The 70,931-nt window shown below is 39.8% G+C and overlaps 5 protein-coding genes and 1 long non-coding RNA gene across 16 annotated transcripts; 4 read left to right on the top strand and 2 right to left on the bottom strand.

Moving 5' to 3' along the window:
- Positions 1-15,844: 15,844 nt before the first annotated feature.
- Positions 15,845-20,289, top strand: LOC135584308 (putative pentatricopeptide repeat-containing protein At3g23330). Of its 7 annotated transcripts, none has more exons than XM_065162120.1 (5): positions 15,845-18,154; positions 19,222-19,407; positions 19,767-19,894; positions 19,978-20,109; positions 20,198-20,289. In XM_065162120.1, the coding sequence occupies exon 1, from the start codon at positions 15,897-15,899 to the stop codon at positions 18,069-18,071; it is 2,175 nt and encodes a 724-aa protein (XP_065018192.1). In that variant the 5' UTR covers positions 15,845-15,896; the 3' UTR covers positions 18,072-18,154; positions 19,222-19,407; positions 19,767-19,894; positions 19,978-20,109; positions 20,198-20,289. The 7 variants fall into 7 exon arrangements, with proteins under 7 accessions (XP_065018192.1, XP_065018193.1, XP_065018194.1 ...); XM_065162121.1 differs by having other exon boundaries at positions 20,205-20,289; XM_065162122.1 differs by having other exon boundaries at positions 20,247-20,289.
- A 1,262-nt stretch (positions 20,290-21,551) lies between these two features.
- LOC135645510 (serine/threonine protein phosphatase 2A regulatory subunit B''beta-like) lies at positions 21,552-43,603 on the top strand. Of its 2 annotated transcripts, none has more exons than XM_065163959.1 (13): positions 21,552-22,178; positions 24,204-24,452; positions 24,551-24,656; positions 24,730-24,829; positions 28,912-29,017; positions 29,207-29,297; positions 31,510-31,651; positions 32,523-32,670; positions 32,833-32,942; positions 34,207-34,363; positions 34,435-34,560; positions 34,643-34,829; positions 42,375-42,739. In XM_065163959.1, exons 1-12 carry the CDS (start codon positions 22,029-22,031, stop codon positions 34,781-34,783), a joined length of 1,626 nt encoding a protein of 541 aa, XP_065020031.1. In that variant the 5' UTR covers positions 21,552-22,028; the 3' UTR covers positions 34,784-34,829; positions 42,375-42,739. The 2 variants fall into 2 exon arrangements, with proteins under 2 accessions (XP_065020031.1, XP_065020030.1); XM_065163958.1 differs by lacking the exon at positions 42,375-42,739 and adding an exon at positions 43,399-43,603 and having other exon boundaries at positions 21,889-22,178.
- A 1,192-nt stretch (positions 43,604-44,795) lies between these two features.
- Positions 44,796-47,224, bottom strand: LOC103994978 (large ribosomal subunit protein eL14z). The gene is made up of 5 exons (XM_009415456.3): positions 47,135-47,224; positions 46,899-47,000; positions 45,292-45,421; positions 45,094-45,206; positions 44,796-45,003 (listed from the first exon to the last, which is right to left on the bottom strand). The coding sequence occupies exons 1-5, from the start codon at positions 47,135-47,137 to the stop codon at positions 44,947-44,949; spliced, it is 405 nt and encodes a 134-aa protein (XP_009413731.1). The 5' UTR covers positions 47,138-47,224; the 3' UTR covers positions 44,796-44,946.
- Positions 47,225-47,790: 566 nt separating this feature from the next.
- On the top strand, positions 47,791-51,903 carry LOC135644084 (glycolipid transfer protein 1-like). Of its 2 annotated transcripts, XM_065161516.1 has the most exons (8): positions 48,044-48,195; positions 48,294-48,419; positions 48,505-48,644; positions 49,353-49,408; positions 49,670-49,800; positions 50,805-50,940; positions 51,442-51,573; positions 51,659-51,903. In XM_065161516.1, the coding sequence occupies exons 1-8, from the start codon at positions 48,059-48,061 to the stop codon at positions 51,692-51,694; spliced, it is 894 nt and encodes a 297-aa protein (XP_065017588.1). In that variant the 5' UTR covers positions 48,044-48,058; the 3' UTR covers positions 51,695-51,903. The 2 variants fall into 2 exon arrangements, with proteins under 2 accessions (XP_065017589.1, XP_065017588.1); XM_065161517.1 differs by lacking the exons at positions 48,044-48,195; positions 48,294-48,419 and adding an exon at positions 47,791-47,944.
- Positions 51,904-61,030: 9,127 nt separating this feature from the next.
- Positions 61,031-62,470, bottom strand: LOC135644371 (uncharacterized). Its single transcript, XR_010498455.1, has 2 exons — positions 62,207-62,470; positions 61,031-61,813 (listed from the first exon to the last, which is right to left on the bottom strand). It is a non-coding gene; the product is annotated as an uncharacterized LOC135644371 (long non-coding RNA).
- Positions 62,471-64,631: 2,161 nt separating this feature from the next.
- Positions 64,632-66,681, top strand: LOC135646270 (NAC domain-containing protein 21/22-like). 3 transcript variants are annotated; one of them, XM_065165630.1, is made up of 4 exons: positions 64,632-64,975; positions 65,064-65,466; positions 65,645-65,910; positions 66,001-66,681. In XM_065165630.1, exons 2-4 carry the CDS (start codon positions 65,289-65,291, stop codon positions 66,385-66,387), a joined length of 831 nt encoding a protein of 276 aa, XP_065021702.1. In that variant the 5' UTR covers positions 64,632-64,975; positions 65,064-65,288; the 3' UTR covers positions 66,388-66,681. The 3 variants fall into 3 exon arrangements, with proteins under 3 accessions (XP_065021702.1, XP_065021703.1, XP_065021701.1); XM_065165631.1 differs by having other exon boundaries at positions 65,136-65,466; XM_065165629.1 differs by having other exon boundaries at positions 64,632-65,466.
- Positions 66,682-70,931: the final 4,250 nt, after the last annotated feature.

Here is a 70,931-nt window from a genome sequence, read left to right on the forward strand (position 1 = left end):
AACTTAAACTTAACATTCCCAAAATCCCGACATAAGAGGTACTTTCCAAATATTTACAAGATCCATCGATCTAGATTTGTCATTGATATTTCATTACACACAAAAGAAACATATACAACATCAACCTATCAAGTACGAAATGTTTGCCCCAAAATCTTTTAGCTTTCCACTGCCTCAACCCAATTTACATATTTTAACGAGCGATAAGTTATCCTGAAAATTTTATATAGCAACGGGGTGAGTATATAAAGCTCAGCAAGTGACTAACATATCCATAGCAAAGAGGACAGTTTTCAAACAAATAAGGTATCAAAAATACAAAGCAGAGATACAAGATAAAAACAGAGGCATGTTTTGATTGAATGTAGAATTACAATGTCATTTTGTTCGAAGCATGTTTTGTTCATATAATCGAGGAAAGGTAACTGGAGTCTATCATTGGCATAAGGAGCATATCCATGGCATATGGTATATTTCAAGGCATAACAAAGACATGTAAACATTTTGGAAACATATCAAAGAACAAAACATGAATAGAAGCTCAAATGTCACATGACGTTGCATTCATTTCATTCTTATCCAAAGCATGCATAGAAACATAGCCAAAGCCTTGGATATCATGTCAAACACACAGAAGGTGAAGTGGATCATAACATAATATGGTTCATCCATTTCTGAATGACCACCAAACATAAGTCTCCCACGTCTGGGAGCTCCATCCACCCAAGTCTGAGTGAAGTCATAGGGGGCCGACAGAGCATCGCAGGCTCTAAGAATAATTCCCTTTACCATTTCTGGTAAAGGTTCACATTTATCCCACAAATACTGGAGTATAAAAGGATAGTGAACAATATAATTGGGACATATCAAAAACACATGCGGAAACAACGTAATGCATATGCCGATACAAAACATTACGATACAAACTTGAACTTTACATAATAAATGCAGGTATATAACTAATTGAAGGACTAAAGTATATGGGAATTCAAGGCAATAATGTAAAGCTCAACTTAAGTAAGGGTTTTTGCTGAAATCGATTTCCAAAAAGAAGAAACAAGAGGAGGCAAAATTGACCAAAGCTCGATTCTAGCAGAATTTAAGAGGTAGATTTTATGAATTATTTGGATAATCAATTATGCTCCAATTTATACAAAATAGGTGGCATTCGAAAGCTGTATTAATCTATTTTCAGATAAATTAATTTTTTTATGAATTGGAGTTTGCTGCAGGGAGTTACAAATAATTTCATAGCAAAAGGTCTGAAAATATAAGCTTTATTTTACTGAGTCCATAGGGTCGATGAAAACAGATGTTTTAGTTTACAATTGTACTCCAAAAATTTAAAATCAGGCAAGAACAAAAAGCATTTTGAGTCTAGTTTCGAGTAAATCATACTTTGCATGAATCTGAGTTCTCATCAGAAAGTTATAAGTAGTTAAGCAACAATAAATCAGAAATTACAGTCCCTATTTTACAGAATCTGTAGGGTTAATTGAAACAGAAGTCTTAGTAGGCATTTAAACTCCAAATCATTCAATCTCAGTATCAAAATAAATATCTTTAAGTCTACTTTCAAATAGATTAGGCTTTGCATAAATTAGAGTTTAGTGCTAAAAGCTAGATCCAAAACAGTGCATAGAGGTCAGATTACCAAAAATTTTTAGATTCATGGCTTGTATCAAAATGAAAGAAAGGTTTGGTTCTAAGTTGAAATCTTTCGATTTATGAAGAATTAAAAGGAAAATAGAGATTAGGATTTCCTATGGGATAGGGTTAGAACACTTGCCTTAGAAGAGTTTGATTCTCAAATGTGGGGAGTTGATGCAAAACCTCAAGCAAAGCTTCCTCTTCTTCTTCTTCTTCTTCTTCTTCTTCCCTTCTCTTCTCAAACTAACGTCGGTTGCATAAACTTAAGTTTTCTTTCTTTAATCTCTCATCTAATTACTCTAATTACTTGGGTTTAGCTAATAAAAGGGTTGTAATGAGTCATGTATGCATGAAAGGGGATATGTGTCATCTTTAGAGCAAACATAAGTGACACCAACCTTAAGTTAGCTAGTGACACATGTCCACCATTTTTTTTTTCTTTAACTTAAATCTGAATCTTTCATAAATCATATCAAATTTTTAATATTCACCCAAAGATCCCTAGCCATAAACTTTTAATATAATATCATTTAATATAAAAAAAATTAAATAATCCTCATATTTACAAATGTGTATTTACTAAAATTTCAAAAATGGGGGATGTTACAGTCCTACCATTCAAATTGTCATAAAGGAAGCAGTGCACAACGGAGATTGTGCTGGTAGGAGCAGAGGCATAGGATCCAAACAATGGTGCACCAATTTCAGTGAAGTCTGTGGACTTTGGGAGCTACTATGTGATGAATATCCTAGAGTGGTGCTTCATCTAGGTGTGACCCGAGAGTGGGTGGAAAAAAGTCGATTGTCAAAGGAACAAACACAATCGAAGGTGGAAAAGGCCCTACAATGTGTTAGCAAAGGATGCTAGTCATAGGTGCCCTGTAAGTCAATCATGTGAGTGATAACACGTGTGACATGATATGCATTATTTTTTCTTACTATATTATTCGGTATTTTATCACTTTATATTGCCTGTTGCATCAATATATTGTGATGTCCATGGATTTATGCAAGGAGAATCAGATCGTGATGAGATCATAATAATGAGACCGATTCGCCTTTAAACACAGATCATAAATAATCTCAGTCATAGGTTACTCGAGAGGGACATCGAGATAACTGGATAAACTTTTGTACTATATACTCATACATATGATGGATGTGGTTGATCTCATAGCTGCTCATGTGGGGACACTAGGGATATAATGCAGGTGCTCATTGGAGAATGAGTTCATTGATTGATCCGCTCACGGAATCCTAGATGGTTAATGATGCCTTATTGTCAGATAACGATTCTGTAGTCCTAGTGGTGTATCTGGTCCTTAGACTTGAGATACAAATGATGTCTTGTATGAGTACTACACTCTTTCATACCAGACTTATAGGTATGAAGGTTCCAGATCTAGCACAGTCGATCACCGGGAATGATAGCCAACCTTACGAGGGCTATTGAGTGTCGATACAGGATAATCCGCTCTCGGTGTCATGAGAGGAATATCCCATATATTATTACTCAGGCAAATCCCTGGCCAGGGTCATACGGATTGAAAGAGAAAGAGTTCTCTGGGAGAATCCGATTAGAGCAAGACGCAAGTAGAAACTATATGGGCCTAACAGTATCATGTCTCGTGTATGGTCTTTAGGGTATTATATGGATAAGGGATTATAGATGTATAATAACTAAGGATAGATAAGCCCAATAGATTGGATTCCCCTGTATCGTCTGGGGACTGCGGCGCAGTGGCCTAGTACGTCCGTTGAGTCGAGTGAATTATTATAAAGATAATAATTCACTAAGCCAAAAGCAGTTCTAATAGGTATGACTTAAGGCTAGCTCGATTTTGAGCCTAGAGGGTCACACACATATGATTGACGTTGTGACGAGTAGAGATTCAGATATAAGATATCCACTAGAGCCCCTATCTTATTGGATATCCAATAAACCCCTAGATTATTGGATACTATGGATGAGATTAAATAAGAGCCAATGAGAGATTATTGGATAGAGATCCACTAATCTAAGAGGCTTGAGTAGTTGGATGAAGATCCAATACCCAATAGGGCAGGATCCATTAGGGTTAAGTTGACAAGGAGCCTCTATAAATAGGAGGAAACCAATAGTTCATAGGCTAGAGCTTCTCTTGGTTGTCATCTCCTATTCTTTTCTCTCTTCTCCTCCTCAGATAGCAGCCCTGGAGATTTGAGGAGCGTCGTCGCAGCCCTATTGTGTGGATTACCGCTAGAGAGGAGGACGCATGACCTCCTTTATCCTCTTCTATAGATTTGCAGGGATTCAGGGATATATGATCTCCCTAGGTAAAACATAATATTTTATATACGTATTTTTTAATTTTATGGATTTTGCGCATCAATCTTCGCACGACGAGGAACATAATTTATGAGAAATTTGGTGATTTTTGTTTTATGTTCTTTCGCTGCGTATGTGATGTCGCTCCTAGATTTCCCTACAATGGTATCAGATCTAGGTTGTTCATGCAAAAGATTGGTTTTGAATTGTGTGTGTTGTATTTTGGAAAGTTTTTGATGTCAAGATCGTTGATCCAAAGGCGAGAATGGGCAATAACCATTGCTGCCCTCGCAAAAGTGGCCAAAGGCTACTTCTAGCCTTAGCCACCTGCGTGCAGGTGGCTGGTGCCCAGCGGCGCTAGCGGGCAGGCCACCTGCATGTAGTGGCAGCGCTCGTAAGCAGGCTGTCGCGCAAATGCTCCGCCCACTTGCGAGTGAGCCGCCTATAGGGGCGGTGCTCACCCATGGGTGAGCCGCTTACAAGGGCGACACCTGCAAGGGGTGGCAGTCGCCCACAAGGGGCAATGCCGCCCTTGGGCACAACACCCACGTGCGAGCCACCCACAACGGTGCCTGCAAGGGCGCTCGCCCATAAGGGGTGACGCCACTCGCGGGCGAGCTGTCGGGGGGCAGAGGTGATGCCCCCGCCCCACCCTTCACAGTGGTTGTCGTCGGTAGGGTGGCAGCAGCTACAACACAACAAAGGAGATGGTTAGGGTTTTTTGGGAAAATGATAGTTTTGCCCCTCGAAATTTCAGAAATTTTAAATTATATCCTTTTGTCCAAATTACGAAAATACTCCTCATAATTCAAAAAATTTCCTACATGTCCCTAATTTCAAAAAAAATATTAGTTAATTAAAAGGTTTAATTAACTATTATTATTATCTAGTAGTCCTACAGAATGATATGTACATGTGATGTATGATGTGAACGGATGATCATGGACTGTGTGATGTGTGTATACTTGTGATTATTATTATTATTGGGGCCTACGAGTCACCGCTTTATTTCTTATTTATTATTGGGCCTACGTGTATATGATTAAGTTGTAACCACACAAGGTGATGCAACGGGAGCGTGAAGGCGATAGCGGGACCCACGAGGTCGAGACGGACGAACGCGACACATGGAGATGCGCCGAGATGCCAACGGAACCGACGAGGACGAGATGGATGATCATAGGGCATGAAGATGCATTGTTGCACACATAGATCTTGATGTGAGTGATTAGACCCATTGGCTTAGCCCTGATCACACTAGGTTGTGGTTCATGATCATCTGGTGTGATTGCTCATGTGATGTGTGATTCCTTATACACCCACTAGATATGTATATATATTTACATGTAATGTAGATATATATTAAATATGTATGTGTATGACACGTTATATTAGGAGACCAAATCAAAATCCCCTCTTTCGATAATATTAAGTGGTAAATATGAGGCAATTAGATTGACCCATGTGGCCTTCCATCATTATAAGTAAGGACCGATTCTCGATGTAAGTTGAATTAGTCGAATCCCTCGAGGCTCACCTATATCGCGATTCGCTATCTTGTCTACGACATAGAGATGATGTCACTAGTGACTTGAGTACATGGTATACTTGATCGAGTCCCTCAAGGGTATATCATCGAATCAGACTCATCTTATAACAATGACGTTGACTTAACCGAACATCATGGTTGGTCGAATCACTCGAGTTCATCTTTGGAAAATTTGAGGATTTTATTTTTATGTTCTTCCGCTGCGTATGAGATACCCCCCAAGATTTCCCTACACCTATATCTTGGGGATTCAGATATATGGAGATAGGTCCTAGAGGATGCTTGGCTTGTCCCAATCCAGGTACATAAACACCATTGTCTAAAGGTTTGACGTGAAAAATTTCAAGAGAGGTCTTAGGCAGATCTAGGCTTGGAGTATTGGAAAACAGTAATGTGTATCCTTAAGTAATCGCGAAGGACTAATAATCTTTTACTAGTATATGAAAGTAGTAGCCTCAGGGTTGAAGGCTACATGGACTTGAGTTTCCAGTCCGATGTCGATGATAGCAAGTCGAATTTGGGGTATGTGTACACCCTGAATGGAGGAGTAGTATGTTGAAAGAGTTTCAAGCAAGATACTACTACTAACTCGATCACAAAGGCATAGTATATTGCTACTATAGAGGCAGCAAAGGAGGGAGTCTAGATGAAGAAGTTCATCATAGACTTTGGGAGTCGTGCCAAGCAGCAAGGAGCTGATTCCCTTATATTACGATAACAACGAGGCGCTTGCTTAAATGAGGGAACCCGGGTCACATAAGAAGTGTTCCGAGGAGGTTCTAACTTATTAGAGAGATCGTGGTCCGAGGAGATGTAGCAATAAAAATAGTTCTATCTGAATATAACATCGTAGATCCATTAACAAAGCCGTTGTTTTAGATTCTATTTGAGTATCACATGGGTCTGATAGGTATCAGACACATAGATGATTGGCTTTAGGTCAAGTAGGAGATTGCTAGTCATAGGTGTCCTACAAGCCAATCATGTGAGTGATGACATATGTAACGTGATACACATTTTTTTTTACTATATTATTTGGTACTTTATCACTTTATATTGCATGTTGCATCAATATATTGTGATGTCCATGGATCTGTGCAATAGGAATCATATCGTAGTGAGATCACGATAACGAGACTCATTCGCATTTAAACACAAATCCTAAATAATCTCAGTCATAAATTGCTCAAGAGGGACATTGAGATAACCAAAAATATTGGTACACTATATATATATACATATGATGGAGGCGGTTGGTCTCATAGTTGCTCGTGTGAGGACACTAAGGATACAGTGTAGATGCTTATTAGAGAATGAGTTCATTGATTGATCCACTCACGGAATATTGAATGGTTGATAATGCTTTATTATTAGACATCGATTCTGTAGTCCCAATGGTGTATCTAGTCTTTAGACTTGAGATACGAAGGATGTCCTGTATGAGTACTCCACTCTTTGATACCGGACTTATAGGTTTGGAGGTTCTAAATCTAGCATAGTCGGTCATGGGACTAGTAGCCACTCTTACGAGAGCTATTAAGTGTCGATAAAGGATCATCCACTTTCGGTGTCATGAGAGGAATATCTCATTTATTTTTGCTCAGACAAATCTCTTGCTACAGTCATTCAGATTGAGAGAGAAATAGTTCTTCAGGAGAATCCGATTAGAGCGAGACTCGAGTAGAAACTGTATGTGCCTGATAGTACCATGCCCGATATATAGTCTTTGGGGTATTAGATAGATAAGAGACTATAGATACATAGTAACTAAGGACAGACAGGTCTAATAGATTGGATTCCCCTACATCAGCTAGGGACTACGGCGTAGTGGCATAGTACATTCGCAATCGATGAGTTAAGTGAATTGTTATGAAGATAATAATTCATTGAGCCAAAAGAAATTCTAACAAGTATGACACACGGCCAGCTCGATATTGGGCCTAGAGGGTCACACACATATGGTAGGTGTTGCGATAAGTAGAGATTCAGATATAAGATATTTGTTGGAGCCCCTATTTTATTGGATATCCAATAAGCTCATGAATTATTGGATCCTATGGATGAGATCCAATATGAGCCAATGAGAGATTATTGGATAGATATCTACTAACCGAAGAGGCTTGGATAGTTGGATGGAGATCAAATACCCAATAGGCCAGGATCCATTAGGGTTAAGTTGATAGGGGGCCTCTATAAATAAGAGGGAACCAAAGGTTCATAGGCGAGAGCTTCTCTTGGTTGTCATCTCCTATTCTCCTCTCCCTTCTCTTTCTCAAATAGCAAGCTTGAAGATTTGAGGAGCGTCGTCATAGCCCTGCTCTGTGGATCACCGCTAAAGAGGAGGACGCTTGTGATAAGACCCTAAAGTCTTATCGTAGCTCTGATACCAAATGATAAGACCCTTAAGGTCTTATTGTCGCTCTGATACCAAATGATAAGACTCTAAAGTCTTATCGTCGCTCTGATACCAAATGATAAGACCCTAAAGTCTTATCGTGGAAGAAATCAGAGAAATGAGGATGATAATGATTGCTTCGAGGGGATCGGCCCTCCTTGATCGCTTCGAGGGGATCGGCCCTCTTTGATCATTTCGAGGGGATCGACCTCCTAGGGTTTGTCCAAAAACAGAATAGTATTTTTCATAGATTACTAAAAAGAAGCAATTACATCCCTATTTATAGAGTTCCACCCAGAGTCCATCAGGACTTGAACTCTAATAATAAATAACTATTAAATAAACCTCTACTTGACTCTAACTGAATCAAACTGACTCAATAAACAACTGGACTAAATAGACTCAATAAACATTATTCAAAAGCTCAGAAAAAGGGTCCCAACAGTTCCTCCCTCTTCAAACCAGCCTTGTCCTCAAGGCTGAGCAGCATCAATCTCGGGGAGCTTGTCTTTTAGCACTTCAGTTATAGGCTATCTGCAACGCATCATAACCCGTTGATCAAGTAAGTATGGTCTCCACTTTTTGACAGTGTAAGAAATAGGTCGATCTTTCAGTGTAGTAATCGTTGCAAGAAATTCCTGGCCTTTGCTATCATAAGTTAAAATTCGTCCATCAGCTTCGAATATATCACAGCCTTCAATGTGGTGGGCTAATTGGGCTGCAACTTTCCTATCCATAAAATTATTAGTGCTATCTGTATCAATCAAAATAGTGACAGGTTGATGCTTCAAAGTTCCTCCGATTTTCATAGTTTGTGGGTTAGTGTAGCCAGCCAATGCATGCACTGTATGTGTGATGGCTTCAATATCTTCATCAGTTTTCATACCTTTATGATCGGAGTCCAACTCTTTTACTTCTGGTTCCTCTCTAATTGGCTCAATCATCAGAAGTTGCCCTTGTTTACATCGGTGCTCCATACTCCACTTTTCATCATAGTACAAACCCTTTGCTGATCTTTCCTTAAGTTCTTCTTGGGTTAGTCTTCGGGTGTCAAGGCTTTGGTTGGGAATAGATAGGGCTGGTGGCTTACTGATCATCTGGTTATTGTCACTTCTGTTTCCATGATTTTCCCTGTTGATTTTTTTCTCATGTAGATGTGCGAATGAGATCGCAGCTATCATAATGCGAGGTTGACGAGCCTTAACTTCACACCGGATCTCTGGAATAAGACCTTCAATAAATGTATCCAGAAGTTGTCGTTCTGACCAATCTCTAGCTTGATTTGATAATCTTTCAAACTTACTCTGATTTTCCAACACTGTAGAAGTCTGACAAAATTTTGAGAGCTGTCCATCCACCTTCATGTATGAGTAGATTGTGTCACAATCTTGGGGCCCTTTTCTAGTATTTTCAGATCTGTGTAATGTAGAACTTGAGCTCCCACCTTGTTGAAATTTACTAAGGCTCCCCAGTAAATCCTTTTTAAAATCATTAAGTACTTCTTGTAATCGGTTCTCAATTCTAATTTCCAATGCTTCCATTTGTGCTTTCACTGAGTTATCAGTGGCCATTGCGTAAGACTGCAAATCTGTAATCTCAACTCCTGTTTTTGGTGTCGGTCAAGGGCATCAATACTGTCGATGCAAAGTTGCCGAGGAGGTGGACGCCAAGGGCAGTGCTGCAGTCGCTGCGTTGGAGGAAGAGTAGCTGTCCTGTTTCTATCGCTGCATGAGGTGAGAGCGCCGGAGTTGGAAGGCGACTACGTTGATGTGGTTGCAGTTGATGCGACCCAAGGGGCGATCGCCGAGCAACGGGGTTGAGGCAAGGCAGCGTACTTGCTGCGGTTGCTGCGTTAGCTGTTGGAGGGCGGCTGCTGCAGAACAAGGGGTTGAGGCAAGGCAGCGTACTTGCTACGGCAGCAGAGGGTGCCACTATTTTTTGTTGCTGCGTACTCTGTTTTTGTCGCACCACCGAAGGAGTTGGCCGGAAGGATCACAAGCGGTTGAAGAGAAGGCTGCGGTGACTGGCAGCAGCGGTGGTCGCTGGCTAGAGCACAGCGTTGGCGGTGGAGAAGGAGGCAGCGAGGGTCGCGGCCGGGATTGACAGGAGCTGTAGCAACAGAGGAAGCTCTGTTTCTGCAACCGTTGCAACGAGGGCTGCGGCAACCGGTGGCTGCAGCTGCGACCCAAGGGAGGGGCATGGCGAGGGTTGCGGTTGGGAGGCGGGCGGCGGTGATAGAGCGATCGAGAAGCAACGGTGGCGGTGGAGAAAAAAGGCAGCGAGCGTCGTCGCCGGCCGGGAAGTTGCGATGCTGGAGATGGGAAACAGGGTGCTCTGTTTCTATCGCACCACAGCCGGAGCCACTGGCGATGCTGGCAATGGCGGTGCGGCGGTGATCGTGCGGCCGAGAAGCAGCGGCAGCGGTGGAGAAGGAGGAGTCGGCGGTTGTAGAGGCGACCGACGCCTGTGGCAGCAGAGGGACCGGCGGCTGCTCTGTTTCTATCGCACCACAGAAACAGCAACGCCGACAGATCGCACGGCCGAAGCTGCAACCAAGGGAAGCCAGCGATGGCGGTGCGGCTAGGGCAGCGTCGCCGACGGTATAAGCGGCGATGGGTGGTCCACTGGTTGGGAATCGGCGGCCGCGGCCCTTCTCGCTCGAGTGAGATGCGGGCAGCGAGGAGGCGAGGTGAGAAGGTTGCTAGCCGGGGCACAGCGACAGCGGTGGGAGCTGACCGGGGAGCAGCGGCGGCGGTGGTCGCCGACCAGGAAGCAGGGGTGGTCGGCGCCGGGAAGCAAATGTTCCTTCTTGGTTGAGAAGGAACAGCTTGCGTGGTTGCTGGCTTCGCACTCACAATTTTTTTTTTTTAATGACGAACTACAGCGAGAACGCCGAGGATCGTCGTTCTGATACCAAATGATAAGACCCTAAAGTCTTATCGTAGCTCTGATACCAAATGATAAGACCCTTAAGGTCTTATCGTCACTCTGATACCAAATGATAAGACCCTAAAGTCTTATCGTCACTCTGATACCAAATGATAAGACCCTAAAGTCTTATCGTGGAAGAAATGGGAGAAATGAGGATGATAATGATCGCTTTGAGGGGATCGGCCTCCTTGATCACTTCGAGGGGATCGACCCTCCTTGATCACTTCGAGGGGATCGACCTCCTAGAGTTTGTCCAAAGACAGAATAGTATTTTTCATAGATTACTAAAAAGAAGCAATTACATCCCTATTTATAAAGTTCCACCCAGAGTCCATTAGGACTTGAACTCTAATAATAAATAAATATTAAATAAACCTCTACTTGACTCTAACTGAATCAAACTGACTCAATAAACAACTAGACTAAATAGACTCAATAAACATTATTCAAAAGCTCAGAAAAAGGGTCCTAACAGCTTGATCTTTTTCATCATCTTCTACAGATTTGTAGGGATTCAGGGATATACGATCTCCTTAGGGAAAACACAATTTTTCATATATGTAGTTTTCGGTTTTATAGATTTTGCGCACTAATTTTCGCACGACGACGAATATAATTTATGAAAAAAATGGTGATTTTTGTTTTATATTCTTCCATTGCGCATGTGATGTCACCCATAGATTTCTCTACAGAGGCCACACATTGAGGGATCACAATTTGAGTTCATCCCATAAGGATCAGAATACAATGAAAATATCACCAGGAGGCGACTTGGTGTAGCAAATCATGGTAGAACAATTTGTGACAATACAATACACATGAATCTAGTCCTACGAGGGACTAGATCATACAGACGTTTGACCGGGAGCTACTAGAACCTCCACTTTGGTGAACAACATGACGACAAGAAAATACTATGGATTCAAAGAGTGAATACTATGATATCGTAGAGGCGGGTCTTTCGTGCATGCATCAAATTTTGTATCAGATAAAAGCCTTGGTCATTAGCATATGGAAGTTGTGTACCATTGAGGAAGTATATCGAATGCAAGTACCAATGTGTCCTATGAGAGGGACTTGATCATGCAGATGTATGATTAGAGCGGTTGGAGAGTTGGACTGCTCCAAAGCTTATATTCGCTTAAGAGAGCCCCGCAAATCAGAGGACAAAGCCGTGTAAGCAAACGTTGCTACCAAGGAAGTTAAGGAGAACAGAATCGGTGCAAACCTTGCAACATGATGGCAGAGGCCATGCATGAGAGTTGCAGTCCGTCTTTTCATCGACCTAGGGGAACTGCTTGGAGAATACAAAGGTGTTGAAGAAGGGGGTCGAAAGGGGTGAGGAAGCGACGGCGAGTCTAAAGGGACTTAGCTACCCAAATCCAAGCATCAGTTAGAATGTAGGTGGATTCGTTGGAGTACCATAGAGGCAGATCTACTGATCGCGAAGAAAGGGATGCAGATGCGTTAGCGACGGATAGTAGGGCCATGAGCATGCAATATCATGGTACCGCAGAGATAGGACTTCCGTGAAGTCATCGATCCCTTGCTCTTATGGAGAGAGAGCACTTAGTCATGAAAGAGGTCGAGGAGGTGGAGATGTGAATGCAAACTCTAAGTACCGAGACAAGACTATAGGGAAGAAGCCAAGGAAAGTAGAGGACTTTAGGTCGATGCAATAGTGCACGACTAAGGAACGAAGCAAGTAGTACGTTGTGTTATACATTTGCTACTCAGTGGAGTAGGCGGTAGAGATGATGTAGAAGACGGTACAATCCCATTGGCGACTAAAACTATTAGAGATTTACTTTAAGTTTGGGTGAAAACTTCCTGCATTCTAGAAGTTTGATAGCATTGAGAATGTGAATCACAATAGCTAACTCAACGTAAGGAGTGTAAATACTTCAAGTGCTCCAAAAGTGTGAGCAAAGAGTGGGCGAAGGCTAGTAACCAGCTTGATACATAGAGTACAACCCTCAAGAAGGCAAGCAAAGTCAAGTAACCTTTTCCTTCTCAACTCTTAAGAGAATGGGTGAAATCGAGTGCCTCAATTCTCTTATATATCCAGCAAATGAGCTCTACATATGTTCAAAGACCCTTCGAAGAAACCAAATGAAAGATAATAGTTGTCAAATCTTCATCAATGGTGATCAGTGCTACTGAGAATAGATTATCCGCTTCATTTCTCAACAGAATGCAAATCGAAAGTGGAAGTGACAACTGAGTGAAAGAAAAGTCAATGGCAAATTTTGTGGAGGAAGGACCCAAAAACTTTAAAAGTTTGTGAGGCAATGCTCGTAAAGCTCCAATAGACATCCACCCAATTCAAGTAGCATGAAGCATTTGAGAGACTGGCGCATTGTTACGAATGGTCATTGCGCACCAATAACAACTTCATTCAATGAACCATTTGTCGCTTTTGCATGCTTACATAGCAACATGTTTTGGCTTGGTTTTATGTATTTTTGCTTAGAAAATATAAGCAATGATAGTTCGCAACGCTGCAGTGCGATCGCTCGTCGCACTGGGCAAAACTGCCTCAAAATAACTCTATTTTCGCGTGCCATAACTTGTTTTCTATACATCACAACTACACATGAAACGTCAACCATCTTAGCACCCTGGAACCCCTTGGGTGACACAGGGCTAGATGGGGCTTCGGTATATTATCATGTATTGAATAATCTTCACAAGTTCATACATTAACTTGATGGGAACTTGCCTTTGCGCCTGGCATCCAGTGAGCAGTTGTTTGTGGACTTATAACTGTTCGTTCTACCTTCTAAAGTTCTTATTTTTTCCTTCCTCACTTTTCTCTCTTGTACTCAAGATGCTTGCTGAATTGCTTGTAAAGCTTCCCTCTTTGTGAGACGTCAGGACTTGTCCGTCGTTCATTTTCAATTTAATCAACATTATGTTTTATAGGTCATTCGGGACCTAAACAAGGTTGCAACTAGGCTAACCCTTTGTAAACGTATATGTAGCAAGGGCGCCTCATGACTTAGGCAATCCCAACTAAGTCCAAGGAGTTTGCACAAGAGTGCTTCACGACTTAGGCAACTTCAGTTAAGTCCGTGACTTTACCGAAAGGGTGCCTCACAACTTAGGCAATTCCAGCTAAGTCCATGATAGCATACTAAGGATGGTCTTTTCCTTCATTTGAATAATCCGTAGGAACCAACAGTGATTAACATAACTCAAACAATCCCATATTAAAGTTAAAGTCATTGGCAAGTTGAAGCAGCATGATAAATTAAAAGTTCGACTACTCAACAATAGCAGCAGAGAGTAGCTAGGAGTCAAAAGACACATTACAGTTGGAGCAAAAGATTAAAGACTCAACAAAGGCAAGAAGTTGCAGCGTCAACAAGGGCTTCGACGAGGACATCAAAGGAATAAGTGAGGGAGAATATCACAGACAAAATTATAAACAGGGTAATCGATGTAATGCTTATGTATGCCCATGTCTTTCAGTTTGTTTATACTTTGCACAACATATAAAGGGCTAGTAGTAGGCTTAATATCCCTATTTTCTTTGGTTTTGGTAGCCGTCCTAGGCTTGCAAACAAAGGTTGTGTCATGTGGGCACTTGTGGGGATTTCGGTCTATAGTGAATCATTTTGGACCCTTTGTTGTGCGACCATTCAAAGCTTGTAAAGTCTATTTGTAATTTGCATTGGCTATGAAGTATTTACTAAAATGATTATTTATGGATCCTGAGTGAGACGCTTTCTCTAACCCGTTTTCTCTTTTGTAGGTCTTAAGGGACCATATGAGATTTCGGGGAGGCTGACCTTTGCAGACGGACACGCAAGAGTACTACACGATTAGGCAAAATCAACTAAGTGTGTGATAGAACGACCATAAAGGGAGACACAAGATAGTTGAGAAGAGGGTTGATAAAAATAATAGAAGATAAGAACAATTATTGAAGAAGTGAAAAAGCTTAAATACATTAACTCATATAGTTGGGAAAATCTTATCTTCTATCATGCCCCCGCAAGATGGTGCTCCTGTCAAGGATACCAATCTTGGATCGATGCAAAGAATGGTTTATGAGCGAGAGGCTTTGTGAGTAGAGCAAGAGCAGATCGCTGCTGCTGTTGTGATTGCTGTTGCTGTGAGGGCACAGGCATTCCTTTCGTTCCCCTTAAGTCCACCCTTCGTTCTCCTTAAGTCTGCCGCTTAGGAATTTGGCAAGAGTGAAGCTTCGCTTTTCTCGCTGCTCTGATACCATGATGAAAATAATAGAAGATAAGAACAATTATTGAAGAAGCTTAAATATATTAACATGTCCCTCTCATATTTATACAAATTAGGAAGAAGGATTTCTTCAATAGAATAGAGGATTTTTCTCAACAGAATAGAAAGATTTCCTCATATAGTTGGGAAAATCTTATCTTCTTTCAAGGGTGGAGACATTTTACTAGATTGGAGCTAGAGGATGGGGTTGCGGAGCCGCCTGCGCCAAGAAATGATTACGAACTTGCCACTACCGTTGACCCTCACGGTCGTGTTGTGATTCACTATCAAGCTCCGAGAGCAAGATGTAATAGCAGAAAAGGGTAGTTGGGTGACGCTTCGATGACCGAAGGTGTGCTTCGGAGTACTTGCGAGGCTAATCATTGTCTTCACGTTGCGGATCGCTCGAGTTACCGACGTAGATGCAAAGCATCGATATCTATATCATTCTCTTCCTCCTTTCATTTTGTTTCAACTCTCGTAGTCGCTCTCCTTCTTCTTTCACAATAGTCATCCGTTGTCTCAATCGGCACCATTGTTCGTTACCATCAAAAAAGTAATTAGAATGTTAAAATTATTTTTTTTACATATCGCTTTCGTGCTTTGTAAAATTGATAATATTGGGGTAAACTTTTTTACTAACGGCCACTGTATGTATCACTTTCATAATTATAAAAAATTTAATAAATTTTTAAATATAAAATAGAGATATTGAGGTGATCTAACTACATGCATAAATTACCCCTATTATCATCACTTAACCGTCGCTGTATGCTCTTAGAGAGCACTGGCTGCCGGTCTCGACTGGCTTCATCATCTGAATGCAAACACATGGAACTTTTTCCGCTGCCATCGCCACTTCTCTCACGCCTCTCCTCGACCCCTTCCTCCGACACTCCTCCATCCAGACCAGATCACAGGCCCAGCAGCTCCATGCCCTCCTCCTCAAGTCCCACCCTCGTCCCTTCCCCCTCGTCTTCTCCCTCTACTCCGCCCTCGGCCTCGTCCGCGACGCCCGCCTTGCCTTCACCGCCGCACCCACCCCGTCCCCGCCCTGCTACGCGGCCGTCATCCGCTGCTCCGCTGCCCGCGGCCTCTTCGACCACTCCGTCTCTGCCTTCGTCCGCATGCGGTCTTTTAGCTCCCCTCTGGCCGACGCCGTCCTCCCCTCCGTCCTCAAGTCCTGCGCCGCCCTCAGGGATCCCCACCTTGGGACAGCCGTTCATGGTTTCTTGATCCGCTCGGGTTGGGGTGCCGATCTCTTCACCGCCAACGCCCTCATGAACATGTACTGTAAGTTGTGTCATGCCAAGGACGACGGCCTCCGGAATTCACCTGCTGAGGTGTCCAGCGGAGGCGCCCTCGGTGGCGATTCGAGAAAGTCGGGATTTTCTCGTGCCAGCCAGATTCGACTGGGTCCTTTGGGGAGCGTAAGAAAGGTGTTCGACGAGATGCCTCAACGAGATGTCGTCTCGTGGAATACTTTGATTGCAGGGACTGCAGAGAATGGTATGCATGTAGAAGCTTTAGAGATTATCAAGGAGATGGGCGTAGCTGGTCTGAAGCCTGACTCATTTACTTTGTCGAGCGTTCTCCCGATCTTTGCTGAATATGTTGATGGTTACAAGGGAATGGAGATTCATGGGTTTGCGATAAGGCATGCATTCGATACAGATGTGTTCATTGGGAGCAGCTTGATCGATATGTATGCCAATTGCACTAATGTGGATTACTCACGCCGAGTATTTGATCTTTTACCAAACCCTGATCCAATTTCGTGGAATTCTATCATTGCGGGTTTGGTGCAAAACGGCATGTTTGATGAGGGGCTCAAGTTGTTTAGGGAGATGTTACTTTGTCGGATAAAGCCTATGCCTGTGACTTTTTCTGGCATCATGCCTGCTTGCGCTCATCTGACAACACTGCGTCTTGGGATGCAGCTCCATGGGTATGTCGTCAGAGGTGGGTTTGCAGGGAATGTTTTTGTAGCCAGTTCACTTGTTGATATGTATGCGAAATGTGGAAATGTCCATATTGCTCGGCGAGTCTTTGATGGGGTGCCATCACCAGATAGCGTTTCATGGACTGCCATGATCATGGGTTATGCTTTGCATGGGCCAGCACAAGAAGCTCTATCACTGTTTCAGCGAATGGAGACCGAGAATGGGAAACCTAATCATGTGGCCTTTGTGGCAGTCTTGACTGCTTGTAGCCATGCTGGTCTGGTTGATGAAGCCTGGGATTATTTCCATAGAATGTCTAATGATTATGGAATTATTCCCAGGTTGGAGCATTATGCAGCAGTTGCTGATCTTCTTGGTCGAGCTGGGAAATTAGAGGAAGCCTATGATTTTATTTCAACCATGCACATAAAACCTACTGCTGGTGTCTGGTCCGCCTTATTGGGTGCTTGTCGGGTTCATAAGAATGCTAAATTAGCTGAGAAAGTGGCTGCAAAAATCTTTGATATCGAACCCAAGAACATGGGGTCTCATGTTCTCATGTCAAATATCTATTCAGCTGCAGGAAGATGGAATGAGGCAGCCAAATTACGAATGACCATGAAGGACAAAGGTATGAAGAAACAACCAGCTTGTAGCTGGATCGAAATAAAGAATGAGTTACATGCATTTGTAGCACATGATACATCTCACCCATGTTACAATAAGATAATCAATGCTCTCAAAGTTCTGTTGGAGCAGATGGAGCGAGAAGGTTATGTACCCAACACGGAGGACGTGCTTCATGATATTGAAGAAGAGCAGAAGAGAAATATGTTATGCGGTCACAGTGAAAGGCTTGCAATAGCATTTGGCATCATAAGCACTCCTCCTGGAACAACCATCCGAGTGACAAAGAATCTTCGAGTATGTGTTGACTGCCATACGGCAACAAAATTTATTTCGAAGATTGTTGGAAGGGAGATAGTTGTGAGGGATTTGAACCGCTTCCACCATTTCAAGGATGGGGAATGTTCATGCGGGGATTACTGGTAGATCAGAGTAGGGATGGGATTGTTAGCCATAGAATTTGTCTTGGAAGTGGCCCTTCTCTGATGCTTTATGCAATGCTAACCGAGGTACGAGTTGGAGATGGATTATATACACTGTTACTTATTTAGCACAACATGTCTGATAGCCTGTGTAACTCGAGCTGCTTAATGTCTTCTGTTCTAATATTTTAAGAATCAAGTGAAGACAGTGATTTTTGACTCAAATAAATGTTATTACAGCACATCAAGCAACCTTTAGGTGAGTCAACTCTAAATCTAATTCTCTTCTTTGAATGGAACAAATAGAATTCCCTATCTTAAGGTCTTAGTCTACAGATAATGCTTTGCCCCTAATTAGTCTCAGCCAAAGACAAGCCAGGACTTTGCTGAGACCAGCAGAGTCCTGAAACTTGTTCCAAACCTCTAATAACAGCAAATAGAATGGCAGAGTGGACGGCTTCATTTTGTTTATATAACAGAATGAGCCATCTGTTTGCCCTATCCTTGGGATTTAATGTGTTTCGTAGAAGATTCATTTGTTTCATAGAAATGAAAGCTACAGTCCTGTTTGTAACTACTTTAAGTTATAGTAGGTTTGAATTCCGTATTTCTGCGATAAAGAATAAAAGTTGAAAGTAATAATAATCTTCCAGTATGCAGTTAACTAATATATTTGTAGCGTGGACGAAGGAAGCAGGATATGCAGACACATAATTATTTTTGTGCAACTCCATATTACAGATATGCAATCGCATGCATCTTATTGCTACTGTACACCTTATTGGATGATGTAAAACACTGAGCATCATGAATTGAGGCTGCATGAACAGCATTTAGAACATTGATTTAAACTTTCCTTATCTTTATGATTATGGACTAGATGCATAACTTTCCTTTATACTGTTTTCTTTTCTTTTGCTATCTCATAATCATTATTCCATGTGATCTTTGTTCTTTTTTACCTGAATTTCTTGGTGACACGGATGGTTTTATGATTTATAGATCACTAGTTTGCGCTTGCAATTGCACATTGATGTGTTTCTGGGTGCCACTTTAATTCAAATAAAAGCCATTCTTTCCTGAAGAAAAAATATCTTTCCTCGAGTCATTGTTAAGGTGTTATGTAAATATTTTATGTAATCGACTTTATCCAGGACCAAGATGTGAAATGCATGGTTTGGAATTCGTACGAAGATGACCTTGGATGCATCCCAGGTTCTGCTGCTTGAGCAAGGATATTTTCTTCATTTTGGCTTATGTTTTCGTTCATGCCTAAGTGCCTCTTTGCCCAAATTTCTTCAGCCCATTGGTTTTAAGAAGTGGTCATGATCAGATTCATGGTATGTTTATACTCTGTCAATTACATTTTGGTTCAAAGTTCTACAATTTAAATATAAGTCGGCCTCATATCAACTAGTACATGGCAACACTCGAGCAATGGGTTGGGCTCATCAAAGTAAGAAAGCCAAATCGATTTGTCCTTCTCTAGGGATGGTTGTTCCAATGGTAAAATTATGCCAAACTTGAATGATCATCACAACAGTGACTGTCACATGTAAGGAAAGGAAACATATCTCAAGAGTCCCTATAGACTGTAAATTTACTTTAGCGATATTAATTCTGTTTTGCTAATCCATTGTATTATAGCATCTTTGCTCGACATTTCTCTCAAATGATGCTGTATTTTCCACTTGTACAGATTTTAAGGTCCATTCGTCGACTTTGACAGAAATTGTCACCCAAGAGGTGCATCTCTTCGACTATGGGATCCAGAAGGTGAACATCACAGAGAAGGAAGGGCTACAATTTGCTCAGGTCCTCTTCATGGTAAAAGATGAACTACAGAACTCTAGTTTTAATTAGATTAAAATTCTTTTGGAAATGAGTTTAGTCATAGAACTTTCTCACAGAACTTGACATGGTTTGGAGCTCAAACCTAGGAGAAGGAAGATGAAAGGTGTGGAAACAAGAGGATACACCTAGGATTTATTTAACTGACATGGCATTGACATAATCTTACAGGTTTATTTGGCAAAACCATGGTAAGAATCCGATGATACTCCTCGTTGTTGTTTTTCGACTTGTTATGCAGTATATATTTAAAAGTTAAAAAGATGCATCTGACCATAGTTTTTAGCTGCGTCTCGGTTGGTCTGGTTCGACACATCAAACACTACAGGCTTGCACAAGGTGGAGATAAATTGGAGGAAATGATTGACGAATTCCTTCTCCCCTTCAATATTTTTACTAGAGTGCTTCGTGTTGCGTGAGTAAAGGTTTTTACAAACAGCTTGTTGTTCTTGGATGCTTTGTTATGTGATCATCCTTAGCAAATAATGTATCCATTTCTCATTCTTAAAAACTTTTATTATTTTATTATGCTTGTGTGGTTTTAATCTTACATTTGGGTGTAGTAATCTCACATTAGCAAGGAGGGGGGCATAACGATTATGACACATGGATGACTGCTGACCTCTTGGCAATCATCATTGCTAAGCCAATTTGTCATTTTCACATGATTAACACCTCAACTTCATTTGGTCGATGTGGTTGCTAACATTCCACCAACTAGGAGGCTGACTCAGCCGAAACAGGAAATTGACTCAATCGATCGTTATTTACATCTGTTCAGTTTGATGCTATAATCGTAATTTATGGTTAAATAAAATATGTAATTGTTTCTATAGGTTTAATCACAATCTTGAATGCGATAATCTCATATCACACTATAAAAAAGGTTTCTTAGTTATACTCTTGATAAGCGAAATTATTTCAATATAGTTGCATTACATAGATTCGACACTTAATCAAATCTCTTAAACAAGAAACTAATTTAAGATCAGAGAAGTATCGCAGGATATGTCTTCGATACATTCTTGACAATATCTATTTTTAAAGAAATAAAAATTTAAAATATATATCGACGTGACAATATGCTGTCGTGTCCTATCATTGGCGTGTCCAAGGGGACGCGCATCGAGCGCGAGGTGGACGGATGAGAGGGAATACGGCAATGTTAACATGATGCTCGTCGATGATGCGCGCCTGTTGAGATCCGTGCGAAAACTTGATGGACGACGGCGATGCGCCATGGACGTCTAAAGCGTCGAGGAAGTCCCGTCTCTCTCCGTACGGCGCCGTGTCAGTCGGGCTGAGCCGGTCCTGAAACCTTTCAAGGACGGGGTGGCATGTGGAAACGGGACACCATGTGTCGTGTCAGCGAATACATCACCCGCGAATGGGTCAGGGTGATTCAGTCGTCACTGAATCGGACGGCTCAGCCCGACACTCGTCGTGTCAGCCACCACATCACTCGGGCTCATGGCGTGGGCCATGGATCAGTTGGTACATCCAGCCCATGAAAGATTCCTCTTGCCATCAGATTCCACATGAATCGAACGGCTCAGATCAATAATATCAATCAACCGAACTGTATTATCATATTATTATCATGGGTTAATACGCGATCATCACACCACTATCTCTCTCTCTCTCTCAGCGTTTCGAGGTCATCGAGGGCGGCGAGCACTCCGATCCTTGTTACCCATAAAAAAGAAACCCTCGTATTTTTCTCCGATTTGGATCAGCCACATCCTCCTGAGCGACCGATTGCGGGCCCGATCTCGCTTGATGATGCCCCGAAGCCGGGTAAGAGGAGGATCCCGCTTGGCCGAGTCGATCTGAGGCTTGTCCAGGCTTTCCAGCTTCCAATCTTGGGTTTGTTGGATCGATTCGAGGGCTTGTTGGGGGGTTCCGAGGCTTGGATGCTTGGATTCGAATGGGGAAGCAAAGGGAGGGAGAGGATCGATTGGTAGTGCTAGGGTTTGTTCATCTTGATTCTTGAATTCAAAGATTTGGTTTTGGAATCTTTTTGTGAGAAGGACTTGGAGATCTAAGGTTTCTTGGGTTCTTTTTGCCGGTTGTTCTCCTCGTTTTATGTAAGAGAGAGGGTTTGGTTGGAATGGGTACGGATACGGTGAGGGATATGGCGTCGCTTGACCCGGAGCTGCTGCAGCTTCCGGAGGTGTCTCATTTAGCTCTAAAGGCGAAACCTAAAATAGCTGAAGAGTTGTACTTCCAGTGGCTTTCGTTTCCAGAAACGGGAAAATTGGTACGTGTTCCTTAATTTATCTGCTTTGTGGCAGTCAGTGAAATGGTGGAGCATGCATTGTTGAGTAGCATCATATCTGTTGTTGTTCTAGATGACACCTTTGCTATAACCATCATGAGCCATCTATTCAGGATGGATGTGTCAGTACTGAGCATGGATTGAATTTTCTCCTTGTTTCATGATTGGTGTCATGTACGATTTGGAGTATGATTTTGAAAATAATTCTTTTCTTTCTCTGCAGTGTGAAATGAACACATATATTATTTTCCTTTGGAATAAATGTATATTCTTTGTTAAATTTCTCGAAGGAATCTTTAAGCTTCAACTTCCTGTAGATGCTCAATTGCTAAAACGACCCAGAGTTCTTGATGAGAAATGCATATGATTTTCATAGCACTATGATAGTTTAATGCACTTAAACACACAATGACTTGAATGCGTGGATTTAGTTTGACCAATTGACTGTTTGAAAAAAATCTTGTAATGGGTTAATGCCTCAGATGGTCTCTCACTATGACTGAACTTTCAAATCGGTCATTGTAGAGGTTTCGGTGCACATCAGTCGTTGGATGTAGCATAATTCTCCATGTTAGTCCCTCCTCCATGATGGCTGTTGACATTGCTTATGCTGCCTTCTGTCCTCAAATTAAAATATTTTTATACTATTTGGTATCTTGGTCATCATAAATATGTTTAGGATCCAATCATGGATTTTATATATATGATCCATGAACTTATATTTTTGTTTTTTAGAAATATTTCCTTTTTTTTTATTCTCTACATTTCTCCTCTTCTTTTTCTTTTTTTCCTATCTTTCTCTTATCTTCTTTTTTCTTCTCTGTTCTTTTTTCTCTTCTCTTTTCTTTTCATGTTTTCATGTGGGTATATGCATCCAGAAGTTTACTCCTGCCCTCTCTCTCTCTCTCTCTCTCTCTCTCTCTCTCTCAGCTCTTGAGCTTCTGAGCACATATGCAATGACATGCACTAGCGACTGCAGTAGTAGTGAGCAGTGGGATAGGGGCAATACACACCAGTGTTCTACTCCTCTTACTCCTCTCCCTCTTCTCCTTCATCTGTGGTGTCCCAAAACTTAGTCTGTGAAAAAATCTTGGATCTGAAGATACCCTTGGAAAGGATGATGTGTGATTTGAGTCACATGATTCAAAGGTTTGTCCATTCGTTTTAGATTTGTCCAATCATATGGCCTGGATAGAGATGTTGATTTTTGGCCGAAATTTTGTGATCGCAATCATGGATTGGCATATCCTAACAACATTGCCTTCTATCTCTGTAGTGAAGTGAATAAATATTTTGTAAAAAAGGAGAATCTTTTCTACTCATCAAGTTAGATGGGGTCAATTCTGTACACTTTTTTTTTTGTTAACTGAAGGCTTTTCCAAATACCTTCTTTTTTTGTGCATGACATGCTAGGTGTATTGTGTTTGCCCCAGAGACTTAGATTTGAATAATAGTTGATAATTAAACCCATCATATTTTAGTTTTTTTCTTCATGATGGCTGCCATTTGAGGCAAGATGTTGTTCAAGGATTCTTAAAACCTTTCTTTTGACATTTTACTTTTGGTACGAATTTGTGGTAAAAATGGCTTTTCTGTTGGTTGTTTTACTTTGTATTATGTATTGGTACTCCTTCACTTTAAACATGGCAAGAAGGTTTACTTTTAATAAATAAGCATTTGATTTATTGTAAATTTCACATTTATAATTTTGCATCATACATTTATATTTCAAAAAGGAAACAAGAGCTGCTTCTAGCATACTTCACATGCACCAAGGGCCTCTAGAGCAAATTTTCTTCTTTTTATATACTACAATGTAAATTTTTCACTTTGTTTATTAATGTCTTTCTTTTTAGCACCTAGAGTTTGTTATTTGTGCATTACAACCTACCTTAAAACCTTACAATTCAGAGATTGCCCTAAATTATGTTTATTCAATTATGGGATGCCTTACGGCCCCTACCAATGTGCCAGATAAGTGTCTCATCTGTTAGCTTTTGGTTTCAGGTTAAGTCGTTGATCGAAGATGCAAAATCTGGTTCACCATTGAATGCTGTTGGCAGCTCTAGTACTTCGGGTGCTGCTGCTACTAATTCACTGCCTTCCATGTTTCCTGCTGGCAGTGCACCTCCTCTCTCACCTAGAAGCACTACTGGATCTCCCCGCTTTATGAAACGTAGTTCGGGAGCTGGGCCTTCACCCTTTGGTTCTCCACTAAAATTAGTCAGTGAACCTGTCAAAGAAGTTATACCTCAGGTATCTAACTGCTGACTAGATTTATGTGATATGCAGGCTAAAACATATTTTCTAGGTGGCTAAGGAGTTTCTTATTTAACTGATTGGTACCATCACAGTTCTACTTCCAAAATGGACGTCCACCTCCGAAAGCACTGAAGGAACAGTGCTTGTCTAGAATTGATCATCTTTTCTTCGGCAACATGGACGGAGTACAAATCCAAGGCAATGCATTTAACTTAGCTAATGCTCATAATTGGTCTCGATCATTTAATGATCATTACTCTTTCCTTCTCAGAATTCAAAACCGTTACAAAAGAAATTTGCAAGCTGCCATCATTTCTTTCCAGTTCCCTTTTCAGAAAGATCGATGTTGAATGTACTGGAATAGTGACAAGGTGTGTAAAACCTCATAAAATGAAGGCTGGAAACCATTGCTGTTTTATGCTTTGCTGTTAGGTGTTCCTTCAATTCTTCCATTTTATTGCTCAAACATGTTTTGTTTATATAGTTGTGTAATTTATATAATTTTAATTTTTTATTCTTTAAAATTCAAGATAAAACTGCTAGTGGTCCATTGATTTGCAACCTGGGCTTGTCCTTTTTCTTCTCAACTGTCTCTAAGATTTATTATATTTGGTGTTGCACATTAGTTGTAGCAACCAACAAGTTGCATGAGTAGAGTAGTATTACCCATTAGAGTAGTATTATATTTGGTCTCAACTGTTGATCTCAGTGTGACTAATCACATATCCTCGTTAAGTGGAGCTATTGTGGGATCATTATCTCCATTGCCGACAAATATGTTATTTGAATATTTTTAGTACCCAAGCCTGTGAAAAATTTGAATGAATTGATGATAAGTTGCTGTCTAGTATGGATAGTAGTTCAGGCTGCATACAAGGCTAATTCACGGCCGTTGAATAAAGGTGATTTTGTAAACATGTGTTCTTGAAATTTGAAGTCAGCTAGAACTTGCCCTCTCTTGTGAGAAATTTGAATGAATTGATGATACATTGCCATCTAGTATGGATAGTTGTTCAGGCTGCATATAAGCTTAATTAATGGATGGTTTGGATGGTGAACTAAGGTAATTTTGTAAACACATGTTCTTGAAACTTTTGAGTCAGCTATAACTTGCCATCTTGTACATTTGCAGTATATACGCCCTTTTAGGTCATTTATTTGATTAATGAACCATCTTCAGATTGCAAATATTTTGTTTGTACATCTGGCAGTAGTGGAACATCACATGCATGACAATAAATAGCGATTTATGGATTTTGCTTTCTCTGCAGCAGAATAGAAACATTTATATGTTGAAGAGAGAATTGAGTGAAGACAGGAAAAGAAAAGACGATAAGAGACAGAGAAATAAAGTGGGGTTATTAGGGGATATCTAGGCCTATGCACAAGTGGATTTCGTCTTTCTGATAAACAGATTTTAGATCTCTGTAGCCATGATATATCTTGACATTTTCTTGAACATTTATATTTTCTACCTATCATTGAACTCTTCTATGAGGTTTGGCCCCATAGAATGCTTTTTCTGTGGCTTGGTTGTTAAGGGCGTAAATCACTGCTCCTATAGACAGTATGGTTGCAAGTCTTGATTTGATCCATAAAATTGACATGATGTGACCTGAAAATTTGCAGGATCGTTGGACATTATGGGTCTGGAATATAATGGATTTATATGATTGTTCTAATTAATATGGTTATTTTATCTAGTATATTAACCTGAGTGACCTGAATCGAACCATTAGCAATCAGGTTAAATGTATAACTCTGCCGTTTTCGGTTTTACCATGTTGATAGTCTTTTTAGTTAATCTATATAAAATAATTTAATGATGTCATTAATAGGTTGATTGGTTTTAAGGGATCGGGTTCAAAAAAATTTGTGTATATAGATCATATTGTACCTAAGTAGAATAGTGTGTCATCCGTGACCTTGTATGCTTTTTTTTTTTTTTTGAGTTATATGGGTCTGGTTTTGGTCTAAGATTTGTGTATAGATATCAAACCAATTTCTTTCAGTTGGAGGCAGTGATTTAAAAGGTGCTAGGCGCCAAGGTCCAAAAACGACCGAGGCGCTAGAGGCTCGTCGAGCGAAGCGAGGCGTTAAAATATAAAAACATATAATATAATTAATAAATATAATTATTTAAATAAAAATATGATATTAAATTAAAAAATCTTATAGAATTACAATATCACATTAAAAAAAATCTCAAAATTCAAAACAATAACAATAATTTCAAATAAATAAAAATTAGCAGTATTAAAATCAAAAAATATATTATTAATCTAATAAATAAAAAAATATTGTTACTAGTATACAGTTACCAGTATATTGTTAACAGTATACTATCGAGTCGATGTGAGAAGAGGGAGTAAGAGTAATAGTAGCGATGAGTAGCGGCAGCGACAGCAGGAGCGAGAGCGACGATAGTGACGAGCAGCGATAGCAGCGGCGAGCAGTGGTAGTGGCAGCGGTAGTAGGGCCGCAGTGTAAGAGTAAGACTGAGGCTACTGACTGAGAGAAGCAGTAGCGGTAGTAGTGAGTAGCGGCAACAGGAGCGGGAGCGGCAAGCAGCGATAGTGGCAACGGCGACGAGCAGTGACAGCAATGGCAAGCAGCGACAGTGGTAGCGGTAGCGAAGAGCAGCGACAGCGAAGAGAGGCAACGACAACAGAGAAGAAATGTCAGTCGCAGAATCGCGAGCAGGGTTAGGGTTGGGGAAGTCGCAAGAGGGATGTTGGGAGGTTGATATCGGTGCTTTAGTTGGTTCGATTCGAACCAACTAAAGCACCGAAGACCGAACCATACGTAAAACACTAATACAGTCGCTTGGTTTAACTCGGGCGCTCGCCCGAAGCGCCCGACTCCTAGGCTCGAGCAAGCGCCCAGGCGGTGCCTCTTTGAATCGAGGCGCTTGGACATGAAACAAGGCGCTCGGGCCTCTCCTCGCCTCGCCCGAGTGCCTAGGTGAGCGCCCGAGCGCCTGTTGAAATCGCTGGTTGGAGGGTTTTATTTTATTATACACATCTCAGCTTGACATGAATTCTATCTGACACATGCTGTCACCACTCTGTCACGAACGGTCGTCGCGCACCTGCAACAACTTCGTTCAACGAACCGTTCGTCGCTCTCATCTACATGTACAGCTACTTGGCAGTCTGTTTTGCCTTGGTTTTGAGTCATTTTGCTTGTAAAAATGTAAGTTCGAACAAGTTGCAGCGCTACAAAGCGACCACTCACCGAACCGAGCAAAACAACCCCAAAACAGCTCTGTTTTCGTGTGCCGCGGGCTGTTTTCTGCAGCCCGCCTCCGCTCACCAAAACGTCAGCCATCTCAGCCCCTTTGAACCCCCCGGGTGGCACAGGGCTGGATGGGGCTTCGGTATAGTGTCGGGCGTTGAACAACCTTTCGCAAGTTTGCACGTTAACTTGACGAGAACTTGTTGTCGCGCCCGACACCCGGTGAGCAGCTGTTTGTGGACTTGCAGCTGTTCGTTCAACCCTCTAAAGTCCTTGTTTTCCCCCTCTCCCTCTTTTCTCTTGTGCACGCAAGGTGCTCGCTGAATTGCTTGTAAAGCTTCCCCTCTTTTCACGAGACGTCGGGACTTGTCCGACGCTCGTTCTTTCGAACTAATCAACTTTCTCTTTTACAGGTCTTTCGGGACCTGCGAGAGGTTGCAAGTGGGCTGATCTTTGCGGAGCAATATCGCAAGGGCGAAGCGCGACTTAGGCAACGCAAGTTAAGTTCGCATCTTTGCTGCAAGGGTGCCTCGCGACTTAGGCAACGCAAGCTAAGTTCGCGTCTTGGCCGCAAGGGTGCCTCATGCCTTAGGCAATTCCAGCTAAGGCCGTGACAACTCGTAGATATAGCTCCTTCACTTGCAAGGATGAGACAACTATCTCGGACCTTCTGAGACCTTATGAGTCTCAGGCACTAGGCAGATTTCTTGGTTGTTATAGGTTTTCGGTGATTATTTTGGGAGCAAGGGACAACAATTGTCATTGACATGGTATGTATGCATGTGTGGTTATAGGTACATACACCAGTTAGCTTAGTGTGTGATATGTGGGATATGGGGCTTTGTTGGTTCTTGGTTTCAGATCAAGTTTCCCTTTGAAGCTTGTACTAAAGTTGCTTAATGCTGTTTATGACATTATGCAATACATGTTTTTTTTTTTTTTTCTGTTTTGGGGCTAGTCAGTGTTTAAGTCAATTAGTATAATGCATACCGAGGACACAATCAATGATGCAGTCATCACTTACGTAAACTAGTTTATATGACTGGGCCCAACTACCCTTTTTAATTGTAGTTTTTTAATTTTGTTCTCACTCATGTACATTATCTCAGTTTCAGGAGATTTATGGAAAATTAAGTTATTTGCTTTTTTATTATCTTATTGGAGGCATTCTTCACACTCAACTTTGATTGACTGGTCATGTTGGATACTATGTTAGGGATGCATTTGTTGAATATTGGATCAATAGCAACATGATGACAAAGGATATAGCTACGCAGATATTTACAATTTTGAAGCAAGCAGATCGCAAGTACCTTACTCAGGTTTGCTTCCTTTATTTTCTTGTAGCACTTAAAAACGCAGTTGTTCATACAGTTATTATAATGACATAAGCATAAGTTCAATGGTATAATACTTATGGAAGTGTGTTGTTTTTGCAAGTACTGATGTTTATACTTCATTCTTCCTGATTTTTGTATTAATGTTCTTGTATTCATTCTGGATTTCTGTAGGAGGACTTCAAACCTGTCCTGCGAGAACTCCTGGCAACCCATCCAGGTTTGGAGTTCCTACAGGGGACTCCTGAGTTTCAGGAAAGATATGGTGGGTTTTTACTTGTGAATGATGTTACTATGGAAGTTGGAACAGCTGATCTAAAAGTGGACTTGTTTATTATTATTTGCATTGTTGTGTAGTTATCTGATATCATTTACTTTGTAAATAAAGAAATTTAAAAGACTTTGTGAGTACCATTTATAATGACAGATCTTCTCTCAATTCATACTTCGAAAGTACATGTTCTTGTCAATTGTAATAGAATAATATCATTCATCTGCCCATATTTCTTTCTGCTTAAATATGCCTGCTCTATGATGTTTAAATTGTGTACATAAATTGATGTAATACTTCCTACATGTTCCAATCATCTAAGGACTATCTAGCATGATTGGACTATCTTCCAATCATCAAAAGGCCCTTCCTATAAATAATGCTTGTATCATTCACCGATGCATGCCTTAACTGCTTGTCTCTTGATAATGTAGGATGAGCTCTGACTTTTTTATTGGAAATAAAGGAAGGGAACAAGTGAGGAAGGAATTGAAAATAATATTATGAAAAGAAAGAGATAACTATTTTCAAGGAGAGAACTTTTAGAATAAGGGTCTCATGTCTTGCACATGGACGATGGAATCATACCATTGGAAAAAGATATGTGGCCTCACATAATGTGAAAAGAATAAAACTTTCATCGTCTATTACAATCTTTTTGGCCCGTTTTATAGACCTTAAGTATGAGAATAAAATTAAAAATTCATAAAACGAGGAAGAATATAATAACATCTCATAAAATAAAGCATATCATTCACTATAACTTTCCTTCTGCGAAGAAATAAAATTTCAGATTTAATTTAGAGAATAGTTTTCCTTTTGATAGTATATCTCTTTGATATATTTCCATCTTTCGGTAAACTTAAATCAATAAGAAACTTCCTTTTGCAGATGAAATCTACCTTCCTCTTTGTTTTCTTCTTTAAGATCTTCAATCAAACTTATGACTGTTCCCTTGCTTTTGTTTTACTTTCTTTTTTTCTTCATCTTGGATAATCATGGTAACAGGTATAGGATTCTAGCAGATGGTATGTGTTAACTTATGAAAGTTGCAAAAGATACCTTAAACTAGTAAAAAAAGTATTCAAATAGGAAGTAATTAAGATTATCCTGCATCACCTGAGTGTTTCATAGAAGGTCCATCACCTAAGAGTTGACCTCAAGAATCATATGTATCTTTTATTATGTTTGTCTTCATTGCCATTTGCGAAATCCATGTGATGCAAGAAAACAAAAACGACTAATTTATAAAAGGGTAAATGTTCTGTTCTTTGCGGAAAGGACAAAAGCCAACCATTGGTGAAATTTTTCTTAATTGAAACAGAAGAACTACAGAAGAACTCAAGCATTTGGATTTTGATAAACTAGTTTGTTGTTGTCATTTTTTTCTTTATTTTTATCTCACCAATTGTTACTGCTATCTTCTTTCTTTGCTGCTTCCTTTCCATTTAATCACCTGTATTTGTTGCATTTAACAATTGGCATGATGCTTTAGTTTATGAATCAAACTGTGGTTTCTTGATTATTTAGATGTCAATGAATAAAAATATATATCTCGATTATAGATTTATCTCCTCACTAAAATTATCTTTTATAAGTAATCAACTTGTTCTTCCACTAAACTACTTCATTAAGGTAGGCACCTAAGCCTTACACTAGGGCTTCAGAAGACTTCGGCGTTTGGTGCTTCACTTGTTCCTAGAGTATTCAGTAGCTTTTTCTTATATTCTTTATGTACCCTATAGTTGACACTAGCAAGAAAAATGACTAGCTTGTTCAAGACACATGGAATTCTTGATTATTCCCTGTTGCCAGGTTTCTGAAACTTCAAGACATGAAAAGTGAGTGAAAAAGAGAGAGGTGTTAGGAAGGGAGATGGTGACTCATTCTACTTTCTCTACACCACCTTTGGTGACACATTCTGCTTTATAATTCTCATTACATCTTGTAATTATCATGTTTGTCAAGCACACATTCTTTCATATCATGGTTCAATTATTTTACACTCTTATATAATTTTGTTGATGATTCCTTGTGATTTGTGATGCATCTTCAAGGTTAATTTACAAACAGTTGTTTTCATCTAATGCTAGATGTTCCAAGACATATTAGAAAAAGGACATCATATCTCGACTTTCAAGATTTCTGAATGTCATTTTAGCATTTTTGTCTCTCTAATACATTTGATCTCGAACTTTCTTCCCAGCTGAAACTGTCATATACAGAATTTTCTACTACATGAATAGATCTGGAAATGGTCAAATTACCCTCAGAGAGCTGAAACGTGGAGATTTGATTGCTGCAATGCAGCATGCAGATGAAGAGGAAGACATCAATAAAGTTTTGAGGTGACATAATGTTGATGTGCTTTTTATGTCTTATAGGTTTATTGATATGATTTGTGGAAGTTTGTGTCAGATATGCTTGAACTATATTTACTGTTTCAATTTCTATATGGGCATAGTATGTTATGTTGTCTGTTGCAAGTGACTATGTCTGTTCTTCCTTTGGTTTTATAAGTGTCTCTCCAAATGAAAAATGTGACGTTAATGGAATCTGGTGGCCTACCATCTGTATAAAGACTACTCTCATTGACTAGGGTTTGTCCAATATAGTGGTGCTTATGGAGAACCTCCTTGCCCTATTGGTGCATACCAAGGCTTAAAAATTTCTTAAAACTTTCAGCTGAAACAATCATTCTTTTAGAGAAAGATCAGTTTTCAACCTTTACAGATATGAATACTGCTGGATTTGGTGATCAGGAATTTCGTTAGTTTCAGCATTTTTGACAAGAATAGACAATTCACGAGAGAGGTCATTGCTGTGGTTACAACTGATGAACTGAATGCTAAAAGCCTTATAGGTTTCTGTTGAACCGGAGGCTTTGGTGTAGGTCAACTTAAGCCCAAATCACTCTTTTAATTTATTTTTCTGACTTATGTTTCACATATCTGCATTTGATGATAATTGCTAGTTGACTATGATTTTTCTCATGCATTCAGTTGAGTTTTAGCTCATGAGGACTATTATGGTTGATATGATTTTGGATACCATACACCAATCTGATTGTTTTATTGCTTATCTTGGTAAATAGTGGTGCCAATTGTGAATCATTTATATTTAGTAATAACAGTTGTTTTACAGATTCCTACTTTGTGTTAGTAATTACGATTTTCACAGTGGAGAAAAGCATGGTCCGAATGTTGCTTGTTCCTGCAGGTACTTCTCATACGAGCACTTCTATGTGATATACTGCAAGTTTTGGGAGCTCGATACAGATCATGATTTCTTAATCGATAAAGAGAACCTTATCAGATATGGAAATCATTCATTGACCTACAGGATTGTTGAGAGGATCTTTTCACAGGTTTGCTTTTCCTTTTTGGGGTTTTGGAATACTAAGATAGTATATGTGATCAATGTATTGTTAGATTTCGTTCATGTTGCTTAGGGTGTCCTAATTGTATATGTGATCATTGTATTGTTAGATTTCGTTCATGTTGCTTAGGGTGTCCTAATTGTCATCTAGGTACCCAGGAAATTTAAGAGCAAGGCTGATGGTAAAATGGGCTATGAAGATTTTGTGTATTTTATACTATCAGAGGAGGATAAGTCAGCTGAGCCTAGCCTGGAGTATTGGTAATAGCTGAATCCTCTAAATACATGATCTTTATGAAGATGTCAATTGATTGGACGTAATTTTTTTCTCTTTTGATTTTCTTTTATTTGAAGATCTTTTGCATGAAATTGGATTTAGGTAATATTTGTAGGTCTTTTCATCATCATGATTGTTGATATCATGTTCTAACAATTTAACAGTATAGATACTACTGATCGTTCACCATTCCAATCCCATCCTTGGTGGGATCATATAGGATTACAAAATAAAAAAATGCTATGGATTATAAAGCAACTTAAGTCATAAAATAGAACTTCTATGCACATATCAATCGTTTATATTGTGATAGTTGGTAAAATTTTCTAACCTTCTAGTGATATTTGCCTAATGAGCTTCTTTAATATACATGATATTGATATAACATATACTAAATGGGAAATCTACTTCTCTTTTTATGTCTTATAAGCTGCCACTTTGGCTATCTGATTTCTCCTTGAAGAAATCATTCCCTGGTTAGGAGATGATTACTGATAGCTGTTTCATTTAAACATCCTTTTTGAATTATTATTTTTATTCTGGCAGCAAGAAACATCCCATAATAAAATAGCCGACCAAAACAAATATGTTTTCTCTTCATTTCTGAATATCATTTTTTTTTGTTTTGTTTTATTCCAAAATGACAGTTATCTATATTCAAAGGAAGAGTTACTGCATACTTATTCATGATATCCAAAATTCGTGCAAATATCTGTCCATTTATTAGATAATATTATATGATCCCATTTGTCCTCATTATGTTAATGTCACCTAATTTAGTACTTAGCTGTGGACATTCATTCAGTCTGCATACTTTGTATCGGCACCTCTGCACATTTATATTTCTTGACTTGTACTATTTTTGTATGGTGTTTTTGTTTGATTTTAGTTATATACCAACACAATAGTCCACTTATTAAAATTTTGCCCCAGCAAATTCTTGCATATGTATCTGACTGCATGCAGTCTTAGGTGTGTTTATGTGGTACCTGCCAACCATTGAATGTTGCATTCTTAGTTGAGTTCTCTACATGTTTTTGGATGATTCTATTCTCTTTCTGCTCTCTCTCCTATCAATTCATGGTGGTTTGGTTCCAAACAGTAACTTGCATTACTCCACCTCTATTGTTGCTCCATGCAAATAATGAAATAGAAAATTTTTAATTTAAAATGATTTTATTGTTTTGATCCTTCATTTTATTTTATTTTCCAGTTTTAATTAATATTCATCATTAACTGATTTTCCAGGTTCAAGTGTATAGATTTGGATGGTAATGGAATTATAACCGCCAACGAAATGCAGTTTTTCTATGAGGAGCAGTTGCATCGTATGGAATGTATGGCGCAGGAGCCTGTACTCTTTGAGGACATTTTGTGCCAGATGATTGATATGATTGGACCAGAGGTGACCTATTTTCCTGATATTTAGGCTAGCATAAGATTGAGAACTGAAAATTGACAATTTCTTCCTTACAGAATGAGAGCTACTTTACACTGCGTGACCTGAAAGGTGGCAAGCTTTCAGGAAATATTTTTAATATCCTTTTCAACCTCAACAAATTCATGGCATTTGAAACTCGTGATCCTTTTCTAATTCGGCAGGTAAGTGGATCACTCTGTATTTAGTCATGGACTATGAACTTCATAGCCAAACGGTAACCTGTGCCTGTAATTGGTTATTCAGGAACGGGAAAATCCAACTTTGACAGAGTGGGATCGTTTTGCACATAGAGAGTATATTAGGCTGTCTATGGAGGAAGATGGTGAAGATGCTTCCAATGGAAGCGGAGACATCTGGGATGAATCACTTGAGGCTCCCTTTTAAAGATAATCCATGGTCACTATTAAAAAAAACAAAAAAATTAATCTAGGTCAGCAGCTCTCTCATATCTCAATCTTTCACTTTTTTGGTTGCAATGATATTCTTTTCTTAGCTGTTTTTATTTTGCGTGATTCACCTCTCATTCTAAAAATGCATTGGTTTCCCCATTTCTAGTTTCTTGCAGAAAGAAACAAATACTATTAATTCTTCTTTGCATGAAGTCAACTATAATAGCCATTTTATTACTAAGATAGCACTTGATGCAGTATGTAAAACTGATTATGAACTTGGAATTGTTCATATACCTACTTGTATAACATATTGTTGCATAGTTAAGGCTTTGCATCACTTCAAAAGGTTAGAGATGCAAAATAAATCTATGTTAGATTTTATTAGATTAGATGACTTAAGCTATCATCTAATTGATGGGATAAAAAGAGAACTTTGTATACAAACAAATACAAGCAGGCTGTAACATGTAGTGAAATTAAACAGAAATCACAATCAAATATGACACTAAGATTTACGTTGAAAACCCCTTCAACATGAAGGGTAAAAATCATGGGATAAGTCAGAGAAAATCAATTATAAGAATAATGAATATACAAATCTCAGAGTCTCTTGTCCAAAATCCAAATGACAATCACAAGAGAATAACTGAGATACAGGGATTACTTCATTGTGCACAATATCCAAAATCTCCCCAAGTGATCATAGTAAGAATCCATTATAAATCTGATCTAACCTGAGATGAGAATGCTACCTGGATGATTGAAAACAACTTCTACATTGTCCTTGTCTTTTTTCTTTTTTTTTCTTCTCTTGTTTTTCTACCCTCAACTGCTCTTGTTGCTTCTCCCTTTTTCACAGTCATTGCTGCCCCTTTTTTCTTCTCTAGCCGCCACACCTCTTGGTTAAAAGAGTTAGAGTTTAGGTTAAAAGAGAAAGGGTTTTAATAGCTATGGGCTATGGGATATGGGTTATTAAAGCTCACTATGGGCTGAACTAATGGGTCATGAGCCCAACAACCTCCCCCTTCAGCCCATAAGGGAGGTTGTCCCATAACTCATCAATATGAAGCCATGTCGACCAGCTATCGGCATATCTCTTGCCTTTCTTTCGATAAGGTCTCGGGCGTTCGCCTAGGCGCTCGGGCGCTCGCTAATCTCCCAGGCAGTGCGCTTCAAACAGGCACCGCTTGGGTGCTCGCCCGAGCCCAGGCGCTAGGCGCTTCGGGCGAGCGCCTGGGTTAACCAAGGCGACCGAACCAAGATTTTAGGTCTGGTTCGGTCCTGGTTCGGTCTATGATGGTTAGTTGGTTCAATCGAACCAACTAAAACTGATATAAGTGATAACCGAACCCTAACCCTCGCTGTTGCCGATCCCGATCTTGCTGCTCGCCACTGTCGCTACTCGCAAACGCTGCCGCTGTCGCCGCTCCTGCTCCCGCTCCCGCTGTCGTTGCTCGTTGCTGTCGCTACTCGCAAACGCTGCCGCTCGCGCCTCCCGCTGCTCGCCGCTCCCACTCCTGCTCCTGCTGTCGCTGCTCGCAAATGCTGTCGCTGTCGCCGCTCGCGCCTCCTGCTGCTCGCCGCTGCCGCTTCCTCTTTTCTCAGTCAACAGGCTCATCACCCCTTTACACTTCCTTTTAACAGTATACGTATACTGTATACTGTTAATATTATTAAGTTTATTTGAAATGATTAATTTTCAATACTGTTAATAGATTAATAATATATTATTTTGATTTTAATACTATTAATTTTTATTTATTTGAAACTTTTTGTTAATGTGACATTGTGATTTTGTATCTTAGATTTTCTTAATTTAATAGCATATTTTTATTTAAAATTTTAAATAATTATATTTATTAATTATATTATATATTTTTATATTTTAGTGTCTTGCTTCGCTCGGGCGAGCGCCTAGCGCCTCGGGCGTTTTTGGACCTTGGCGCCTTTTGGCGCCTAGCGCTTTTAAAATCACTGCCTTTGACTTGGAATGAAAAATTGGGTTCTTACACAAATGGATGGCGCTCTAGCTATCACAATACACCACATAGTTTTCTTGATTTAGCCTCAATTCTTGTAAGAATTCTTTCATCTACAACATTTATTTGCAAACCTCTGTAGCAGCGATATATTTTGCCTCTATGGTGGAGAGAGCAATGTATCTTTGCAATCTGGATTGTCATGACATAGCTCGCCCTGCAAAAGTAAGTACAAAACTTGATATGGACTTCCTCGTATTAATATCTCTTGCCATATCTGCATTTGTATAACCTGTTAACATATGTGGTTCACCTCCAAAGCTTAAACAAACTTTAGAGCTCCCTCTGAGATATCTAAAGATCCACTTCACTGCTGCCTAATGCTCTTTACTTGGATTTGCAAAAAATCTGCTAGGAACACCTACTGCATATGTGATGTCCGACCTCGTACATACCATCGCGTACATTAAACTTCCAATTGCTGAAGCATAAGGAATATTTTGCATTTTCTCCTCATCACTTGACGGACTCTGCTTTGAACACAACTTGAAGTAACTTGAAAGGGGAGAACCAACTGTCTTTGTATTGCTCATACTGAACCTTTCCAATACCTTTTCGATGCATTTATCTTGTGACAGCCAAATCTTCTTGCTTTTTCTATCACGGGAAATCTACATGCCCAATATTTGCTTTGCTAGCCCCATGTCCTTCGTTGCAAAGTACTCACTCAGTTCCTTTTTCAACTTGTCAATTTTAGACATATCTTTCCCAAGGATAAGCATATCATCAACATAAAGTAAGAAATCCTTACCAAACCATTTGATGTATAAACAATGATCTAAAGTTGTTGTTTTGTATCCATTTTCAGTCATAAATAAATTAAACTTTCTGTACCACTGTCTTGGAGCGTGCTTCAACCCATACAAGCTCTTCCTCAACTTGCAAACGAAATTTTCTTTACCTTTAACTTTGACGCCTTCTGGCTGCTCCATATAAATTTCCTCCAAATCACCATGAAGGAAAGTTGCCTTCACATCTAACCGCTCAACTTCCAAGTCCAAGAGCAGCAATACTAAGAGCAACACGAATAGAAGATGTTACGGTAAGTAACCTTTTTAGCCGTGACCTCGGGGTCGACCCGGCTGGTTCAGGGCTCCGAATGACTGGGATCAGACGTGGCTCCCCTTGGGGCGTTGTGGTAGCTGAGGTAGGAGATATGGCTGGAAAGTTCCGCGACGCCGGAAGGATCCAGCAGCGGCCGAATACCTGCACACAGGTCGGGTCGGTAGCTCGGCCCGACCCCTCCGACGATCAAGTGAGCGATGGCGGAGAGGAGTTTTGAGTGAGATTGTCCCCCCCTCCGTCCGTTGGGAGGCAGGGGGTGTTTATAAGTGAGCTTGACGTTACCTGATGTGCCATCCCATCGAAGCAGGGTCGTACCTCTGATGGCGTCTGTTGTCGTCGTGGGCGTTGCGTGGGAGACCGAGCTGCCGCAGGGTATGGGGTGTCAGTCAGCGCCTTCCCCTGCCTCGGCCGGTTACGAGGGGTCAGCCGAGGAGGTCGTTTGGGTACGGTGGGTGAGGGTGCGTGTCGCGTCGTTGTTAATGCACGTTCTGGGGCAGTGTGCCGCACAGGGTGCCCGATGTGGGGGGTGTATTACGTCAAATCCGGGGTGCTATGTCAAATCATTTTTTTACCCCTGCTAGAAGATATTTTAACAACAGGAGAAAAAATCTCTTTAAAGTCAATACCTTTCTTTTGACTCAAAGTCTTTCACAACCAATCTAGCTTTGTACTTTAGTTGAGAACAATGTTCTCGAGTCTTCAACTTGAAAACTCACTTGTTCTTCAAGGCCTTCATTCCCTTTGGTAATTGCACCAAATTATATGTGGTTCTTTTGTAGAGCATCCATCTTTTCCTGCATAGCAACTAATCACTTTTTTTTTCTGCTTACTTTCAACTGCCTCGTGGTAACTCTCTGGTTCATTTGCATCAGTAAGCATCACATAAGATCTTCTCAATTGAGGTTCTATGGGAAGTTGCTCCCCAACTTCTTCTTGCTCAACATGCCCTACAGGTAGATCAACATCGGACTCCACCATCTTCTTGCACATCTCCCTCATCACCTTGATATATTGGAGGAGTAACTGGGTCACAATCTATTAATCCTCCTGCAGAAGTCTTGGCTGGTGTCTCCTTCAAATCCTCCAAGGTTTGATCCTTAAAGAAGATCATCTCTCTTCTTCTAAACACCTTTTGTTTTTCTGGACCCCAAAGCCTATAACCAAATTGATCATATGAGTAGCCAAGAAAAATATATTCTTTTTGTCTTACCATCTAGCTTGGACCTCTTAATGTCTCGAATGTGTGCAAATGCACGACAGCCAAACACTCTCAAATGCCTACAGGAAACATCTTTCCCTGACCATAATGCTTGACCATAATGCTCTGCAACATCACCATCTAAGGTTGTAGAGGGTGATAAGTTGATTACGTCAATTGCAGTTCTCAAAGCCTCATCACAAAACTTTTTGGTTAGCTTGGCCTGTAAAAGCATACATCTGATCTTTTTCATGATGGTGTGGTTCATCCTTTCTGCAATTGCATTATGCTGAGGTGTACCAGGGACTATCTTCTCATGTTGGATGCCATGTGATATACAATAATCATCAAACAATCTTATGTACTCGCCACCATTATTTGATCTTATGCATTTCAATTGTTTTTCTGTCTCTCTTTTAAACTCTAGCATGAAACTCTTTGAAAACATTAATAACTTGATCTTTGGTTTTCACAGCATAGGCCCAAACTTTCATTGAAAAATTATTTATAAAAGTGACAAAATAAAATGCACCACTGATACTAGGAACATTAACAGATCCACTAGGAGTTTTTATCCTTAAGTGATCATATACATCTGTATAAACACGGTCTAAGGCATGCATTTTTCTAGACAAAGAAAGACTAGCAAATGAAACTCTGTGTTGTTTACCAGCCAAACAATCAATACAAGGGTTCAGACGTATACCTCTGAAGTCTGGCAATACCTCTATCTTGGAAAGAACTTTCAGTCTCTTCTCGCTCATGTGTCCCAGTCGCCAATGCCATAATTTCATGCTGAAGTCTTTTTCTGTGGCATTTAGTTGCTCACCACAAGCTTTGACTTGCAATCTGCACAAAGTATGACATTTCTTCTCACTAGCCATAATAAGAGAGACCTTACTGAGTTTCCATTGCGCTATGTAAAATCTGTTATCAAAGTTTTCATCATCTAGGCTTCCAACTGAAATTAAATTCAACCTCAAGCCAACCACATGCCTCACATCTTTAAGCACTAACTTGCAGCCAAGGTTGGTCTTTATATGGATATCACTTATCCCAATGATGTTTGTCATACCATAGTTGCTCATATTTATAACACCAAAATTTTCAGACTTGTAGGTAGCAAAGAACTCTCTCCGTGGTGTAGCATGATAAGAAGCACCTGTATCAATCACCCATTCGAGATCTTAACACAAAAAAAAAAATATCATTAGAAGTAAACAAAATCAAATAATTACCACCTTGCACTGTAGCTGTGGTATTATTTTTTAACTTTGTAGGCTCCACTTCTTTTTCTTTTTTCTTACTCTTCTTAGGTTGTTTGTATTGATTCTTGTAATGTCTTTTCTCACCACAATTGTAACAAACAATTTCTTGTTCTTGACTTGCTTTTACCTATGCGTGATTCGCTTCTATCCTTGGATTTTGACATTCCTCTATTATCTGAGATAAGTGCTTGTGAATCAATCTGAGGTGTTGCTGAATTCTTTCTTCTCAACTCCTCCTTCAACTAACTATTTGTTACTTGGCTCATAGTGACAACACCATCAAGTGTAGAATTACTAAGGGAAACTGCTAGCGTCTACTAACTTTTTGGCAATGAACTGAGAAGTAACAATGCCTGTAACTCATCATCAAGAGATATTTTCATAGATGATAACTGGTTAGTGATACTTTACATTTCATTTAAATATTCAGCAATAGAAGCGCCATCTTTATATTTCAGGTTCACAAGTTTTCTGATCAAGAAAATTCTGTTGTCATTCGTTTTTCTTTAGTACCTTGCATTTCAACTGTTTTTCGGTCTAACCTCTTCCACTCATCATTTGTCATAGTTGTGGCTTTTGCATTATCCTCTTGCAAAGGTCCATACAAATCTTTACAATACAAGAGATCTTCCATTCTTGGTTTCCATATCATCCAATTGTTTCCGATTAAGCTAATCATGCGAGAAACACTACCAGTCTCCATGTTCGAATACAAAATTAAATGCCACCAAAACCTTGCTCTGATACCAGTTGATGGGATAAAAAGAGAATTTTGTATACGAACAAATACATGTAGGTCGTAACACGTAGCGGAATTAAATGAAAATCACAATTAAATAGGACACCAAGATTTACGTAGAAAACCCCTCCAACATGAAAAGTAAAAACCACGGGACAAGCCAGAGAAAATCCACTATAAGAATAATGAATATACAAATATTAGAGTCTCTTGCCCAAAACCTAAGCAACAATCACAAGAGAATAATTGGGATACAAGGATTACGTCACTGTGCACAATATCTAAAATCTCCCCAAATGATCACAGCAAAAATCCACTGTAAATCTGATCTAACCTAAGATGGGAATACTGCCTAGATGATTGAGAATAGCCTCTCTCCATTGTCCTTGTCTTCCCTAGCCGCCACACCTCTTGGTTAAAAGAGTTAGGGTTTAGGTCAAAAGAGAAAGGGTTTAGGTCAAAAGAGAAAGGGTTTTAATCATGGTATGTAATTTCGAATGGTACCACCCGGTACGGGCGGTACGTACCGGTCCGATGGCATATCGGTACGCGGACCGCCCGCTACCGGACAGACCATGCTACAGTGCTACAATAAGAGGAAATCGCTCGATAAGCCCTAGTGTACCGTTCGGTACGCCCTGATGTACCACTCGGTATGTCGGTACCGTACCGTACCGAGCCAACCTCGAAACACTGGTACGGTACAGTATTACATACCTTAGTTTTAATAGCTATGGGCTATGGGTTATTAAAACCCACTATGGGCTGAACTAATGAGCCAAGTGCCCAACACTAATATATGTATTATTAATATACCATACGATTTATCTATGTATAATTAATACTTTTATGTGTTTGAGAAATACTTTTAAAGTAGATGATATCTCCAGTCATCTACAATAAATGCAGTAAATTTTTTTATGTATAGTTTCACATCTTAATCTTTTAAAGTGAGATTTTTTTTATATACATTGACATTGTTTTGGATTTTGTTTGGCTCGGAAGAACATGCTGATACAGAAGTTATAAATGCTTAAGCATATGTGATTGTACATAAAACAATGTCCACAAAAGAATATTACAGACCCCTTCAGTAATGCTTAGGTAACTAGTTATTTTGTCAAAATCTAATTTATATAAATATATGTATCATCAACTAATGTTGTTCTTTCATATAATGCATGTTGGCATTTAATTTTCTTCAGTATAAATTCAGCCATTTTTTCTTAATATCATTGCATCTTTGGTTTGAGCTGGTCCTTTTTTTTACTTAGGTGCCTGTTAAGGATCTAATATTCTCGATGCTTCCCATAAGATGTCATAGGAGCAGCCGTATAGCTTGCATCAGACACTCTTCTGGTGAAAATTGGCAGGAGTGTGTGCCCTAGTGGATGCTTCTACAATTTCATCAGAAAGATTTATCTCCAAATGTATGTTTTCATGATATTGAAAGTTTTGCTTGAAAGGCAAGTGAAAGCTAGGTGGCATTCTGCAGTGCGTTGTCAATCCAGTACTGCCTAGAAGGCAATACTTTTGTTTGTCTTTAAGATGAAAAATCCAATTTTCCTGGCCCGGAACTAACCGAATTGTTGATCACATCATCGTAGATGGAACCAACTTATAGTTGATTTCCTTTATCTGTGTCCTTCCTCCAATTTCTTCTATTCCAACAGTCTTTTGGACTACAGAAGCAATTATATTTTTAGTTGTCTCCTTGCATGTGTTTTTTTTTGTCCCACTGATGGTATGTCTTATTCGGTATAATTCATGTAACATGTTCATTTGACTTTCTATTTATAATCATGAAAAGACCAAACATATTGATTTATTCTCTCTTTACATATTTGTGGATGAACATGTTGGCTGAAAGATTTATATAGTTCCGGCTGATAAGATCGTGTTTGATTGGCTAACCCTGTGGGTCCAGTAGTAGTAGGATCTCACCACTCCTGCCATGGAGGACTCGAGTCAAACATGCATCAGTCTGTGTGATGTGTTTATTTTGGTAAGGATGGCTATGGCCAATGCATAGCTCTTGCAACATAGCTGATTAATAGATACAATACTCTTTGTCGTGGAAACTAAATTGCATCTGAAGCAATGAACTACAATTTCCTAAAATTTCAATCTGCTCTATTGGTGATTTTTTTTTTTCTGTTGTGCTTATAGTAGCGGACAAAGTTGCATAGCTTATGGTTAGATGATGCTTTGCTAACATCTGTTGAGGATGAGCATTTAGACTATGGAGTGATTTGATGTCCGCATGCACATCATTATTCTTGGAGAGTTTTTATGCAGGGAAAATTCTGATGGACGGAAATTCTGGCATGCCGTAGACAAGACCGAAGCTTTTTTTTGTATGAAGTTGGGGAGAATAGCATATTCTCAGTCATACTATCAGAACAAGATTTTGCATAAACACATGGAAGGTACAAATTTGATCTGTGCCCTAACTTTGCTTCGTTCAATTATTTTTGCTGAGGCTGCATCGAAATTTCATTCAGACCTAACAGACCAGTGTGCCGCACATTATCGTTTAGTTTCCATGCTTGTGATCTGTATGCTGAGGCTTCTTGATTCTCATAAAGATGTCGTTATCAACTTGAGTTCTAATCCTTCATGCTGGGCATTTTGCTTCCGGTTGACATTTATTACATCTACTCCTTGTTCGAGTTGCAATATTATTATGACAACGAGTCTTCTTCTTTTTAGCTAAAAAAGAAAGCTTGCTTGCAGAGCTTGGATGTTCTTGTAACAATAAATATCTCCCGTGAATCCCGAGAGCATCCATGCACATTTTGTTTCTTTCTCTTTCTCGAGCCAAGTATCTCCATCATTTTGTCAACCTTTAGGGTTTGGAATACTTCATTATCCGTCGCAGTCAATGGGTATGTTGTGTATACTCTTGTCGTGGTGCCGAAGATGAACTTTCGTCCAATCCCTTCTTGATTGATTGCCTATAATAGTTGTGGGGTGGGATTTCCACTGCAGCAGCAGTCCGTTTTGAAGCCAGACCTTGTTTTTGTTGGTGGGGGAGTTGGGGAGGGCCACTTAGTTCTCAGTGGGTATAGGCTGAAGTATATATATCACGTTTGATCCAAGCTTTGCACTGCAAATTTGGAAACGTTTGATTCACGTTTGCACTAGTAATCTCATAATTTGTGGACTTGAAAGAACCCTCGTATGATGCATGATTGCCTGAAACTATAAAGAATAATAACTTATTTTTTTATCGTTCCCCTACCGTTTGGTATTTTTATGCCTAGAAACGGTCCCCCCACCCACCACTCACCCATCCATTACCAACTCCTCTCTCGGTGGTCACATCGCATGGCGTGTCCTTGGTGACATATTTAAATTGTCTGTTGACCCCAGACAGACGAGGTTAACTAAGGAATCATCGATTGATCCTTGTGAACCAAGCTTTCTTTCACTGCTAGCTGGGAAATGAACAGGCAAAATCTAAACCTTCCTGTCCCTCGCTAAAGACGACACTGGCGGTGGCGAGTGCTGCTTCTCATATTGTAAGCAGTTGATGGCCCACAGTTTGACAGCCCTCCACTAGTCTTGCAGTAGTGTGGCTTGGTACACGAAATATCATAGCAACAATTTCACACCTAAACAATCCCTGAAGGATTCAGATCACTTGTGGGGCAATAATTGAGGAAAGCAGCAACACATGGTGAGGACAAAGATGACATGAGAACCAAAGCTTGCAATTTAATATTTCAAGGCCATCAGTACTCCCAACCTAAGTCCAAGGATCTGCAGAAAATCCAATCCTAACGAACACAAATGGAGTTCCAAGATGAATCGAACAAAATTCACCAACCACTCGTGAGAAGCTCAAGCTGCGTTCTCCTTTTTTAGCTTGGCCAGCTCCTGCCTGATAGCACCTCCTCTCTGAACAAATATATACGAGGATGGACTTGTCAGCATGATGCCCAAAAGAAGATATACAAGTTAAAAGGAAACAATGGCTGAGGTATAGACCTTAATCTTTGCCAGCATGACCTTGAACCTGTCAAAGTCATTTAGCGAAGCTCTCCTCTTCTGCACGATTAGCTTCCTGCCCCACGAACTGTTCTCCCATTTGTTCTTCACATCTGCAGCAGCAGCAGTACATGAGTTATTATAACCACAGAACTACATGTTAATCCACCAATGAACGAGGAAAATCAATTATCTTACCAGCAGCCTCCATGGCACTGATAAGGGTCTTCTTTTTGGGAACTCGTGGTATGTCGATCTTTATATCAGTGAGAGAAAGCCTCTTGAAGTTCATTTGGCCACGTACCATGTCAGGAGCATCAACCAAGGCCTAAAAGTTGCGGCAGATGCAGGTGAAAGACCAATTATCAACTCATGCCTTAAAAACTCGAGATCCTCACCGCAGTTAAAAAAAGGTAAGTAGCATTGCATGTCTTGCGACCAGTGAAATAAAGTATGCGAGTATTTAGAATTTCAAGACAAAATATCATGTAGCCACATAAATAATATTGAATCTGTCTTGTATCCAAGACTCCAACAAATATAATATAAGTTTGCATGCACCGAGACATTGGTGATATGCAATTGACACAGCATATATGCCTTAACTAGCCTACCAAATACTAGATAACTACTTCGAAATAAAAACAATCTTATATGATTCTAAGGAAAACGGTCATAATTGAGAGAATATGAATAATAAATTCAATTGGCTTAAAGCCCAAACCTAGACTGCAAAGACAGATGCACAATAAAATGTTTTGGAACCTGATACAATTCTTTTGATATTTCAGCAAATATAGTGTTGAGCATCTAGACAGCCATTGCGATAAAAGTTTATGTGCAAGCGAACTGAGAATATCGGATACGTATCTTGGAGAGTAATACAAGATACAGCCACTAGCGTAAGCTCACATGTTAAATCAGATGGAAACTCGCTCAATGTTAAACAAAAAACATGTTCCAAGAGAAGCTGTAAAATCTGTGGAGATATAGTGTGCAGCACAAGCAAACATAAAGAATAAACAAACAGCAGGAGGACACTCAATCGGGCAGAAGAACACTAGCACTTCACTTTGTAATTCTTATGGACATTGTTGAGGTTCACAAGAAAAGCCCCATACTCTCCTATAGTTATTCATACACTGATAGGTCCGCGTCTTGTGCACTTACAGATCACCACTTTGTTTCCATTTGGTGAAAGTACCTAATTTATGGAGTGAAGGGAGTCACATTTTACAATTACAAAGTGTTTCACTAACTTAAGGATTTAAATGCTATTAATCTAAATTATAATATTATTTGTGCAGAGCTCATCAGCGGAAAAAGATCTATGTCCTCAACCCTAAATAGCTGGCAAAAGCTTAAAGATTAAAATGATCTACTTGACTATATGGCAGCAAAATAGCCATGTATCCAACACCCCAAGTAGTTGGGACATTGCAGCTTGTTGTTATTGTCATTGTCCTGAAGTGTTTCACTAGTTTGGTCGAAGCTATCGCTAAACTGCACCAAAATAATATGTTCATTTAGGAAAGAAGAGAGTCGAGGAAATGATCCCAACACCCATACGTTCTTCTATACTTTGAGAAAATCTCATTGTGGGAACAAACACCCTCTACTAGTATCAGCATGCCGCTGTCCATCACGCAGAAAGACACTGTAATAAAGCAACAAAATCGATGAAAATAACAGATTTTGACGAACGAGAAGAGTATTAGTCCATTCGAGACCCCTAAAGTCAGCCCTAGATGTTTGATTACGCCCAAAATCGAAGCTTTCTCACAATCAAGAGAAGGAATGCGTACTCTGTTCTGATCGATCACGTCAACGATGACGACAAGCCTGCCGTATTCCTTTCCGTAGTTCACGAGGGCAACCCTGCCGATCTCCACATATCGCTTGAACGGCTACAGGATCACCGGAAAAACACACAGCCAGATCAGCTCAAGAGCAAAGCAAGAGCATTAGATTAGAACGAGGGGTTGAGATGCAATGCAAGAGACCAACGAATCGAGGAGAAAAAGGCGGTAAGATTCCTCACCATCTTGCGGGCGACACAGAGAGACAAGAGACCGAGAACGTCCGCCGCAGTCGATGGGAGCGAACAAACGGGACGGCAAAAAGGGGGATCGGCGGGTTCATAGACGTATCAGTATATATCCAACCGTTAGGGGTTTTGATGCAGCTCCGGTGACCGTCCGATCTAGGGCACAATGATCAGTACGGAAATGCCGCTGCCTCCGCTTATAATTCAAATTCAAATACAAATACAAATACGGATATTAATTACTTTTTGTATATAAATTTGGTCCAAAAGCAAATATTCATAACATTATTAATTATCATTTAATATTTAAATGCCAATTCATAGACCTATTTTTCCGCCCGAATTCGTCTCGAATTTGATTTGAGCGAGTTTTGTGTCGAAAACTCGATCTGCTTCCATATCTGATCGAGTCGGTTCGAGGCAATTTCTTGAACATCTCGAGTCATATATAAACCTAATCGAGACTTGAAGGTTTGATTCGAACCTTTCGGACCGGACATCTATCTCGACGCATTACGTTTCTTACGATTCGTCGAACCGCCCAAGCGTCGTTATTGGAGAGATCATCGAGCACAATGTGGGACCTCTTCGTTTTAAATTCTCCACGCGAACGTGGTGTCACGACGCCGCTATGATGCCTTTGTTTACACCCTCAAACACGACTCCTCGATTCCTTTCCCCGCATTGGTGTCGGCGATCCCTATAAATGCATAGCCTCCGATGCTCTTAGTCTGCTTGATCTGAGAGTCTGGGAGGAGGAGAACGAGAAGAGGCGGTTCCGTCGGAGAAATTTTCTGGGAGTCGGTTAGTTCTTGACAGATCACCCCCGAGAACTTGTCTTTTTCTTTCAGTTTGTCATTGGATCTGGAATAATGGTCGGATCTTTGGTAGTTCTTTTGATGTATCTGAAACAAAAGGATGGGATTCTTTAGAAGGATCTATGTAGGATCATGTAGATTAGCTTGTCTGAGATTGCTTTCTTATCCCTTTAATGCGTGCATTAGGTTTAAGCTCGTCGAGTCATTGATTCCTAACAAGATCTCAGATCGAGAACGGTGTGGTGCTTGATTCTGTTCTAACATTCTCTTATTTTGGTTGCTTTTTTTCCGGGACGATTTGTCATTTTGTGTGATCTTGAACATTTGAATGCTAGTTCTGATGGGCCGTGCTCGGCTGTTAGCAACCGTTCCACGAGTTTGCTTGGATTGGAATTTGATAGGATGATTCTGATATTTGGATCGGATCGGTTGCCTTTGTCACTAGTTAACGATCCGACGAGGTCTAGTATTGAGTTTGGGTTTTTTGCTTGTACCGATTGAGCAACATGCTGTTCTAAAGTTTTGTTTCTCGTGTGATTTTAATAGGTTGAAGAATCGGCGTGTAGAGATGGCGGGGACCGTTTTCACTCCCTCGCTGGAAGGAATGAAGCATGTCAAGTCAGAGAATGGAGTAATATTAACAAAGCCATTTCTTGATGTGTGCAAGCTTATTCTGCCAGTTCTAGGTAATTGGCTCGTTCTGCTCGTCTATTTATGCCTTATCATCATTTTCACCTATGGTAAGTGTCTAGTTAAAGCTGGTTATGTTGTTCTTGGAAAGACACGGACCTGATTCTGATGAGAGTTTTGCAAGAAATTCATCACAGATATTGAACAGGCTGTAAGGAGAACATCCATATACTGATCTTCATTTATGTTGTAATTTGTCTACTTGAGCACAATGGCTTTTATCTATGTTGTGTGACTTTTAGGTACTCACTAATATTTGTTCGGTTGTTCAGGATGCCCCATTTTCTTTACCTAAAAACTTTGCTCAATTTGATCCTCTAAGCGACTGGCATATGCTTTACAGTAGAAATCATGGACCGATAAGAAAACAACATAATAAAAGCTTGAGCATCAGCAAATCCACCATGCTTTACTGTAGTGATCCTTAGTTATTCCTTTGCATAACATAATACACTTTTATATCATATAAATCCTGTTCTTAGAATAGAAATTCTGCTACTTCTCTAAGCTCTGTGTGAAAGCAATTTATTAACTCCAACAACTTTATTCTCTTGGAACTTATTGACAAGGGTTTGTCTGCTTACCAAATATTTTGAGGCATCAATCTTCTTAATGTTGATTCTTTTTTTTTTTTCCAGAACGTTTTATCTTAAAATGCATATATCTTTGATATTGTTTCTAATTTTTTACTTTGGTATTGCCAGATAAGTTTGGAGCAGCTATGTCTATTGTCAAGTCTGATATAGGGGGTAATATTACGGTAAGAAATGTGTATTCTTTTGTTTCCTTCACTAATAAGTTAGGATTTTCAGGTTTTCGTTTAATAGGATATCATGATGTTGCTTCTCCAAGTCCCAATTGTCTTCTCTTCTTCCCTATGATATGCTTATTTGGCAATGACTAGTTGGTCCAGCATAGCTTTTGAAATGAAATTTAATGAAAAATATATTATTTGGTAAAATACTTTGTTTGTCTTCTTTCTTTTGCATCGCTTGCATGTATTCACTGGTTTACTTTGCAGAGGCTGGAAACGAAATATAATTCTGATCCATCAAAGTTTGAACACTTGTACAGTATGGTGCAAGTTGAAGTCGAAGCTAAAACAGCAAAAGGTTCTTCCAGCTGTACCAATGGGCTTCTGTGGTTGACGAGGTGAGTTGCTTGGTTCATTTCTGGTAGGGTTTAATCTCGCACTGTGTTATGCATACATGTATAGATCATAATTTGTGCATAAAGATACACGTGCAAAAGAGTGTATAATATGTGGGGTACCAGGCATCCAACTCATTCGTCATGGTGCTGGATTGCAAGTGCTCTTCAAATTTTATTCGGACATTGCTGTGATGATCAGCTTGACCAATTGAAGCTGGCCTTGACTATTATGCATTGTATAGAGGAGAATGCCTCAGCAACAGTTCATGACAGTAAAAGGTCATAGGAAAACTTATAATTCACTTAGTTTGTGAACTAAGAAACAACTCTCACTACCTATACTACAAGGAATATTGATGAGGATGAACATGTTTACCAGCTGTGTCATCCGCAAATGCCTGAATGTTGAGATTTGTGGAGATATGTAGTCCCAGGAACTTCTCCTCAGAGAAACCATATATGAACACAATTTGATATTGGTCGTTCTTCAGTAGTGAATTTAAACACAGTTCATCTTTGAGAACTGAACTTTACATTTTAACTCTGGTAGTGCCTCTATTTTTTTTTCCGTTCATTTTTCATATCATAGAACCTTGAGAGGGTTATATGTGTCTTGTTCAATTTTTATGAAAGACTCTTATCCCTCGTAGGTAAATTGGCAAGCTAAGCATTGACATAAACGTATCCAATACAATAGAGTGTTTTTATGTCTGAATTATGGTTTCTGCTTCTTTTGCATATCTAAACATTATATTGACTGAAAACTGTGAAATTTGGAAAGTTTATCTGTCAGGAAATAAAGTTAAAATAGTTCGACAAATAAACACATTCCATTTAGTGTAATCAGAATACATATGGATATGTCCATAGGACTTGGCTTTTGCAAATCATGCTGAACAAGTCATCATCAATATTGCCTTTTTGTCGAACTTTTCTGAGTTCATAATAATTTCCTTGTTATGGTAAATAACAGCAGGACTTTTATGCATGCACTTGTCTTCCAGAGCAATGGACTATCTGGTGGAGCTATTCCGGAACTTGCTAGATCATCAAGACTGGATCATGTCACAAGTTTGTACTGATTCCTATAACAAGACTTTAAAGAAATGGCATGGATGGCTTGCAAGTTCCAGCTTTACGGTAATGTGTTGTACATGGCATGTATCTTTTAACAACGATTAAGTTTAAAGCAGCTAATCTATTGAATGAGTAGGAATAGGACATACATGGTGTTTCTCTTAGCACTTGTAAGTTTGAAGCATCTTACATGCCAAATATATATGTTTGTTATGCTTGTTGTCTCTTGATCCATCCATCTTTGACATTTACTTAGAGCTCTGAGGGAGAGAGATTCTATGACCGTAGACACATCATACTAGATTAAACTCTTCTCTGAGGGAGAGAGATTATATAACATAATGGCATTGAACTTGTACACCTTATTACTAGTTTTCATTACTGTGTGCTATCAACTTTTGTTTCTCGTTTCTGTTTGGAACCGGATTATCCTTTTCAGAACCTGCAAGCATGCTCTGCTGTTTCAACTCCAAAGTTTTCATGAACAAAAAATAACTAGGACGGAAGCCTTTTGATCATTTTAAAAGTCCCTACTGTCTCTATGACCAGTAAAGTTGGTTGCAGGTTGCTATGAAACTTGCTCCTGATCGGAAGAAATTCATGGAGGTTATTAGTGGATCGGGTGACATCAATGCTGACATGGAGAAATTTTGCACAACCTTTGCCCCTCTTCTAGCAGAGAACCACAAGTTCCTGGTAAGAACCCTACGATCGATAGCCTCAGTTGCTGGTGCTCGAGTAAATGTTCATCGAGGGAGAAACTTGTTTGCTCTAACTGCAGGCGAGCGTGGGTCTAGATGATTTGAAGGCATCTTGATGCAAGGACGTACCCTTCATGACGCCTGCTCTGCTACCAGTTTTATTATTTCCATCAGTATGAAGAAAACAGTAGTGCAAGGAATAAGTCTTCCTTCTAATTTTGTTCTGTTGCCCGTTGAGTCATAATGACAAAAACAATAGCACAAGCAACTAGACGTTGTTATTTTGTTTCTCCTTAATGCATAATATTCTGATATGTTGTTTTTAGTTCTACTTGTCGTTAGCACTGGTTGGGTGGCCTTGCTTACGTGATAGAATGATCTTTCTACATCTCTTGAATACCCACCCCATTTAATTTACCTGGAATTGGTTCAAGCAAGCATGGTCTGGAAGATTACATTTCCAAATCTTCTTTTTTGTCCTCTGAACTTGAAAATTGTAATTTCTTTGCTTGATGGCCATTTTCTTCACCACTATCAACTGAGCTTACCATAACTTGAAAGGTTCTTTACCCCTGGAGCCTGTGACTCGATTCACGTAAGGAAAGTTGGGGTTTGGAGAAAACTCTCATGTGTTCCAAGTATCTTCGCTACATTTTACATTCTCCATTTTGCTTACGGTACTTGCTTGATATGTGAATATCTCTACTCATAACTTTATCATCTCATGATTGTTTTTAAGCCACTTCCAGATGCAAAAGCCAGCCACTGTTACTTGGGGGAAGAACAATGATTGGTGAATGCATGTGAAGATTCAATGAGAAGGGAACCATCAACTGAACCCTACACTAAAACATGTTCCGATTGATGAAATGGTAAATATGATAAAGTAGCATGATCTCATCTATACTATAAAAGGAACCCCACAAGCAGAGGAAGATCCACTGAACTAGACTATATTTTTGTCACTTGATACAAATATTTTTTTTCAAAAAAAATGTTGAAAAAAGTGATATATCCTTCCTTAATCATAAAAAAATAAAATAAAAATAAAGGAACAAGAAAAAGTCGTGCAAACAATGGACGCATTATTTTGAGTACGACACAGTTAGAAGTTTGAGTTCATTGGAAGCATTATTTTGAGTTCATTGGTCTGCCAAGAGATGAAGCGTGCATCGCGCGTGTTAGTAAGCCCAATCGGGCCATATCGCTTTCTATATAAAGCGAAGTCTTTCAAAGCCCAAACCGGGTCGGTTGTTTCAGTCAGGGGTGGGGCTCCGTTCCGATTGTTGAGGCTTCTGGCGCGGAAGGCCACCTCTGCCTCGATCCTCAACCTCATCGCTATTGATTTCTGTTGATGCTTCTTTCGATCTGGGTTTTGCTTTTCTTGAATCTTCAAGCCGATTCCTGTTAATGCTTCTTTCGATCTGGGTTTTGCTTATCCTGAATCTTGAAGCCGTGAGAACCTTCCAACCATATCCGATTCTTCTTTCGATGTGGGTTTCGCTTATCTTGAATCTTGAAGCCTAGAGAACCTCCCTACCATACGCGATTTGTATTTGGCCCTTCTTCCCGTCTGGGTTTCGCTTATCTTGAATCTTGAAGCCTAGTTTGTTGGTTGATCTCGTTCGATATGTCTCAGTTCTCGGAAATATGGAGTTGGGAGTTCTGTGGGCGTTAGATCCTGATTTTTCTTTTGCTAGGAACGCAAGTGATAGCTTATGGGTCCTCCGATCACGATTTCAAACATTTTGGAGCGTAGGGTTTCGTTTTGGATCGATCTTCCTCGATTTAGTGGCAACTCGGATTAAGATTTCTATTATTATCAGAATTTTAGGGTCTTCATGTCATTTGCATCTGTTGGTCGTGGCGGACTGTCTGTCGAAAGAACCTCCCAATCATACCCTTTTTTTTTTCTAGTTTTAGTTGATCTAGTCCATTATGTGTCGATCCTCGAAATTTAAGAGTTCTGTTGATCTAGTCCATTATGTGTTTTAGTTGATCTAGTCCATTATGTGTCGATCCTCGAAATTTAAGAGTTCTGTTGATGTTACTTCCTGATTACTTTGCTACGAGCGCTGAATGTGAACTTTTGGGTCTTCCGATCACGATTTTAAGCACTTTGGAGATAGGGTTTCGTTTTTGGCCCGATATTCCCCAATTTAGTGGCAACTCGGAAGTAGACCTCTATTATTCCTTAGAAATTTAGGGTCTCATGATCATTTATATCTGTTGGTCGCGGCGGAATATCTTCTTGAGCTTTTTATCTGGTCAATTACTTCTCTTTTCGCTTTGTTTGACATTGTCGCCTGAGTTCTTTTGTTATTCCTTCTCTGTGAGCTTATAATCTTTAGTTCTTGCGGCTGCCAGGGCCATGGGGTGGAACTGAAGGGTTCATTTCGAGGTACGATTATGTCCTAATATTATTTATGTTTTTTTTATGAGAGAAAATTGTATCTGGTTCTATTTTAGTTCGGGAAGTTGTTCTCTATGTAAAATGTACTAGATAGCTTGAAATTTCAAAGACAACGCATGGGCTTAGTGGGTGAAAAAAGAGAAGAAAAAAAAAACGCTAGAGGCTTAATCAAGATAGTCGGGAAAATGTTGGATCACTGGCAGTAAATGCTAATATTATGGATCTTGGCTAGAAATTGAAACTGACAAAGTAGAAGAAGAAGAAGAAGAAGAAGAAGAAGTAGTAGTAGGAGGGGAGAACACTACAATGGGTGATGCTCGAGTATTGATAATTCTTTTACAAAAAAAAAAAAAAAAACTTTATGAATTTTGGGTAATTGACCAGAGATTGGAGCAGTGCCGAGTGGATGGCTAAGATATATATTGGCTTCTCATAGTGTTATATGAAAAACATATATTTATTCTTAAATGGTATATCAGATAAGCAAATGATCTCCAAAGCATCCTGAACGTTTTTAAAGTACGTTTTTCTTCATTTCTTACGTCAACTTTTGAATTGTATGCGTCTACATTCTTTGTGTTCTGTCTTTAAGATCTTTGGCACGATTTGGTTCTCGATAAGGAGGCTGCTTTGTATAAAAGGCAAAGCGCATAGTTCTCAATATTGACGTGTATTTCCTTTTTTAACTCTATGCTTTGAACGTTTGTTTGTTTGTTTTCTTTTTTTCAGTCACGTCGGACCAAAATATGTGAAATCAGTTTCCAGAAGTCATCATTCTATATATTGGTTTATTTGAAACAATTTTCGGGTAATTGATAATACAATAATTTCTGTATATACGGAAAACAATTATATGGTTGATATGATAATTCTGAGATAAATTGGCAATCGTTGATGCTCTAATAGAAGTAAATGAAGGATGGTGTGTTTACGTTAGGGAGGAAAAATTGCTCAAGGATCTGCACGTCCTACTTCAACCGAACCAAAACGCAACTCAGTAGCAACTCAACCAGCATAGAACAGAATCAAATCATAAATTCCAGAGACATTATAAAATTCATCTGGACATAGAACAGAATCAAATCATGTCATTGCTAAAGCAGTCATACTACTGAATGGATATATCAATCAACATAAAACTTTTCATTGGATGATTATAACTACAAACAAAGATTTTTGGGTCAATTTTGAAATAGTACAATTTAACTATAAATAAAACTAGAAAAATGATAGGCAAGTTAAAGCTGTAAAGGAAAAATAATAATAATATCAATTAATAAAAAAAACAGTATCAAAAGCATCACTATACCACATGAAACTATTAAATATATAGTATGCAAACAATTAAATACAACTTTGCTGCATAAGTTCAGCATGAAACCAATAGTTTGTTTTAAATTTGACAACATCTAAAACAATGGGAAAAAAAAAACAAATTACTGCATACGGAGTGAATAACTTCACATGTACCATAGCGTCAAGAACTCTTTCCTTTTGTATTTCCTCAATGTTTTGCATTTTCTTACTGTTCAGCCTAAATCAGTGAATTTTCAAACAATGTTTTCTGGAACAGCAATTATTCTTCAAAATGTTATGCTCTCGACTCTAGATAGATTCAATTATTAAGAACCATGTAAAATTTCATGGTTCTCTCTTACCTCAACTAGGACGATGTTAAACAAAAAACCGATACTTTTAACCTCAGCAAGCAGACCACCACCAAGAAGACCATCTGCGCCGCCCTACATGATGCTAATAAAGTTTTTTTTTTTTCTATTTCATATGAGGACTTGATGCTAGAAAACTTTAGCATACAAAGATCAGCCAATAAGCGGACAATAAGAAAACAAAACTCATGTGAGTTTCTATGAACTAGCAAAGAGCTAGCATTCATAACTTGTGAGCCATATCCTACTTATTCGACAGCTAGCTTATACACAAACAATTTTGAATAATTAAATTTATACTGTAGGAATATCAGCACAACCATGTTCCAGATCATTCCTTTAGCAAGTAGACAAATTTGTATGCAACCGTTTTTAGCACTCCTGTTGCCACTCCAAGTTATTCCACCTCTACATACAAGTAAACAATGTTAAAAGTAATCACATCATATAACTAAATTCATAAAACACTAAGACAATGATAGCTAACAGTAACAACGCCAAGCCCACCTAGATTATTGGAAGAGCTTTCACAAAGGCTTCATGTCAACTTCATGTCAACTGCTATTCGACGTGTTTACGATCACTACTCTCAATAGGCCCAATTGTCCAAGCCCATGTATGGGCTGGATCCAACAATTCTCCCCCTCCAACTCATATAGTGGGCTGTACCAAGCCCGCTGTTCGCCTACATGCTTCAAGCTTTTCCTTAGGCAAAGACTTTGTCAACATATCTGAACCATTATCATTGGTATTTATTTTTTCCAATTGTAATTCTTTCATCTCAAGCACATCACGAATCCAGTGATATCTCACATCAATATGCTTGGATCTAGAATGGCATGTTGAATTCTTAGAGAGGTGAATGACGCTCTGACTATCACAGTAAACAGTATATACTTCATGTTTCAAGCCCAATTCCTGTAGAAACTTTTTCATCCATAAAGTTTCCTTGCAGGCTTCAATAATTGCTATGTATTCTGCTTCTGTGGTTGATAGGGCAACACACTTCTGTAACTTAGACTGCCAAGAGACTGCTCCTCCTGCAAATGTCATCAAGAATCCCGAAGTGGACTTCTTGGAATAAGTATCACCTGTCATGTCTGCATCTGTGTAGCCTTCTAACACAGGTTTATCACTACCAAAACATAAACATAACCTGAAAGTACCTCTTAGATATCTTAATATCCATTTCACTGCTGCCCAATGTTCCTTTCCAGGATCAGAGAGAAATCGGCTGACAACTCCAACTGCATGAGCTATATCTGGCCTAGTACAAATCATAGTATACATCAAACTACCTACTGCAAATGAGTAAGGCACTTTAGACATTTCTTCTTTTTCTTTCTCACTTGTAGGACATTGTTTCAAACTAAGCTTGAAATGACCTGCAAGTGGAGAACAAACTGCTTTGGCTTTACTCATATTGAATCTTTCAAGAACCTTTTCAATGTAAGTCTCCTGAGATAGCCAAATCTTCCTTTTCTTCCTATCACGAAGAATCTTCATACCAAGTATTTGTTTCACCGATACAATGTAAGCTCTCTTTGAAGCTTTCCAATTTTTTCAATATCATGGCCAACAATCAGCATATCATCAACATATAGCAGTAAAATAATAAAATCATTATCTGAAAATTTCTTCATAAACACACAATGATCAGATGTGGTTCTATCATACCCTTGGCGCATCATAAATGAATCAAACTTCTTGTACCACTGTCTAGGTGTCTGTTTGAGTCCATATAAGCTTTTCCTAAGCTTACATACCAGATTTTCTTTTCCCTTGACTTTGAAACCTTCTGGTTGCTCCATGTAAATTTCTTCTTCTAAGTCACCATGAAGAAATGTTGTTTTCACATCAAGTTGCTCAACTTCTAAATTCAAGCGGGCAACCAAACCAAGAACAACTCGGATAGAGGACATTTTCACAACCGGAGAAAATATTTCTTCAAAGTCAATACCTTTCTTCTGACTGAATCCTTTCACAACTAGTCGTGCCTTGTATCTCTGTTGTGAGCTATTATTTTCAGTCTTCAATTTATAAACCCACTTATTCTTGAGAGCTTTCTTCTCTTTAGGCAACTTTACCAAGTCATAGGTGTGGTTCTCAAGCAGGGATCTCATCTCTACTTGCATGGCTTTAACCCACTTATTCTTATTCTCATGTAGAATAGCTTCTTGGTAAGTTTCTGGCTCTCCCCCGTCGGTAAGCATAACATACTCATGTGGAGGATATCTGGTAGATGGTTGTCGCTCTCTAGTGGATCTTCTCAATGGAATCTCAACTGGTGGTGGAGGTGCCTGTTCGGTTGGTTCCGCATTATCAACTATAGGTGAATCATCACTGGTATTCTCACCACAATCTTCTTGTTCATCTCCCCCATGATCATCATGAACTACATGTGAAGGAATTGGACCCAAACTCCAAGGAATATAAATATACCATTCTAGATCCAAGCATATTGATGTGAGATATCACTGGATTCGTGATGTGCTTGAGATAAAAAAATTACAATTGGAAAAAGTACATACCAATGATAATGGTTCAGATATGTTGACAAAGTCTTTGTCTAAAGAGAAGCTTGAAGCATGTAGGCGAAGAGCGGGCTTGGTACAACCCACCATATGAGCTGGAGGGGGAGAATTGTTGGGTCCAGCCCATATGTGGGCTTGGACAATTGGGTGGGCCTATTGAGCCCAAATCAGCAAACGAAAGAAATTAAAAAGAGGAGAGAGAAGGTGAGAAAAAGAGGTCAGATTGCAGCGTGCAGAGGAAAGAGGAGAGAGAAATAGAGAGAGAAATATTAGATTTTTAAGTTTTCTACTTGACAATCGGTGGCCAAACGTTATCAGTTTCGGCCCAAATTTTATGTGGAGAATCCTTGCAGCTAACTCTACAATCCTAACGGTGTTGATCTACAGTTTACCCTCTCTAAGGTACTTTCCTGTGATATCCACTTTGTGAGACCTATAATTCTCTTTTGAGGAGATCCATCCTATACGATGATATGCTAGAGCCAAGATCTATGTTCTTGATGTTTTTCTGATCCTTTAGTTATTCTAGAGAAGACCTATTGTAAACCTGTTATCATTATTATTGATAGTGGAAGTTTGAGGTGGACTACGGTCCCGTGGTTTTTCCCACGTTGGGTTTTCCACGTTAAAAAGATTTGGTCTCACTATGTGATTGGTTATTTGTTCTATTGTTTATGCTGTTCTGGTTGATATTTACATTTGGATATCAAGTTGGTATTTTGATGAGGAACCCATTTTGATACACAAAGAGGGAAAAGAATATTCCGCTTTAACAGGTTTCTTCCCAACAGAGACAACGTTAATGATTGCATAGAAATTCATAAACAATTGAAAAACTGAGGAAACCAATGAGATGTACAAATATACAACAACAAGATCGTAACGTCCAAACAAAAACTACCTTTGTTTAGACTCCCATTACTCTGAGCTACATCACCAAACAAAAAAAATGATAAATTAGTTTAATTTTACACCAATAGTTTCAAAAGGCGCTCGGGTGCTCACCTAGGCACTCGAACGAGGCAAGGTAAGGCGAGGCCTGAAAGCCTCGTAGAACCCCTAGGCACAGCGCTTCAAAGAAACGCTACTCGAGTGCTCACTTGAGCCCAGGCACCTTGTCACGGCCTTAGCTGGAATTGCCTAAGGCGTGAGGCACCCTTGCGGCAAAGACGCGAACTTAGCTTGCGTTGCCTAAGTCACGCTTCGCCCTTACGATTTGCGTCCGCAAAGATCAGCCCACTTGCAACCTCTCGCAGGTCCCGAAGGACCTGTAAAAAGAGAAAGTTGATTAGTTCGAAGAACGAGCGACGGACAAGTCCCGACGTCTCGCGAAAAGGGGAAGCTTTATAAGCAATTCTGCGAGCACCTTGCGTGCACAAGAGAAAAGAGGGAGAGGGGGAAAACAAGGACTTTAGAAGGTTGAACGAACAGCTGCAAGTCCACAAACAGTTGCTCACCGGGTGCCGGGCGCGACAACAAGTTCCCGTCAAGATAACGTGCGAACTTGCGAAAGATTGTTCAATGCCCGACACTATACCGAAGCCCCATCCAGCCTTATGCCACCCGGGTGGTTTCAAGGGGCTGAGATGGCTGACGTTTTGTGAGCGGAAGCAGATTGCAGAAAATAACCCGTGGCACACGAAAACAGAGATGTTTTGGGCTATTTTGGGGCTGTTTTGCTCGGTTCGATAAGCGATCGCTTTGTAACGCTGTAACTTGTTTGAACTTACATTTTTACAAGCAAAATGACTCAAAACCAAGACAAAACATACTGCCAAGTAGCTGTACATGTAGATGAGAGCGACGAACGATTCGATGAACAGAGTTGTTGCGGGTGCACGACGACCGTTCGTGACAACCTGGCGCCTCGGGTGAGCACCCAAGCCAGATTTGGTCGGGTTCAAACTTTGGTTCAATTGGACTTGTAAGTTGGTTACCCAAACACCGTCCAACCCCATCCCTCGCTCGACCCAATCAAACAAACAAAGGTGAAATGAAACCCTACATTTGTCATCATTGTTCACTCTGCCAACCGCCGTCAACAACCTCATCCAATCTCATTCGCCACTACAGCTCAACTACTATCACTACAACTCTTCCGTCGTTGTAGCTCATCCGCCACTGCAGCTCGTCTAAACCCTAAACCTCATCCACCACTATAGCTTTATCTGCTGTTGTAGTAGCTCTGTTCGTCGCCAACGACAACCTCTTCCATAGCCTTCGTTCATCGCCTTCACACGCTCCGTCCGACGCTGCAGCCGTATTCGCCATTGTCGACAAAGTCGTCTACTGCCTTCTTCTACCGCTATAGCTTCGTCCAATCTTGTTCGCAGCTGCAATTTTGTTTGCACCGTCTGTTTCCCCCACCTTCTTGTTAATTAAATTGCGAACGGACGAGCAACATCTCATTTGGAGCAATTTAAATATATTTGTTGTATCTACAACGCCATGGGAAATATGCACTATGATTTATACATGATAGCTTTTTCTTGATGATGTCTTAGAGCAACAAAACATTCTTGATTAACAAGATGCTTTTGGAGCAATTTAATTCTAACATAGGTTTTCATAAACATGTTTACCATATTTCTATTTAGCTGCATATCATTTTAATTATAATATTCGAGAGCGACTCGCTTTTGGTACCTAAAGCTTTTAAAATTACTAATTTACACTTTACAAACAGTTTCTTTGGACAACAATGATCTTTAACAATATGTTTGTGCTTGATAACTTCTAGTTAGATTTTTGGCAACTAAACTTTTTACTCTTTTTGACAAGTCTAGTGTTACATCCTTCACTACATCTAGCTATTTTCATTTTGACAAAACAAAGAAAGACCTGAGAATGTATACTTCTTCAGTCTAAACAAGTACTTGTTGGTCCAACTGTGAGGTTTATGAACAACAAACAGACTGAAGCCAAAGAAAAGAGAGACGCTTATAACTGACTGAGAAAGACAACGAAAAAAAAGAAACATGTATAACTGACTGAGAAGAAGTAGACGGGACTGTTTTCCACCTTTCTGCCTTTTCCTGTTAATCTTACAACTCTGGCCTCTAATATAAGTCAACAAATACTCACGCCTAAAAGCACAGATGGGTTACCTCTTCCAGCACGAAAACCCTGTTACAATTTTCTCAAATTAATTAAGGGTGCTTTCTTCCAGAAACATGCATGACCGTTATGATACAGTGTCTCCAACAATTACAAGTTCCCATGTATATAGCATATGGTTTCGCGCAAACCAAAATTGTGGTTGACGCACAAGAAATTATGAGAAAAGAACATGTATAGCGTAGGATTTATTGTTTTGCACAGTATCAACGAAAAAGAAAAGACAAAAGAAAAAAACAAAAGATCATAGGAACAGTCATTATGAAAGAAATTAAAGAATTGTCTGTATGAGATGTTCTTGATAAAATAAACCCTAATCCAAATCAAAGTAATTCGGATTACTCTCAGCCGAAAGACGAACTAAATCTTTCTTATGTTGGGTACCTCTTCAAATTAGTTTCTATTCCAAATATCTGCCAAAATGCTGACACCTGGAAATTGTTACCACCGCGTTCATTACTAACAATATGAACAATCGTCCACTCTTGTACCCAGAAATTTCAGCTGGTAACAACACTAGGCATCAATATCATGCTCCTTCGTTATTAATCTCAAAACAAGAAACTCTTCTTGCGTACAAAGGAAAGAGAACAAACAAAGAAGGAAAGATTCAAAAGATCCTTTAAATTTAATGGAAAGAGGGAGAGCCTTGATATCTCTTAGGCTTATATACCATGAATGATAAACGAAACTATACGAAATTTCTTTAGATTCACGCATCCTAGGAAACAACATCAAACCATCCAGCAACAACGAAATGCATCTCGGATTCCATCGGGAGATCAAGATTTTATCAACTAAAACCAACAAGGAACGGGTCTTTCAAGAAGAAGATATCATTATACTCGCGGCTACCCAACGAGAAACGGAAACAAAGAGAGGATCAGGCGAGACAACCTGCTGATACTAGGGGAGGGAGTAGGCGGCGGGGTACACAGGACCGATGTCGTCGTCACCTGAGGTCTTCTTGAGGGCGTAGGAGAACCGACAGAGACAGGGGAAAGGTCGTCAGAGCGTCGCGGACGAGACGAGGGATTACTACTACCTCCTTTATTTACTGTTGGGGGAAGGGCATTCCAGAGCCACCGGGAGTTCTCGATCGCCGAGGTCTTCTTGAGGCGGAGAACAACCGACTGAGACGTCACGAACGAGACGGGGGGATTACGGCTAACCACCTTTATTTACTGTTGGGGGAGGGGGGCATTCCAGAACCATCGGGAGTGGCCTGGAGACGTCGACGCGTGGCAGCCTTCTTGTGGCTACTCCTTTTGGGACCCAACGAACTGGCGCTTTTACATATACATCGTTTACAGCGACGTTAAAAAAGCGTCTTCTACCCCCGTCAACATCTTCATATAACACGGACGTCCCTCATTTTTTGCGTATGTCTCGTAATCTACCCCGAACAATTCTGATATATCAATGAAGGCCCTCTCAGTGCCCCCTTTCAGCTACTATTCTTCTTTAAAACAATCAGGTCAACTACCATGTCAAAATTAAATAGTTTGAGTTTACACACAAAATACAATAATACATAAAAATATATATCCTTAATATTAACACCATATAACGATATATATATATATATATATATATATATATATATATATATATATATATATATATCCTTGTCAGGCCCTTGAGGTTAACTAACTAAATGGGCCTGATCAATGTAGAACTGTGATCTCCCTTCATGTTCTTGTTCTGTTTATGATTTCTCTAATGATCAACTCCGAAATTGGAGTGTGCCAACCAGGGAGTAAGCACAAACAGTTCGATGTCGAGTCAGAGAAACAATTCAGTACCGCCGGCAGTCTCTTAGTCTCTTCACCGTTTGGCTTTCGTGCAGCATTCGACGGAATAAATCCTGTGAGCACCAGAAAATCCACTCGCTTGTCATTCTATTAACATCTTAATCACTAGTTTTAAGTCTCGTCTTTGTAGTTTGTGTGATCTTTGGATTCTTAAATGTGCTTCAAATCTAGTCCGTGATCTCTCGGTAAGCACATATGCGTTCGGCTTTCGGCCCGGTCAGCATCAACGATGCTTGCGGACAACCCCTTTCCCCCCTCCCCAAGCCATCAAGACAATCTTTTGCCGAACCCAAATCCTCACTAGCTGTCTCGAGCATGTAGTTTAGTCCTTGCGGCGGTATCCAACAACATGCAACCATCCAAGAAACGATCGATGACAACATCGAATTCTGAGGATTTGCCGAACCCAAATCCTCTCTCTCTCTCTCTCATCAATTTCAGAGTTGTCATTTTCCTATTCCTTTTGTAGCCCAATAGCTGACAGCGTTTCTCCGCTGGAAGGAACAGTAGAGCCGACGACGACTGAGCAAGCTCACTCGTTATATGCTTTGTTCCTTCCAAGGAAAAGAAAATATAGGAAAAACTAATCGGACGATGGTAACATACAGTTCCTTGGGAACGGTGGTGTATAAATAAAAGCAGCCATCTCGCATGACTCGATCCATTGATGAATCGATCACACTAACACACCGCACGATAGAACCTCGACAAAAAAAAGGCTGCATCAACTCGTCCATCGGATGGATAAAAGAGCAGTCGAGCTTCCCACGCACACAAAACCTTTCGAGATATTGACATCCATCTAACGAGTGATCTCAGAGAGAGAATTGTTTGTGGAACACAAGAATCTCATCTCCTACTCGTGAATTCATGCATACGGATGTGGCCAGCGATGAGTCCGTGAGCTCGTCGCCAGCTTTAACTGTGAACAGAGATCTTCTCCCTGCCAACACAATGCTTAGACCTGTGCTTAGTAAACTAATAAAAAAAAAGAAATTCTGATAAGAATATTTTTGTTCTTATCTACATGATCAAATCAGACTCTCGAGCCTGATGGGATTGTTTCGCTCACATTAATCGATGCGAATTGTTTGCTCTACCGACGGAGACAAAAAAGGACAAGGATAAGTCCGTCGTTTTGTGACGATGAGGAGCGAAGAGCACAAGGGAATTGGTTCATCGGGAATCCGTCGTCATCACCGCCGATCGTACGATACCGATGGAACGGCGATGGGGCGATATCCTGCCTTGTCGAATCGGTTGCTCGTGGTGCTATCACAGAATGATTGAGCTGATCATGATTGGGAAGCAGGGTGACAGCAGGAACAAGGTTGGCCGGTGAGCTACTCATGCCCGATGCATTCGATCCATGGAGCCGTCACTCCTTGTACGAAGCCAAGTCCTGTTAGCTATCCGAATGCAGAAAAAACCATCAAGTTGCCAATCATAGAGCTTAATAATTGCATCTCGATTCCTTGCCCTGAGCTCTGCGCTCCTCCATCCACACACCCACCCAAGCTTGTGGAGATCCATGCCACAACTCATCATCGATGGTGCCTAACAAGGACAAGATCTCCTTGTGATCAGTGATGCGATTGCTTAGTCTAATTAATGGCTGGCGTCAACCATTGGCAAAACCTACAAGATCTTATTTATGGATTCCATGGAGATATGAACATCAATTAGCGGACTTTTTCTCCTGTCGTTCTTCTACATTTGTGACGATGGTGTTTCTCATGCAAGTTGAGAACAGCTCGTGACTTGTATGGATCAGACAGAACAAGAAACGAGGCCCGCTTGGCAAATTAACACCCGCATACCATCTTGTCATGATCGGAATTGTTTCTCGTAGGTAACAACCATAAATGCCTTCACTCTGTATTCATTCAAGCATCATTTCCTCCTTGGGGATTTCTTGTTACTGTGTTCTTCTTCTCTAGTTCTTTAGCACAAGCATCAGTCCCTTGGCATCTTATCGGAGATTGCGACGGCGGCACACGCTTCTACTGCAGATATGATTGGAGGGGGCAACTTCCATCGCTCGTTCATCCACACTCTAGTGCACCATCTTCTTCTCTATATAACTCCCCCAAATCGCCTACTCCCTACAATTCCAGCTCTGGTGGATTGCCCGCACCCACAAAGCTCCTGTAGCATTCAGGTATATGGATAAGATGGGACTAAGAGACATAGAGTCCACACTGCCGCCAGGGTTCAGATTCTACCCGAGTGATGAGGAGCTGGTCTGCCACTATCTCCACAAGAAGGTGAGCAACGAGAGAACCTGCGAGGGGACGATGGTGGAGGTGGATTTGCACACTCGAGAGCCATGGGAGCTTCCAGGTAACTCGATCTTCTTGTTGTTCCTTGTAGATCCAATACCATAACCTACTTCGAGACACATTTGAAGTTTTGTTGGAAGGGATCCATTGCTTCACATATGCAGATTTGGACAAATGATTAGATCATAGACTATTGCGCCTCTCTCTTACACTAAACTGTGTTCTTGAATGTGTCGTAGATGTGGCTAAATTGAGTGCCAACGAGTGGTACTTCTTCAGCTTCCGCGACCGCAAGTACGCCACCGGATCTCGCGCGAACCGAGCAACCAGATCTGGTTACTGGAAAGCAACGGGGAAGGATAGAACGATCAGTGATCCGACGACACATGCGACGGTGGGGATGAGGAAGACATTGGTGTTCTACAGAGGTAGAGCTCCCAGTGGAGCGAAGACCGACTGGGTCATGCACGAGTTCAGACTGGAGACCCCTCATTCACCCCCCAAGGTATCATAGCCTCCGTTTGGATCCGAGCATCGTGCATGATGTCCTTCACAAGCAAACATTATCTCATTTTGTTGGTCTCTTTTGTGACAGGAGGACTGGGTTCTGTGTCGGGTTTTCCACAAGAAGAAAGGGGAGACGGAGAATGAGAACACTGCTTCTTCTTCTCCCGCTCTGAGGTCATCTCCTTCTTCTCTAGTGGACCAGCCCATGCCAGATTTCCGGCATGAACGGTTGAGTTCATCATCTTTCTCCATTCTCCCACAGCAAGAACCGGAGAGCAGCTCAGACCCCTTCCTGAACATGGCGCTGATGCAGGGCAGCTTTCTTGGGTTCTCACCGGAGATGGGAAGCACGGCAATGATGGGGACGAGCTTAATGTGTGAGGATGAGCTTGGATGTCCGCTGGATTTGGGATTTGAGAATGGCTTTGGGGAGGGCGAGATGGCAAGATATGAGCTGCCAAAGTGGCAAGCTTAGATGCTATAAGAGCAGCATGCTTCCAACAGGACAACATATATAAATGTAGACTTGGATTCGAAGAGGGTGAACGAACATGTATAGATGCTACAAGATTGGATGATGACTATAGTACAATGTATTTATTACCTAGTAATTATAAATATGCATAATATATATATATATACCATTTTTTTTACTCTGTAAAAGCTTGAAGAAAATTGGGAGTTTCATTTCTTATCCTCATGTCGATGATTATAAGGATTGGATTTTTGTTCTCTCTCTTAATGAAATGTTAAGCTTTGGTTCTCTTGATGAACATGGATTCAATTATGAGATCTTTGTGGTCATAAGGGCATTTTTAGTTTAGTGAAGAAAGAGATATATGTAATCATCTATCTTTGTTGGGAAAAATATGTTAAAGCGGAATAATTCTTTTTCTTCTTTGTGTATCAAAATAAGTTCTTCATCAAAATATCAACTTGATATCAAAATATAAATATCAATCAGAATAGCATAAACAGTAGAGCAATAAATCAATCACATAATGAGACCAAATTTTTAACGTGAAAAACCCAATGCAAGAAAAACCACGGGACCGTAATCCACCTTAAACTTCCACTATCAATAGTAATGATAACAGGTTTACAGTAAATCTTCTTTAGAATAACCAGATGATCATAATAACATCAAGAACATACATCTTAGCTCAAGAATAGCATATCATCATCACATAGGATGGATCACATTAAAAAGAAATTCTATGTCTCACAAAGTGAGTATAGTAGGAAAGTACCTCAGAGAGGATAAACTATAGTTCAACACCATTAGGATTGTAGAGCTTGCTGCAAAGATTCTTCGTATAGAATTTGGGCTAAAACTGACAACGTTTGGCCACTGATCGTCAAGCAGAAAACTGAATATGCTAATTGTTTTCTCTTCTTTTCTCTCTCTACCTTTTCTCTCACCATGCGTCACTACAGTTCGCTGCTGCACACATGCTAACTCTTTGCTGCCCTCACCTCTTTCTCTTTCTCCTTTTTTTCTCTCTCTCTTTGCTATTTCTTCTCGCTATGCGTTGCTGTTCTCTCACTACACACATGTCGCTACATGCGCCCGCTGCCCTCACGCTGCTGCACAAATGCTCACACGTTGTTCTCTCGTTTTTCTACCCTATCTCACATCTTTCTCTTTTAATTAGTGATTTGGGCTCCAAAGGCCCAATTGTCCAAGCCCACATATGGGCTGGACCTAACAATTCTCCCCCTCCAGCTCATATGATAGGCTGTACCAAGCCCGTTCTTCGCCTACATACTTCAATCTTCTTCTTAGGCAAAGACTTTATCAACATATCTGAGTCATTCTCATTGGTATATACTTTTTCCAACTGTAATTCTTTTATCTCAAGCACATCACGAATCCAGTAATACCTCACATCAATATGTTTGGATCTAGAATGGTATGTTGAATTCTTGAAGAGATGAATGACGCTCTGACTATCACAGTAAACAGTATATCCTTCCTGTTTCAAGCCCAATTCATGTAGAAACTTTTTCATCCATAAAGCTTCCTTGCATGCTTCAGTAATTACGATGTTTTCTGTTTCTGTGGTTGATAGAGCAACACAATTATGTAACTTTGATTGCCAAAAGATTGCTCCCCCTGCAAATGTTATCAAGAACTACAAAGTGGACTTCCTGGAATCAGTATCACATGCCATGTCTGCATTTGTATAGCCTTCTAACACAGGTTTATCATTGCTAAAATATAAACATAACCTAGAAGTACCTTTTAGATATCTTAATATCAATTTCACTACTGTCCAATGTTCCTTTCCAAGATTAGAGAGAAATCGGCTGATAACTCCAACTGCATTAGCTATATCTGGCCTAGTATAAACCATAGCATACATCAAACTACCTACTATAGACGAGTAAGGCACTCTGGACATTTCTTCTTTTTCTTTCTTACTTGTAGGACATTGTTTCGAACTAAGCTTGAAATGACCTACAAGTGGAGAACAAACTGCTTTGGCTTTACTCATGTTGAATCTTTCAAGAACCTTTTCAATGTAGGTCTCTGAGATAGCAAAATCTTTCTTTTCTTCCTATCACGAAAAATCTTCATACCAAGTATTTGTTTCACCGATCTCAAGTCTTTCATGGCAAAAGACTTACTTAGCTCTCTTTTAAGCTTTTCAATTTTACCAGCATCATGGCCAATAATCAGCATATCATCAATATATGGCAGGAGAATAATGAAATCATCATCTGAAAATTTCTTCATAAATACACAATGATCAAATATGGTTCTATCATACTTTTGGCTCATCATAAAGGAATCAAACTTCTTGTACCACTGTCTAGATGCTTATTTGAGTCTATATAAGCTTTTCCTAAGCTTACACACCAGATTTTCTTTTCCCTTGACTTTGAAACATTCTGGTTGCTCCATGTAAATTTCTTCTTCTAAGTCATTATAAAGAAATATTATTTTCACATCAAGTTGCTCAACTTCTAAATTCAAGTAGGCAACCAAACCAAGAATAACTCAGATAGAGGACATTTTTACCACAGGAGAAAATATTTCTTCTGATTGAATCCTTTCACAACTAGACGTGTCTTATATCTTTGTTGTGAGTTATTATATTCAGACTTAAATTTGTAAACCTATTTATTCTTGAGAGCTTTCTTCTCTTTAGGCAACTTTACTAAGTCATAGGTGTGGTTCTCAAGCAAGGATCTCATCTCTTCTTGCATGGCTTTAACCCACTCATTCTTATGCTCATGTAGAATAGCTTTTTAGTAAGTTTCTGGTTCTCCCCCGTCGGTAAGCATAATATACTCATGTGGAGGATATAGGTAGATGGTTATCGCTCTCTAGCGTCAGTAAGCATAACATACTCATGTGGAGGATATCTGGTAGATGGTTGTCGCTCTCTAGTGGATCTTCTCAATGGAATCTCAACTGGTGGTGGAGGTGCTTGTTCGGTTGGTTCAGCATCATCAACTGTAGGAGTATCATCACTTGCATTCTCACCATAATCTTCTTGTTCATCTCCTCCAAGATCATCATGAACTATAGGTGAAGGAACTGGACCCAAACTCCAAGGAATATAAATAGAGGTTTTTGGCTTCTCAACATTATCACTATCATCAAACAATTGGTCTTTCAGAAATACAACATCTATGCTTCTAATAATCTTCTTGTTCATTGGATCTCATAGTCTGTACCTAAACTCTTCATGACCATATCCCAAGAAGATACATATTTTTGCCTTATTATCAAGCTTGGACCTCTCATCTTTGGGAATATGAACAAATGCTTTACACCCAAAAACTCTCAAATGATTATGAGATATATCTTTTCATTTTCATACTTTCTCTGGAACATCACCTTTCAGAGGAATTGATAGAGAAAGATTTATGAGGTCAACTGTAGTTCTCATAGCCTCCCCCCAAAATGACTTCGGTAACTTGGCATGAGAAAGCATACACATAATCCTTTCTTCAATGGTTCTATTCATCCTTTTTGCCACACCGTTCTGCTGAGGAGTTTTTGGAACTATTTTCTCGAGCATGATACCATAGAACCTGTAATAATTCTCAAAAGGACCCTTGTACTCGCCATCATTATATGATCGAACACACTTTAGTTTTCTGCCAGTTTCTCTTTCAACAGTGACATGAAACCCCTTGAAAACATCGAGTATATGGTCTTTAGATTTCAAAGCAAAAACCTATACTTTTCTAGAATGGTTATCAATAAAAGTAACAAAATAAATAGCACCTCCAAGAGTTGTAGTTTGCATAGTACAAACATCAGTATGAACTAAATCAATAACATCTGATCTTCTAAATGATGGATATGTATGAAATGCAACTCTATGTGTTTTTTCAGCTAAGCAATGATCACAAGATTTAAGAGATGTACCTTGCAACTCTAGTAAGAACTGCTTTCTAGCAAGAGTTTGAAGTCCCTTCTCGGTGATATGACCAAGCCTCTTGTGCCAAAAATCTATACTTTCACCTTTTTGAATTGCATTAATCTCTCCTTTGTGTAGCTTAGCTTCCATGACATAAAAAAAAGTTAAGCTTCTTTCCTCTTGCCATAATTAGAGAACCTTTAGTGAGTTTCCATTTGCTTTCACCAAAATAATGTGCAAAGCTCTCATCATCAAGTCTGCCTATAAATATCAAGTTAAGACGAATATCTGGAACATGCCTTACATCTTTGAGTATCAATTTGCTCCCAATACTGATCTCTAAGCAAATATCTCCAATACCCACAATCTTAGATGTACCATTGTTTTCCATTCTGATATTACCAAAATCATCAACAGTATAAGACCCGAAGAAATCACCATGAGAAGTAACATGAAATGAAGCACCAGAGTTAATTACCTAGTTACTATCCTGAGCTACAAGACTGACACAACCGTCATCACAAACAATAGTGATATCACCTTCAGCAGCAACTATATTGGTCTCTTTCTCATTTTTCTTCCTTTCATTCTGTTCTCGCTTCCAAAACATACACTCTTTCTTCATGTAACCTGGTCTATT

This window comes from Musa acuminata, chromosome BXJ3-8 (genome assembly GCF_036884655.1).
Source record: "Musa acuminata AAA Group cultivar baxijiao chromosome BXJ3-8, Cavendish_Baxijiao_AAA, whole genome shotgun sequence".
Classification (NCBI taxonomy): domain Eukaryota; kingdom Viridiplantae; phylum Streptophyta; class Magnoliopsida; order Zingiberales; family Musaceae; genus Musa; species Musa acuminata.

Bases quoted from the DNA above. Each gene is read 5' to 3' on its own strand.
- LOC135644084 (XM_065161516.1), top strand. From the start codon at position 48,059: ATGGGATTCTTTAGAAGGATCTATGTAGGATCATGTAGATTAGCTTGT. The intron at 48,645-49,352 runs GTAATTGGCTCG...TGGTATTGCCAG, and splicing joins GCTTATTCTGCCAGTTCTAG to ATAAGTTTGGAGCAGCTATG. The intron at 49,409-49,669 runs GTAAGAAATGTG...TTTACTTTGCAG, and splicing joins ATATAGGGGGTAATATTACG to AGGCTGGAAACGAAATATAA.
- LOC135645510 (XM_065163959.1), top strand. From the start codon at position 22,029: ATGGGTACGGATACGGTGAGGGATATGGCGTCGCTTGACCCGGAGCTG. The intron at 31,652-32,522 runs GTGACATAATGT...TTGTTCCTGCAG, and splicing joins GACATCAATAAAGTTTTGAG to GTACTTCTCATACGAGCACT. The intron at 32,671-32,832 runs GTTTGCTTTTCC...ATTGTCATCTAG, and splicing joins TTGAGAGGATCTTTTCACAG to GTACCCAGGAAATTTAAGAG.
- LOC103994978 (XM_009415456.3), bottom strand. The intron at 45,422-46,898 runs GTACGCATTCCT...CGCAACTTTTAG, and splicing joins ACGTGATCGATCAGAACAGA to GCCTTGGTTGATGCTCCTGA. The intron at 45,207-45,291 runs GTAAGATAATTG...CTGCTGCTGCAG, and splicing joins CAGTGCCATGGAGGCTGCTG to ATGTGAAGAACAAATGGGAG.
- LOC135584308 (XM_065162119.1), top strand. From the start codon at position 15,897: ATGCAAACACATGGAACTTTTTCCGCTGCCATCGCCACTTCTCTCACG.
- LOC135646270 (XM_065165629.1), top strand. From the start codon at position 65,289: ATGGATAAGATGGGACTAAGAGACATAGAGTCCACACTGCCGCCAGGG. The intron at 65,467-65,644 runs GTAACTCGATCT...AATGTGTCGTAG, and splicing joins AGAGCCATGGGAGCTTCCAG to ATGTGGCTAAATTGAGTGCC. The intron at 65,911-66,000 runs GTATCATAGCCT...CTTTTGTGACAG, and splicing joins CCCCTCATTCACCCCCCAAG to GAGGACTGGGTTCTGTGTCG.